Below are 70,675 nucleotides of genomic sequence, written 5' to 3'. Positions count from 1 at the left end.
TAATAATATATATATTTATTTATCCTAACCTCCCAAAGTGCTGGGATTACAGTCATGAGCCCCCAGTTTTATTTATTTATTTATTTATTTATTGAGACAGAGTGTTGCTCTACTGCCCAGGCTAGAGTGTAATGGCACCATCTCGGCTCATTGGAACCTCCACCTCCCAGGTTCAAGCAATTATCCTGCCTCAGCCTCCCAAGTAGCTGGGGTTACAGGCACACGCCACCATGCCCGGCTAATTTTTGTATTTTTACTAGAGATGGGGTTTTGCCATGTTGTCCAGGCTGGTCTCCAACTCCTGACCTCAAGTGATCCTCCCCTCTCTGCCTCCCAAAGTGCTGGGATTACAGGCATGAACCACTGCACCCGACCTATTGATTTATTTATTTAGGCTAGAGTGCAGTGGCTTGATCTCTGCTCACTACAACCTCTGCCTCCCAAGGTCAAGCGATTCTCATTCCTCAGCCTCCCCAGTAGCTGGGATTACAGGCTCCTGCCACCATGTCTGGCTAATTTTTGTATTTTTAGTAGGGGGGTTTCACCATGTTGGTCAGGGTGGTCTTCAACTGCTGACCTCAAGTGATCCGTCTGCCTTGGCTTCCCAAAGTCCTGGGATTACAGGCGTGAGCCACTGGGCCTGGCCTTTTTTTTTTTTTCTTTTTTCAGACAGAGTCTCACTTGGTTGTCCGGGCTGGAGTGCAATGGCCCGATCTCTGCTCACTGCAACCTCTGCCTCCTGGGTTCAAGGGATTCTCCTGCCTCAGCCTCCCAAGTAGCTGGGATTACAGGTGCCTGCCACCATGTCCAGCTAATTTTTTTTTTTGTATTTTCAGTAGAAACAGGGTTTCACCATATTGACCAGGCTGGTCTCAAACTCCTGTCCTCAAATGATCTGCCCGCTTCAGCCTCCAAATGTGCTGGGATTACAAGTGGGAGCCACCGTGCCCAGCCCTGTCCACATTTTCTAACAAGCACTCTATTAGCCAAATAACTCTCGAGCATGGAACCCAAATATAAACTGTATGGCTCAGAGTGCCTGGCAAGGCAGGTTCTAGAACAAGGCAGCTGGAAGATGGTGTCCTTGACCACTGCAGGGTTCAGCTGCTTTAGAGATAGTTCCAGCCGGGTGCAGTGGCTCACGCCTGCAATCCCAGCACTTTGGAAGGCCGAGGCGGGCGGATCACCTGAGGTCAGGAGTTCGAGACCAGCCTGACCCACATGAAGAAACCCCGTCTCTACAAACAATACAAAATTGGCCTGGCGTGGTGGCGCATGTCTGTAATCCCAGCTACTCGGGAGGCTGAGGCAGGAGAATCGCTTGAACCCAGGAGGCGGAGTTTGCGGTGAGCCGAGATCGCACCATTGCCCTCCAGCCTGAGCAAGAGAGAGAAACTCTGTCTTGACAAAAAAAAAAAAAAAAAGAAAGAAAGAAAAAAGAAACAGATTTTGAGCATATACCTTGACAGACTCCCCCCTTGACCAAACTTTAGGCAGGCTCTCCTGAGCCCTCCTGACTAGGCCTGGACCTTGGCTGCTATCTTATCTTTGACCCGCCGAACCCACTCTTAGCAGGGATTCCTGCTGAGTCATCTCCTGACTCTTCCCATCTAATTGCCCCTGATATCTGATGAAGTGCCTCATCACCACCTTTGATGTAGGAGGCCTCGGCCCACCTTTAGCAAGAATCCCATTAGGCCAGTTTAAGCAGAAATCCTCGGTCCTGGGTGCCTCCTTCGTAATTTTCCATCCATGAACCCGTCTCGCTGTTCTGTGGCTAAATCCCATTTTTGCTTCTTTTTTTTTTTTTTTTTTTTTTTTTTGACAGGCTGGGGTGCAATGGTACGATCTCAGCTGACTGCAACTTCCGCCTCCCAGGTTCAAGCGATTCTCCTGCCTCAGCCTCCCGAATAGCTGGGATTACAGGTGCCCGCCATCACGCCTGGCTAAATTTTGTATTTTTTGTAGAGATGGGGTTTCGCCATGTTGGCCACGCTGGTCTTGAACCCTCATCTCGGGTGAACTGCCCACCTCGGCCTCCTAAAGTGCTGGGATGACAGGCGTGAACCACCGCACCCGGCCTTCGTCCACTCCTTACCTCGATGTTGAGGTCAGCAAACATTTTCTCTAAAGAGCTAGATAGTAAATGGTTTAGGTTTTGTGGGTCACGTGGTCTCTGTCACACTCTCTCAATTCTGCAATTAATATAGCAAGAAAGTGGCCACAGGGCCAGGCTCTGGCTCACTCCTGCGATTCCCATGCTTTGGGAGGCCCAGGCACGAGGATCACTGGAGCCCAGGAGTTTGAGACCAGCCTGGGTAACATGGCAAAAACCCATGTCTACTACAATTGCAAACAGTTAGCCAAGTGTGGTGGCGCGTGCCTGTAGTCCCAGCTACTAGGGAGGCTGAGGCAGGGGGTTACTGGAGCCCAGAAGTTCGAGGTTACAGTGAACCGTGATCCTGTCACTGCACTCCAGCCTGGACTACAGAGTAGAACTCTGGCTCTTTATGAAATAAACATGAAGAAATAGGGTGGGGGGCTAGGGGAGGGAAGACATTAGGAGAAAAACCTAACGTAGGTGACAGGTTGATGGGTGCAGCAAACCACCAGAGCACGCGTATACCTGCGTAACGAAACTGCACATGTAACGCAGAACTTAAAGTATAATAAAAATAAAAAATGAATACATAAACAGGCCACAGAGGTTCTTTTTTTTGTGTTTTTGAGACGGAGTTTCTCTCGTGTTGTCCAGGGTGGAGTGCAATGGCACATTCTCGGCTCAGAGCCTCTTCCCTTTCATCCCGTATACTCAGGAGGCTGACACAGGAGGGATATTTGAGACCAGGAGTTTGAGAACAGCCTGGGCAACATAGCCAAGACCCTATCTCTAATTTTTTTAAAATGCCCCCATGCCTGGCTAGTATGTATATATAGTATTTCCTGTAGAGACAGGGTTTCAGTATGTTGCCCGGGCTGGCCTCAAACTCCTGAGCTCAGGCAATCTGCCACCCTTCACCTCCCAAAACGCTGGGCCGCCACACCTGGTCTAATCTTTCTTATACTATGTCCCCGACACCCCAGAATTGAGGATGGACGCTGGCACCTTTTAGGTGTTCCACATATTAAATGACGTGTATCACATCGTGGAGGTGTTAAGAACACAGGCAAACAAAATAGGCAGCCATTAACCGGGGAAGGGTTTCATCTAGCCTGGCAAGAATCCTTCTCCTTCCTGAACTCATCCCATAGCAGAAAAGGTGGATGAAATGGTAATTTCCCCTCAATGCCATAAGGAGGTTTATCACTCACCCACCCAAAGGCTGTGGATAAACAGTGACTGAGAGAAAAATGGGATTACAGGAATGAATAGTGCACATAAAAGGATTTCTCAAACTGTTAAGACTGTTTACAAAAAAAAAAAAAAGCTACTCTCATTGTTCTGGGGAGCTGGGGCAGATAATGGGAAGGGCTGGGTTTCAGGGTGGGGATCCAGGGCGATTATCATGACAAGGAGATCTGCTGGTTTGCAAACGACGACCTTTCAGCTCAGCAGGAAGAACTTCTGATTAGGCAAAGTTTCCTCTATCTATCCCCTCCTCCCAAGAAGCACCGGCTGTGAAATCTCATTTCCTGAATATTTGGGATTTCTGATTCCTTCTGTTATTTTATTTTTTTTTTGAGACGGAGTCTCGCTCTTGTTTCCCAGGCTGGAGTGCAGTGGCATCATCTGGGCTCGCTGCAACCTCCGTCTCCTGGGTTCAAGCGATTCTCCTGCCTCAGCCTCCCAAGTAGCTGGAATTACAGGGGTGCATCACCACATCCAGCTAATTTTGTATTTTAGTAGAGACGGGGTTTCGCCATGTTGGCCAGGATGGTTTGGGACCCCTGACCTCAGGTGATCCACCCGCCTCAGCCTCCCAAAGTGCTGGGATTACACGCGTGAGCTACCACGCCCGGCTGTCATTTTTTTTTTCCCCAAAGAGCTCACTTAAGAGTAAAGATAAATTGACATGTAAAGTTAACGAACAGTTAATACAATTATTACAATTTGAGGCCTTAAGTTAAATATGCGTGTCGAATTACCACAGTAATAAAAGACCAGATCAACTATACTTGTCAAGTCAGAATGAAACTCTAAGAAGCACATCTTTAATTTTAAATTTTTTTAATTTGATTTTTCTCATCACGCCTGGTTGTCGGGGGGGGAAGGGTCAAGTCTTATACTGGTCTCGCCAGCAATGTTATGAATTGTCAAAAAAATGTCAAATTGGGCCAGGCGTGGTGGCTTATGCCTGTAATCCCAGCACTTTGGGAGGCCAAGGTGCGAGGATCGCTTGAGCCCAGGAGTTTGAGACCACCCTGGGCAACAAAGCAAGACCACCATCTCTCTCTCTCTCTGTCATTTATTTTTCTGAGACGGAGTCTTGCTCGGTCACCCAGGATAAAGTGTAACAGTGTGATCTCGGCTCACTGCAACCTCTGCCTCCCGGGTTCAAGCATTTCTCCCTGCCTCAGCCTCCTGAGTAGCTGGGATTACAGGTGCCCACCCCCACACCCAGCTAATTTTTATATTTTTTAGTAGAGACGTGGTTTTGTTATGTTAGCCAGGCTGGTCTTGAACTCCTGAACTCAAGTGATCCACCCGCTTCAGCCTCCCAAAGTGCTGGGATTACAGGCCTGAGCCACTATGCCCAGCCCATCTCTATATTTTTAAACAAATTATACAACAAAAAAAGTAAAATACCACATTGGATCTTTTTTCTTTTTTTTTTTGAGAAGGGATTTTGCTCTTGTTGCCCAGGCTGGAGTATAATGTGATCTCGGCTCACCGCAACCTCTGCCTCCCGGGTTCAAGCGATTCTCCTGCCTCAGCCTCCAGAGTAGCTGGGATTACAAGTATGTGCCACCACCCCAGTTAATTTTGTATTTTTAGTAGAGATGGGGTTTCTCCATGTTGGCCAGGCTGGGCTTGTACTCCTAACCTCAGGTGATCTGCCCACCTCAGCCTCCTAAAGTGTTGGGATTACAGGCATGAGCCACCGCGCCAGGCCAGATCTTTTTTCTTTACTTTACTTTTTTTTTTTTTTTCCAGGGATAGGGTCTTGCTCTGTCCACCAGGCTGGAGTACAGTAGCAGGATCAGGCCTCACTGCAGCCTTGAACTCCTGGGCTCAAGAGATCCTCCCACCTCAGCCTTCCAAATTACTGAGATTACAGGCTTCAGCCACTGCCTGCAGGCCTCTTTTAAATGCACTTAAAAATCATCTTTGACTATACTCTTCCTTGAATGTTGATTAAATTCAATTGCACTAGTAACATTTTTTATATTCAAAAATACAAATGTTGACCGGGTCTGGTGGCTCATGCCTGTAATCCCAGCGCTTTGGGAGGCTGAGGCAGGCTGATCACCTAAGGTCAGGAGTTCAAGACCAGCCTAGCCAACATGGTAAAACCCTGTCTCTACTAAAAATACAGGTCAGGTGTGGTGGCTCATGCCTGTAATCCCAGCACTTTGGGAGGCTGAGGTGGGTGGATCATGAGGTCAGGAGTTCATGAGCAGCCTGGCCAAGATGGTGAAACCGTGTCTCTACTAAAAATACAAAAATATGGGCTGGGATTATGGCTCACGCCTGTAATCCCAGCACTTTGGGAGGCCGAGGTGGGCAGATCACCTGATATCGGGAGTTCAAGACCAGCCTGACCAACATGGAGAAACCACGTCTCTACTAAAAAATACAAAACTAGCCGGGCGTGGTGGCACATGCCTGTAATCCCAACTATTCGGAAGGCTGAGGCAGGAGAATCTCTTGAACCTGGGAGGTGGAGGTTGTGGTGAGCCGAGATCGAGCCTCTGCACTCCAGCCTGGGTGGCTCAGAGAGACTCCGTCTTAAAAAAAAAAAAAAAAAAAAAAAAAGTCAGCAATGAGCTAGATGTGCTGGCCCAAGGGCAGGAGAAGAAAGCCGCCCTGAAAGGAGAAATTTTCTTTTTTTTTTTTTTTTTTTTTTTTTTTTTTTTTTTTTTTTTTTTTTGAGACGGAGTCTTGCTCTGTCGCCCGGGCTGGAGTGCAGTGGCCGGATCTCAGCTCACTGCAAGCTCTGCCTCCCGGGTTTACGCCATTCTCCTGCCTCAGCCTCCCGAGTAGCGGGGACTACAGGCGCCCGCCACTTCGCCCGGCTAGTTTTTTGTGTTTTTAGTAGAGACGGGGTTTCACCGTGTTAGCCAGGATGGTCTCGATCTCCTGACCTCGTGATCCGCCCATCTCGGCCTCCCAAAGTGCTGGGATTACAGGCTTGAGCCACCGCGCCCGGCCCCAAGGAGAAATTTTCAAAGACAAAATGAGGTGATGAGAAAAAGCTGAGTTCTAGGAAATACCAGAGACCGTCCAGGTGGTTCCCAAATAGCAGCCAATCCAGGTGCAGTGTGAGAGGAGTGAGTAGGTTAGATAGGAATCTGGGTGGCTGAGCAGTGGCCAGGACGAATGCGCTGACCTCCCGCAACCTTGACAAAGACCAAAGCAAAAAAAAAAATTTTTTTTTTTTAATTTTGAGATGGAGTCTGGCTCCATCATCCAGGCTGGAGTGCAGTGGCATGATCTCCGCTCACTGCAACCTCTGCCTCCCGGGATCTAGCAATTCTCCCCAAACAGGCTATTTGCTGTCTCATTTCTATCTCTCGCCATCCTTTGCAGCAAATGCTGTACCTTTTTCATCGATGAAGGAACTAGGTTTAACCAGAAAAGTTGAGCACATACTCCTACAGCTGGCTAGGATTACAAATGGGAAGGAAAGCCCGGCCTCCTGGGGCCCCAAGTCTTCCGTCTTCCTTGAGTCATTCATGATTTTGAACACTTGCCATTTTCAAGCCCCTCCTTACCTCTCCACCCCCTACCGCTTTGAGTTTCTCTCTATGCCTCAAGGTCAAAGGAGCTCTAGGGGTTTCAAGAAATAAAATCAGAAATGTTTCCACTCTTTTATCAAAGTTGCTCTGAAAAATGTTCACTGCCACACTGTTTTTTAAATTTTTTTTCTCTCTTTTTTTTTTTTTTTTTTTTTTGAGATGAAGTCTCACTCTGTCGCCCAGACTGGAGTGCAGTGGTGCGATCTCGGCTCCCTTGCAACCCTACCTCCAGGGTTCAAAGGATTCTCCCACCTCAGCCCCCTAAGTAGCTGGGATTATAGGTATGAGCCACTGCACCCAGGTTTTTCTTTTTCTTTTTTTTTTTTTTTGAGACAGTCTCACTCTGTCACCCAGGCTGGAGTGCAATGGTGTGATCTCGGCTCACTGCAACCTCTGCTTCCCAGGTTCACACCATTCTCCTGCCTCAGCCTCCGAGTGGCTGGGACTACAGGCACCCACCACCATGCCCAGCTAAGTTTTGTATTTTTAGTAGAGATGGGGTTTCACCATGTTGGCCAGATGGTTTCAATCTCTTGACCTTGTGATCCCCCTGCCTTGGCCTCCTAAAGTTTTGGGATTACAGGCATGAGCCACCGCGCCCAGCCTATTTATTTATTTTTTGAGACAGGGTCTCACTCTGTCCCCAGGATGGAGTGCAGTGGCACAATCTTGGCTCACCACAACCTCCGCCTCGCGGGTTCAAACGATTCTCTTGCCTTAGCCTCCCAAGTAGCTGGGATTACAGGTGCGAACCACCACGCCCGGCTAATTTTTGTATTTTTTGGTAGAAATGGGGGTTCACCATGTTGCCCACGCTAGTCTCGAACTCCCGGCCTCAAGTGATCATCCGCCTCGGCCTCCCCAAGTGCTGGGATTACAGGCATGAGCCACCGCGCTCGGCCAAAATATTATATTTAAATATTTGTTGAGTGGATGACTGAACCCCCAGATGGTGAAATGAATTTTGGCGTTACTAGTAATAGGGATTACCTAATTTCTATTTGAATCAGTGTTTGAAAAACTTTACGAAGGTGTGTCTGACTAAGGCAAGCTAGGATCAAAGGGAGCAGGGTGGCTTGGGGCGGAGACCAGGAGGAATGTGAGGGTGGGAAGGGGTGGGCTTTAATCCTATGAAAGTTGAATAGGCCCTCAGCCTATATAAGAACCCAGCAGTAGTGTCCTGGTCTTTCTGGAAGAGCTGAGGTGTTGTCCTGTCATTGGTCTCTGTGAGTATTGCCATGTTCTTCTATTTTATTTTTCTTTTTAGTGTCTGGATCTCAGCGACGACCAGGAAGAAGTGCGGAGGTAGGATGATGGCGGCTTGCAGCCTCGACCTCCTGGGATTCGCCCTTTTAGCCTCCCCAGTAGCTGAGACCACAGGCGCGCACCACCATTTCTATGTGGGTTTTTTTTGCCTTTTTGGTAGAAATGGAGTTTTGCTATCATAGTCCAAGCTGGTCTCGAACTCCTGAGCTCAATTGAAATCCTACCATCGTAGCCTCCCGAGTAGCTGGGACTACAGGTGTGAGCCACTCCGCCCAGCCGGGCTGTGCTTTTGTTCTATTTGAGATTTTTTTTTTTCGGTATTCAGGACGAAGGCCCCTCTGCCCCTCACACGTGTTCCTTCTATCTACTTGCAATGTACTCAGTCCTCATGGCTTGGATCTGGAAGCTATGGGCGGGGGAGTGCTTTGAATATCTACGCGTGGAAAGCCTTGTTTTTACCTTTTTAAGGGTAGTTTAACTTCTGTTTTGCAGACCTTCAGCAGTTCATCAAGGGCTACTCTCTACCTCCTTGCTTAAAAGCCTCTTCTGATGGGTAAGTGCTTCCACTTGCGATCGCCGCCTTGCCGCATCCCCTCAGCCTGTGGCACTCAAACTGTGGGGGCACTTTCTGCTCTCTGGTGAAAAAAGTGCCGCCATCTTTTGAGTGTTACCGATTGAGAAAACCCGCCATTTTGGTAGTGGCGGGAGGGCGGGGTTTAGCATCATGGCCCTAGTCGGTGCCTACGGCCGTTTCCTCGTCATTTAAATTTCTTGGCCAGGGCTCTTTGCAGGTGGAGCTGCTCACCCTGTGATACTCAAATGTGGAGCACTATTCTGATGTCCAAGTGGAAAGTGCTGCGACATTTGAGCGTCACCGGTGACGCCCATACCAACGGATGCCGTGGAGCTGGGTCTTCTGCAGGAACTAAATAACCTGTGGTTTTGGTTCCCAGCCGGAAAGTGTCTTGGGTAAAAGGTCCCGTACAGCGTCTGGGTGTAATCCAGGGAAGCGGGGGGCTCCTGGGCTTTCACCTGGTCACCTGGCAGTTAAGGGAATCTGGGTTAGATGGTGAAAGGAAGAGAACGTTCAAAGAGTAGCTGTGCGCCGGACGCAGTGGCTCGTGCCTGTAATCCCAGCACTTTGGAAGGCTGAGGCGGGGAGATCACCGGGTTCGAGACCAGCCTGACCAACATGATGAAACCTCGTCTTTACAAAAGTTAGCCGGGTGTGGTGGTGGCGGGCACCTGTAATCCCAGCTACTCGGGAGGCTGAGGCAGGAGAGTCGCTTGAACCCGGGAGGCTGCAGTGAGCTAAGATGGTGCCATTGCACTCCAGCCTGGGCAACAGAGCAAGAAGGGCTGGATGCACAAAGAAAGACATACTTTTTGCTGTTGGTGTTATAATTTGATATGTAACTTTCCTCTTCCCCGCCCATAGCAAGCAAATTTGTTGCTGACATTTAACATGTGCTTGGATGATTGGAGGCCAACATCTCTTGTAGGCAAGAAAGTCGCAGTGATGGCAGATCCTTGCCAGCAGCTCATACTGGGATACTCAAAATGGGAGCACTTTCCCTTTTGTCTGTACTGGGAAGTGCTTCGATTTTGGGGTGTCCCTGTTTGAGTAGTGCATCACGAACCATCCTGCTTCAAGGGAGCCTGCGGGTCTGGCTGCAGCTTCGGCTCCGGCCTGGAGTTCCGGGCCTTCTGCTCTACGGGGTACCAGTCTGTATGTTCCTTTTTACTTGATAAAAATTGGTGTATTCTGGGGTGGCAGGATCCGGGGTTCACCTGCAGATGAGCAGGGCAGGAAAAGCTTGATGGGTTGTCGGGAATCTGTTTGTTGGCCTTAAAGGGGGAATTAATTGGGGCCCTGTTCGTGGATTTGTTAGGCAGCCTGGATGTAAGGCTGAAATGCGTTTAGCCAGAGCATGGGCTGGAGTGCTTTCACCCTGCTATAAGGACAATGCCAGTCTCACTTTTCCTAACTTTTTAAAGAATAAAATGAATAAACTTTACTCATAAACTTAATAAACTTTTAAGAACAACACCGTTATGTTTCTGGTCTGTTGGGCTCAAGTGTTCCTCCCCCACACAAGTTGCTGGGATTACAGGCATGAGCCTCAGGCTGGCTTGAAGCCTGAAGCTTCCTCTACCTCCCCCAAGTACATTGCATAAAGATGTTTGTCAGGATTTTGTGCTTCCCTTCCACCCCTGCTAGAACTTGGAGTTACGCTCTTTGAACTTAAAAAAAAAAAACACTACACAGGCTGGAGTGCAGTGGCACCGTCACAGCTCCCTGCACCCCCGAGCTCCCTGGATCAAAAAATATCCCGTATAAGCCACCCCCTCACCCCACCCTTAGCTGCTGGCACCAGGAGTGTGCCCTCATGCTCCACTGTTTGGTAGAGACTTGGGTTTCATACATTTGCCAGCTTGGTCTGAAACTTGTGGGGAATCAAGACATCCCTCCTTTAGTAGAGATGGGGCTTTACCGTCTTTCCCTGGGTGGCCTGGTAGGATGACAGGTGTGAGCCACAGTGCCAGACCTAAGTTCATTTTTGGAAGGTTTTTTTTTTGAGACAGCCTACTTCTCTCACTCAGGCTGGAGTGCAATGGTGCAATCTTGGCTCACTGCAACCTGCCTCAGCCTCCTGATTAGCTGGGATTACAGGCATGAGCCACCATTCCCGGCTAATTTTTTCTATTTTTTTTAGTAGAGACAGGGTTTCTCCATGTTGGCCAGGCTGGTCTTGAACTCCTGACACCAGATGATCCACTCGCCTCGGCCTCCCAAAGTACTGGGATTACAGGTTTGAGCCACTGCACCCAGCATTTATTTGAGTTTCTTTTTTTTTTTTTTTTTTTTTGAGACAGAGTCTGGCTCTGTCGCCCAGGCTGGAGTGCAGTGGCCGGATCTCAGCTCACTGCAAGCTCCGCCTCCCGGGTTTACGCCATTCTCCTGCCTCAGCCTCCGGAGTAGCTGGGACTACAGGCGCCCGCCACCTCGCCCGGCTAGTTTTTTGTATTTTTAGTAGAGACGGGGGTTTCACCATGTTCGCCAGGATGGTCTCGATCTCCTGACCTCGTGATCGGCCCGTCTCAGCCTCCCAAAGTGCTGGGATTACAGGCTTGAGCCACCGCGCCCGGCCTTATTTGAGTTTCTTAAGCTTGTTGACAGTTTGGACTGTACAGCCAGTGTGGGGGTAGGTGGGGGTGGTTTGTAAGCAGGGCTGTTTGCTTCAGAAGCAGCTGTGGAAACAGGACTGAATTCAGGCATACAAAGAATATTGGGTAAATAACTTTTTTTGAAATTTAGAGATAGGATCCCACTATGTTGCCCAATCTGGTCTTGAAAGCTAAACAGTCTCTTACCCCAAAGTGCTGGGATTGCAGAAAGAGCTTAAGGCACAGTTTTACGTGGTAATGATGGGCCATTTGCAGTTTTTTTCATCCAGGTTGGAATGTAGTGGTTCCGTCGAGCTAGGTGTAGCCTCCACTCCCCGGACTTCGGCATTCCTCTTTCCTCAGCTCCAGTAGCTGGGTGTCTGCGTGAATACCCCTTCTGGGCTAATTTTTTTGTGTTCAGGCGGCACCTTACTAGGTTCCCCAGGTTGGTGTAGAAATTCTTGGCCTTGTAAAGAGCTGGAATTACAGACGTGAGCTGTTGCACCTGGCCAACGGGACAATCGTCCACAGGACTGAGTATCTGATCTCCAGAGTTGTAAGGTCACTTTTTCTGAAATCGCCTACATTTCTGGTCTGTAGCTCTCGCGCGTGGGCTGAGCACGGCATGGCGACGTGATTTCCCACCAGGCACTGACATAGTTTCAAGTTTCTTAGTTCAAATTCCCAGTAATGGGAATATAGATTTCTGTGTGGTGAAATGGGAATATGGATTTCTTTTTTGTGTTTTTTAGACAGAGTCTTGCTCTGTCACCAGGCTGGAGTGCAGTGGCACAATCTCAGCTCACTGCAGCCTCCGCCTCCCAGTCCAAGTGATTCCCCTGCCTCAGCCTCCTGAGTGGCTGGGACTACAGGCGCCCTCCACCATGCCCTGCTAATTTTTTGTATTTTAGTAGAGATGGGGTTTCGCTATGAGATTCATCAGGAGATTCTTGTGATTCACCCGCCTTGGCTCCCCAAAGTGCTGGGATTACAAGCATGAGCCACTGCACCTGGCCAAGGGAATATGGATTTATTTTTCTTTTCTTTCTTTTTTTTTTTTTTTTTTTTTTGAGACAGTGTCTCACTCTGTTGCCCAGGCTGGAGTGCAATGGCGTGATCTCGGCTCACTGCAATCTCCGCCTCCCGGGTTCAAGCGATTCTTTTGCCTCAGCCTCAGCCAACAGGCCTAGCTAATTTTTTAATTTTTAATAGAGATGGGGTTTCACTATATTGGCTAGGATGGTCTTGATCTCTTGACCTCATGATCCACCTGCCTCGGCCTCCCAAAGTGCTGGAATTATGGGCATGAGCCACCGCGCCCAGCCAGGAATATGGATTTCTATAGAATAAAATAGGGAGCCTATGTCTCCCCCCCGCCTTTTTTTTTTTTCCCGAGACGGGGTCTCACTATGTTGTCCAAGCTGGTCTCAACTCCTGGGCTTGAGATGCTCCTGCCTCAGCCTCCCAAAATGCTGGGATTACAGGCAGAAAATCTGTTTCACTAGTAGGTTGGTTGTGTGTGTGTGTGTATATATATGTATATATATTAATGCCTTTTATTAACTCATACACAATTTTATTCTGGTTTGTTGAAACGATAAGTCAGATAACATTGCCACAATGTCGAAACGGCTTGCCATGAACACTCCCAACGCCTTCATCTGAAGGCAAGTCATTTTGCCATTGTCATTCACCTGGTAGTATTTCAGGACGGCCAGCCTGACTCTCTTGTTCTTTTTGGCAGTGCTGAAAGAATTCTGCCTTTTCTTAGCACCACCACAAAGTCTCAAGTGGAGACTCTTTTTGAATGTTGTGGTCAGTCTTTGCTGATCAGTAAGAATTCCTTCCTTATCCTGGATCTTGTCCTTTATAACCTCAAGGGCGATGTCTTCCCTGTAAGGGTTTTCACAAAAATCTGCATTTTGGTGGTGGCGCCACCACTGCAGACAGAGGATAGAAACGGAAGAGCGCCCTGCCAGCCCATGGGCTTTCTCCAGTTCTGTGTTTTTTTTGTTGGTGGTTTTTTTTTTTTTTTTTTTTTTTTTGAGATGGAGTCTGGCTGTGTTGCCCAGGCTGGAGTGCAGTGGCACTATCTCAGCTCACTGCAACCTCTGCATCCTGGGTTCAAATGATTCTCCTGCTTCAGCCTCCTGAGTAACTGGGACTACAGGCACCCACCACCACGCCCAGCTATTTTTTTTTTTTTTTTGAGACAAGGTCTTGCTCTGTCACCTAGTCTGGAGTGCAGTGGCACGATCTCGGCTCATGGCAACCTCCACTTCCTGGGTTCAAGCAATTCTCCTACCTCAGTCTCCCAAGTAACTGGGATTACAGGCATGCACCATCACGCCCAGCTAATTCTATATTTTTAGTAGAGATGAGGTTTCTTCATGTTGGTCAGGCTGGTCTTGAACTCCCAACCTCAGGTGATCTGCCCTCCTTGGCCTCCCAAAGTGCTGGGATTACAGGCATGAGCCACCGCACCTGGCTTTTTTTTTTTTTTTTTCTGAGACGGAGTCTCGCTCTGCCACCCAGGCTGGAGTTCAGTGGCGTGATCTCGGTTCACTGCAACCTCTGCCTCCCAGGTGCAAGCAATTCTCCTGCCTCAGCCTCCCCAACAGCTGGGACTACAGGTGCATACCACCACACGCAGCTCATTTTTTGTATTTTTATTAGAGATGGGGTTTCACCGTGTTAGCCAGGATGGTATTGATCTCTTGACCTTGTGATCCGCCCACCTTGGCCTCCCAAAGTGCTGGAATTACAGACATGAGCCACTGTGCCTGGCCTAATTTCAGTATCTTTAGTAGGTTTCACCATGTTGGCCAGGCTGGTCTCGAACTCCTGACCTCAGCTGATCTGCCTGCCTCAGCCTCCGAAAGTGTTTGGATTACAGGCGTGAGCCACCGCACCTGGTGGGCTGTGTATTTTTGTTGAAAGCACAGTGTGTAATAGGTTACCGCTAGCCTACACGTGGCCTTGTAGGTGTCCGTTTTTGGCAGGGCCCAGTGAATTCCAGGCAGGGGGCCATCCTGACATTCCTGCCACGATAAGATTTCAGGAATTATCCCCTCCAGCAAGAGAGGGTCAGGGCTGTTGGCATAACAAGCATTCTGAGGGTTAACTTGCATACCAGTCTCTTCCCAAATGCTGAGTGCCCCATGTATCCTGTGACATTTGAGAATAGGCTTTCCTCAACTTGGCACAGTATGCCTTTGGACTAAGTGCTTTGTCCTGTGCGTTCCTTACTGGATGTTGGCATGCATTCCTAGTGTCGTCCACTAGATGGCAGTGGCACCCACCCCAGAGCTCAATATTACTCTGTCCTGATGCAGCCAGGGCTTGGCGGGGCTGGTGGCCCTCTGAGGGCCTGTACTGGCCATTTTGCTCGGGCACCTTCTGTTGCCCAGGCTGGGGTGCAGTGGTGCAGTTAGAGCTCACTGCAGCCTCGACCTCCTGGGCTCAAGCGATCCTCCCACCTCAGTCCCCGGAGTAGCTGGGACTACAGGCATGTGCTGCTACTCCTGGGTAATTAATTGTACTAATTAATAGTAGTTGGCTAATTAGTAATAGTGGAGTCTTGCTATGTTGCTTAGGCTGGTCTCGAACTCCTGGACTTAAGCAGCCATCTTGCCTCCGCCTTTGAAAGTACAGGGGTTACAGGCATGAACCACCGCACCTGGCCCCCTGTTGGGCTTTTACCCCTCCTGTTGGGGCCATCAAACCTCACAGTTGGTCATCCCTTAAAGCTCCGTCAAACTTTTCTCTTTTTTTGAGATGGAGTCCCACTGTCACCCAGGCTGGAGTGCAGTGGCACGATCTCGGTTCACTGTAGCCTCCACCTCCCGGGTTCAAGCGATTCTCCTGCCTCAGCCTCCCGAGTAGCTGGGACTACAGGCGCCTGCCACCACACCTGGCTAATTTTTTTTTATTTTTAGTAGAGACGGGGTTTCACCATCTTGGCCAGGGTGATCTTGAACTCCTGACTTCATGATCCACCTGCCTCGGCCTCCCAAAGTGCTGGATGCTGGGATTACAGACATGAGCCACCGCGTCCGGCCAGCTCCATCAAACATTAATTTGATCCCAAGCAGAGGGACTTTTGACTTTTTTTTTGTTTGTTTGAGACGGAGTCTCGCTCTGTCACCCAGGCTGGAGTGTAGTGGCACGATCTCAGCTCACTGCAAGCTCTGCCTCCCGGGTCCATGCCATTCTCCTGCCTCAGCCTGCCTAGTAGCTGGGACTACAGGCGTGTGCCACCACGCCTGGCTAATTTTTTGTATTTTTTAGGAGAGACGGGGTTTCACTGTGTTAGCCAGGATGGTCTCAATCTCCTGACCTCGTGAGCCACCCACCTCGGCCTCCCAAAGTGCTGGGATTACAGACATGAGCCACCACACCCAGCCAGCTCCGTCAAACATTAATTTGATCTCAAGCAGAGGGACTTTTGATCTTAATCTGCATGAGTCTGTCTCTAGGAAGAAGCCTGATCATTATGCTGTGAGGGGTGACGAACACCCTCCCATCTTCGTCTGTCCAGATCTCAGCGGGAGAGCCAGCAGACAGGACCATTCAGCAGCCAATGTCCAAATAAGGTTTTGTGACTCGAAGCGCTGCCATCCTACTGTGGGTCATTTTATTCAGGTCCATCCCAAATAACCTGTGGACACAAGAGTCAATATTATTCCAGTCCACTACTGTGGCATTCAGTTAATAAGCCTTAAGTATCTATTGTGCACTGCCGTGGTAAGATCATTCCATGATCCTCCAGAAATTCCACCCAACGCTGCTGGAAAGTAGGCTTACCGCGTGCTACACACAAGTCCCCAAGCTGTGTTAACTTGCATAATTTTAATTTTTTTTTCTTTTTTTTGAGACAGAGTCTCGCTCTGTTGCCCAGGCTGGAGTGCAGTGGCACCATTTCGGCTCACTGCAAGTTTCGCCTCCTTAGTTTACGCCATTCTCCTGCCTCATCCTCCCCAGTAGCTGGGACTACAGGCTCCCACCACCACTCCCGGCTAATTTTTTGTATTTTTAGTAGAGACGGGGTTTCACCGTGTAAGCCAGGATGGTCTTGATCTCCTGACCTTGTGATCTGCCCACCTCGGCCTCCCAAAGTGCTGGGATTACAGGTGTGAGCCACTGCACCCGGCCATAATTTTTTTTGTTTTGTTTTTTTTTTTGAGACTGAGTCTTGCTGTGTCACCCAGGCTGGAGTGGGGTGGTGCGATCTCGGCTCACTGCAACCTTCACCTCCCATGTTCAAGTGATCCTCCCACCTCAGCCTCCCTAGTAGCTGGGACTACAGGTGCGTGCTACCATGCCCAGCTAATTTTTGTATTTTTAGCAGAGACAGGGATTCACCACGTTGGCCAGGCTGGTCTGGAACTCTTGACCTCAAGTGATCTGCTTATCTTGGCCTCCCAAAGTGCTGGATTACAGGTGTGAGCCACCACACCTGGCCAACTCATAATTTATCATAGCCTTATGAAGATGCAACTATGGTCTCCATTTTTTTTTCTTTCTCCGAGATGGAGTCTTGCTCTGTTGCCCAGGCTGGAGTGCAGTGGCATGATCTCGGCTCACTGCAACCTCCGCCTCCCAGCTTCAAGCGATTCTTCTGCCTCAGCCACCCAAGTAGCTGGGATTACAGGCTCGTGCCACCACGCCCAGGTAATTTTTGTATACAGCCACCCTCTCCCAGCCGTAAGTTTTTGTATTTATAGTAGAGATGTGGTTTCACTATGTTGGCCAGGCTGGTCTTGAACTCCTGGCCTCAAGTGATTTGCCTGCCTTGGCGTTTTTTTTCTTGTTTTCTTTCTTTTTTTTTTTTTTTTTTTTTTGAGACAGAGTCTCACTCTGTCGTCAGGCCAGAGTGCAGTAGCATGATCTCAGCTCACTGCAACCTCTGCCTCCCGGGTTCAAGCGATTCTCCTGCCTCAGCCTCCTGAGTAGCTGGGATTACGTGCACACACCACAACGCCCAGCTAATTTTTGTATTTTTAGTAGACGGAGTTTCACCATGTTGGCCAGGATGGTCTCGATCGATTGCCCTGATGATCCTCCCACCTCAGCCTCTCAAAGTGCTGGGATTACAGGCATGAGCCACCGCGCCCGGCCGACCTATTTTTTTCTTGAGACAAGTTCTTGCCTGGTCACCCAGGCTGGAGTGCAGTGGCGTAAACATGGCTCACTGCAGCCTTGAACTCCTGGGCTCAGACAGTCCTCCCACCTCAGCCCCCTGAGTAACTGGGACTAGAGGTGTGTGCCACCACACCTGGTTTTGTGTGTGTGTGTGTGTGTGTGTGTGTGTGTATAGAGATGGGATTTTGCCGTGTTGCCCGGGGTGGTCTCAAATTCCTGAGCTCAAGCAATTTTCCCACATCAGCCTGTCAAAGTACTGGGATTACAGGCGCCATCCCCTATACCCAGCCTAAACTTTGATTGCATCACTGCACTCCAGCCTGGGCAACAGCAAGATCCTATCCAGGAAAAAAAAAAAAAAAAAAGCAATTGGAATTTGAACCCAGGCAGAGTAATTCTAGATTCTCACTGGAATTACAGTGACCCCCAATGCAATCGGCAAGCCACGATGGTCCCCTTCGACAGACAAGGAAATCATCCAAGGTCACACAGCCGGTAGACGACATAGGTCATGTTTGGCCTCATCTGTGTGCCCCCTAATTGCACACACCAGTGCAGAAAGTATTTGTCCATCCAGCTTATCTACCCTCACGCTCCCAGCCCAATGTCCAGCCTCCTCCAGAAGGAACTGGTCATCATCCCTCACCAGAGAACTCGGAGTTTGCAGCCAGGATGGTTCAGCCGCTTGCAAAGCAGTCGGACACCTGTGTCCCCTAGGGCGTTGTTGGTCAGATAAAGCTCGGTCAAGGTCTGGTTGATCCCCAGAGTGAAGTAAAGATTCTTACAAGCCTTGGCTGTGAGGCCACAGCTATCCAGCCTGGTGAAGATAAGGAGTCGGTTAAGGTAAACATCAGGTGCTACTTATGTTATTTGGAGTCAGAGTCTAGCCCTGTCGCCCAGGCTGGAGTACAGTGGTGAGATTTCAGCTCACTACAACCTCCGCCTCCCAGGTTCAAGTGATTCTCCTGCCTCAGCCTCCCGAGTAGCTGGGATTACAGGCGTGCACCACCACGCCTGGCTAATTTTTGTATCCTTTTATTTTTGTTTTGTTTGAGACAGGCTCACTCCGTTGCCCAGACTGGAATGCAGTGGCGCGATCTCGGCTCACTGCAACCTCCGCCTCCCGGGTTCAAGCTATTCCACCCACCTTGGCTTCCCAAAGTGCTGGGATTATAGGCATGAGCCACCATGCCCAGCCTCGGTAACATTTTAAAAAATTATCTGGGCTAGATGGTGTACTCCTGTAATCCCAGCTACTCAGGAGGCTGAGGCAGGAGAATTGCTTGAACCTGGGAGGTAGAGATTGCAGTGAGCCGAGATCGTGCCACTACACTCCAGGGTGACAGAGTGAGACCCTGTTTTGTTTTTTTTAAAAAAAAAAAAAAAAATGAACCCCAAATAAACTAGATGATGCCTCATCCCATTCTTAATCCTTCAGATTAGGGCTACAGCTGGCCTGGCAGAAAGGTGAGGGCAAAAGTCACAACATTTGATTGGAATTTACAGAGCACCAGATTGAATTATTTTTTTTTATTTATTTTTTGGAGACAGAGTCTTGCTCTGTCGCCCAGGCTGGAGTGCAGTGGCGCAATCTCCGCTCACTGCAAGCTCTGCCTCCCGGGTTCACGCCATTCTCCTGCCTCAGCCTCCCAAGTAGCTGGGACTACAGGTGCCCGCCACCACGCCTGGCTAATTTTTTTGTATTTTTTAGTAGAGACGGGGTTTCACCATGTTAGCCAGGATGGTCTCAATCTCCTGACATTGTGATCGGCCCGCCTCAGCCTCCCAAAGTGCTGGGATTACAGGCGTGAGCCACTGCGCCCGGCTGATTATTTTTTTTTCCTCAAGACAGAGTCTTGCTCTGTTGCCCAGGCTGGAGTGCGATGGTGTGATCTCGGCTCACCGCAACCTCCACTTCCTGGGTTCAAGCGATTCTCCTGCCTCAGCCTCCTGAGTAGCTGGCATTACAGGTGCCTGCCACCACACCAGGCTAATTTCTGTATTTTTAATAAAGATGGCCATGTTGGCCAGGTGGTCTCGAACTCCTGACCTCATGATCCGCCCACCTCAGACTCCTAGAGTGCTGGGATTACGGGCGTGAGCCACCGCGCCTGGCCTGAATTATTATTTTTGAGACAGAGTCTTGCTCTGTCTCCCAGGCTGGAGTGCAGTGGTGCGATCTTGGCTTACTGTAATCTCGCCTCCTGGGTTCGTCATTGTCCTGCCTCAGCCTCCCGAGCAGCTGGGATTACAAGCGTGTGGCACCATGCCCAGTGAATTTTTGTATTTTTGTAGAGATGGGGTTTCACCGTGTTGGCCAGGCTGCTCTTGAACTCCTGACCTCAGTTGATCCACCCGCCTGGGCCTCCCAAAGTGCTGGGATTACAGGCATTAAGCTACCGTGCCCAGTCTCTTTGTTTTTAATTTTTGAATTTAAACTTTTTTTTTTTTTTTTTTTTTTTTGAGACAGAGTTTCACTCTTGTTGCCCAGGCTGGAGTGCAATGGCACGATCTCTGCTCACTGCAACCTCTACCTCCCAGGTACAAGCGATTCTCCTGTCTCAGCCTCCCAAGTAGCTTGGATTACAGGCGTGCGCCACCAGGCCCGGCTAATTTTTTTTTGTATTTAGTAGAGACAGGGTTTCACCATGTTAGGCTGGTCTCGAACTCCTGACCTCAGGTGATCCACCCACCTCCTCGGCTTCCCAAAGTGCTGGGATTACAGGCGTGCGCCACCGCTCCCAGCCTTAAATTTTTACCATTTTAAGTCTGGCAGCACTCCCACATCAGAATAAGTTCAGAGAAACTTCCTGTCTTTTCATTCCACCTCTCTTCTTGCTACCTGAATCTTTTGTAGTGAAGCAGGATAGTTCATAAATAGAAAAATGAAGGATGAGAAAGCGCTTCCACCGTCCAAATGTGACCACCGCCACCCCGTCCCTCCCCAGTGCTCACCACAGTTTCTGGAGTCTGCAGGTGGGATGTTGCAGCCCCTCAGCCAGCAACCACAGGCCCCAGTCTCCCAGGTCGTTGAAACTCAAGTCCAGCTCCCGGAGGTGGTGGTTGGCCTGGAGCACGGCAGAAAGACCCTCACAGGCGGCAGAGCCCAGCCGGCAGATGCCCAACCTGCAAACACAGGATGCTAGGGCAGAGGGGAGGCGTTCCTCCTGCAAACAGCTGCTGGGAGGACCCTGTGTCAAGCCCTGTGCTGGTTGCAGACAGAGGGACAGACTCAGTCTCTACCCTTGAGAGACGAAAAAGAAGACAGAAGTAGGAAGACGAGAGAAAGGGAGGAATAAAAGGACAGAAGGAAGCAACTAAGAATTAGGCCAGGTGCCCTGGCTCATGCCTGTCATCCCAGCATCTTGGGAAGCTGAGGCTGGAGGATTCTTTGAGGTCAGGAGTTTGTGACCAGTCTGGACAACCGACAACTTGTTTGTACAAAAAAAGTTTTTTTCTTTTTGCGATGGAGTTTCCCTCTTGTTGCCCAGGCTGGAGTGTAATGGTGCAATCTCGGCTCACTGCAACCTCTACCTCCCAAGCTCAAGCCATTCTCCTGTCTCAGTCTCCCAAGTAGATGGGATTACAGGCATGTGGGAACATGCCCGGCTAATTTTTGTATGTTTGGTAGAAGTGGGGTTTCACCATGTTGGTCAGGCTGGTTTCAAACTCCTGACCTCAGGTGATCCACCCGCCTCAGCCTCCCATCTACAATTTTTTTTTTTTGAGACAGAGTCTCAAAATATCGCCCAGGCTGGAGTGCAGTGGCACGATCTCGGCTCACTGTAACCTCCACCTCCTGTGTTCTAGTAATTCTCCTGCCTCAGCCTTCTGAGTAGCTGCGACTACAGGCGCATACCACCATGCCCAGCTAATTTTTGTATTTTTAGTAGAGATGGGGTTTCACCATGTTGGCCAGGATGGTCTCGATCGCTTGACCTCGTGATCCGCCCTCCTCAGCCTCCCAAAGTGCTGGGATTACAGGCATGAGCCACCGTGCCCAGCCGCATGTGTGATTTTTTTTTTGTTTTTTGCTGGTGCCTTGATAAAAAAAAAATACACAAAATGTGTATTTTTGAGCATCTCTACCCACGTCTTGTACTAGTCACTAGGAGATACAGTGGGCATAGCTCCTACGCTTGTGGATGCCACCACACACACATATACACGAATGACATTTTTTTTTTTTTTTTTTGAGATGGAGTCTCACTCTTGTCATCCAGGCTGGAGTGCAGTGGCACAATCTCAGCTCACTGCAACCTCCGGCTTCCAGGTTCAAGCAGTTCTTCTGCCTCAGCCTCCTGGGTACCTGGACATCAGGCATCTGCCACCATGCCCGGCTAATTTTTATATGTTTAGTAGAGACGGGGTTTCACCATGTTGGCCAGGCTAGTCTTGAACTCCTGACCTCAGGTCATCCTCCCACCTTGGCCTCCCAAAGTGATGGGATTACAGGCATCAGCCGCGTGTGTGATTTTTTGTTGTTGTTTTTTGCTGGTGCCTTGATAAAAAAAATACACAAAATGTGTATTTTTTAGCACCTCTACCCACATCTTGTACTAGTCACTGGGAGATACAGTGGGCATAGCTCCTACACTTGTGGAATGCCACCACACACAGATATACACGAATTACAATTTTTTTTTTTTTTTTTTTGAGATGGAGTCTCTCTCTGTCGCCCAGGCTGGAGTGCAGTGGCACAATCTCAGCTCACTGCAACCTCTGGCTCCCGGATTCAAGCAATTCTTCTGCCTAAGCCTGCTGGGTACCTGGACATCAGGCGTCCGCCACCACGTCTGGCTAATTTTTATATTTTTAGTAGAGACGGGGTTTCACCATGTTGGCCAGGCTAGTCTTGAACTCCTGACCTCAGGCCATCCTCCCACCTTGGCCTCCCAATGTGCTGAGATTACAGGCATGAGCCACCTCACCCAGCCTTCAAATTTCAATAAATGATGCTGAGGGGAAGTATGAGGTCATGTAGGATCATAACTCTAGGAAGCCAGATCTTAGCTGGGGATTAGAAAAGGTGTCCAGTGGGTGTAATGGGTCACACCTGTAATCCCAGCACTTTGGGAGGCCAAGGCCAGAGGATCTCCTAAGGCCAGGAGTTTGACACCAGCCTAGGCAACAAATCGAGACCTTGTCCCTACAAAAAATAAGTAAAAATTGGCCGGGCACGGTAGCTCACACCTGTAATCCCAGCACTTTGGGAGGCCGAGATGGGCAGATCACGAGGTCAGGAGATCGAGACCATCCTGGCTAACACGGTGAAACCCCATCTACTAAAAATATAAAAATTAGCCGGGCGTGGTGGCGGGTACCTGTAGTCCCAGCTGAGGCAGGAGAATGGCGTGAACCCGGGAGTTGGAGCTTGCAGTGAGCCGAGATGGCGCCACTGCACTCCAGCCTGGGCGACAGAGCAAGACTCCATCTCAAAAGAAAAAAAAAAAAGTAAAAATTGGCCAGGTGTGGTGGCGTGTACCTGCAGTCCCAGCTACTCAGGAGCCTGAGATGGGAGGATAGCTTCAGCCCAGGAGGTCGAGGGTACAGTGAGATATGATCACACCTCTGCACTCCAGCACTGGCAACAGAGCAAGACCCTGTCTCAAAGAAATACAAAGTAAAGAGTGTTCAGAAGAAAAATTGAACTTCTCTGGCCAAAGAGGGGACAGAGAGCAGAAGGCATGCCAGGGAACAAGAATTGCTTGTGCAAAGGGCCGTGTGTCAGAAAAATCCCTTTTTTTTTTTTTTTTTTTTTTTTTTTTGAGACGGAATTTTGCTCTTGTTGCCCAGGCTGGAGTGCAATGACGCGATCTCAGCGCACCACAACCTCCACCTCCTGGGTTCAAGTGATTCTCCTGCCTCAGCCTCCAGAGTAGCTGGGATTATAGGCATGCACCACCATGCCTGGTTAATTTTCTCTTTTTAGTAGAGATGGGCTGTTTCACCATGTTGGTCAGGCTGGTCTCGAACTCCTGACCTCAGGTGATCCTCCCACCTTGGCCTTCCAAAGTGCTGGAATTAACAGGTGTCAGCCACCGTGCCTGGCCAGAAAAATCCTTTTAAAAAGGCTAATGTAGGCTGGGTGCAGTGGCTCATGCCTGTAATCCCAGCACTTTGGGAGGCCAAGGCGGGCAGATCATGAGGTCAGGATATCGAGACCATCCTGGCTAACACGATGAAACCACATCTCTATTAAAAATACAAAAAACTAGCTGGGCATGGTGGCGGGCACCTGTAATCTCAGCTATTTGGGAGGCCGAGGCAGGAGAATTGCTTGAACCTGGGAGGTGGAAGTTGCAATGAGCCAAGATCGTGCCACTGCTCTCCAGCCTGGGTGACAAAGTGAAACTCTGTCTCAAAAAAAAAAAAAAAAAGAGGCTGATGTAGTAGCTAGAGTTTAGGAGCAGAGGCAACCTGGCCTCCATGATCCCAGGTGAGAGGGCTGCGTTCATGGTTTGGGACTCCTAGCGTGGTGAGCAAAACGGGACTCACCGGAGGGTCTGGAGCTTGCACGTGGGATGCCTGAGACTGTCACACAGCAGCAGCACCCCGGGGTCCCCCAGCTCATTCAGGCTCAGGTCCAGCTCTCTCAGGCTGTGGTTCACACTGAGAGTTGAGGCCAGCTCTTCACAGGCGGCAGCAGTGAGGTGGCAGATCTTCAGCCTGCACAAAGTCCAATTCAACAAGCATTATGGAGGCTGGCTTGCTTTTATTTTTGAGACAGAGTCTCACTCTGTCGCCCAGGCTGGAGTGCAGGGGTGCAATGTCAGCTCACTGCAACCTCCACCTCCCATGTTCAAGCGATTCTCCTGCCTCAGCCTCCCAAATAGCTGGGACTACAGGAGTGTGGCATCACGCCTGGCTAGGTTTTGGACTTTTAGTAGAGACAGGGTTTCTCGCCATGTTGGCCAGGGTGGTCTGGAACTCCCGACCTTGGGTGACATGCCTGCCTCAGCCTCTCAAAGGACTGGGATTACAGGCGTGAACCACTGTGCCCAAGCCCCCGGTCTTAACACTAACGCATTTTCAGACAACCCAATTTAAAAATGGGCAAAAGGGCCGGGCATGGTGGCTCAAGCCTATAATCCCAGCACTTTGGGAGGCCGAGGCGGGCGGATCACCTGAGGTCAGGAGTTCAAGACCAGCCTGAGCAACATGGAAAAACCCCATCTCTACTAAAAATACAAAATTAGACCGGGCACAGTGGCTCATGCCTGTAATCCCAGCACTTTGGGAGGCGAGGCAGGTGGATCACCTGAGGTTGGGAGATCGAGACCATTCTGGCTAACACGGTGAAACCCAGTCTCTACTAAAAATACAAAAAATTAGCTGGGCGTGGTGGCACATGCCCGTCATCCCAGTTACTCGGGAGGCTGAGGCAGGAGAATCACTCGAACCTGGGAGGCAGAGGTTGCTGTGAGCTAAAATCGTGCCATTGCACTCCAGCCTGGGCAACAAAAGTGAAACTCCATCTCAAAAATAAATAAATAAATAAAAATAAATGAGCAAAAGGCTTGAATACACATTTCTTCAAGGAAGGTGTTCAAATGGCCAACAAGCACCTGAAAAGATGCTCAATCTCAGTAATCACTGGGGAAATACAAATCAAAACCGCGAGATAGCATCTCATACCCATTAGGATGCCTACTATTAAAAATAAATAGACTCCGGCCAGGCGTGGTGGCTCATGCCTGTAATCCCAGCACTTTGGGAGGCGGGCAGATCACGAGGTCAGGAGATTGAGACCATCCTGGCTAACACGGTGAAACCCCGTCTCTACTAAAAATACAAAAAAAAAAAAATTAGCCGGGCATGGTGGTGGGCGCCTGTAGTCCCAGCTACTCTGGCGGCTGAGGCAGGAGAATGACGTGAACCCAGGAGGCAGAGGTTGCAGCGAGCCGAGATCACGCCACAGCACTCCAGCCTGGGCGACAGAGCAAGACTTTGTCTCAAAAAAAAAAAAAAAAAAACCAACTAAAAATAAATAGAAAACCTGTAATCCTAGCACTTTGGGCGGCCGAGGCAGGCAGATCACCTGAGGTCAGGAGTTTGAGACAGCCTGGCCAACATGGTGAAACCCTATCTCTACTAAAAATGCAAAAAAACTAGCTGGGCGTGGTGGTGGGTGCCTGTAATCCCAGCTACTTGGGAGGCTGAGGCAGGAGAATTGCTTGAACCTGGGAGGTGAAGGTTGCAGTGAGCTGAGATTGCACCACTGTACTCCAGCCTAGCCTGGGTGACAGAGCGAGACGTTTTCTTATTTTTATTTATTTATTTATTTATTTATTTATTTATTTATTTATTTATATTTTGAGACGGAGTCTTGCTCTGTCACCCAGGCTGGAGTGCAGTGGCCGGATGTCTGCTCACCGCAAGCTCCTCCTCCCGGGTTTACGCCATTCTCCTGCCTCAGCCTCCGGAGTAGCTGGGACTACAGGCGCCCGCCACCTCGCCCGGCTAGTTTTTTTGTACTTTTTAGTAGAGACGGGGTTTCACCGGGTTAGCCAGGATGGTCTCGATCTCCTGACCTCGTGATCCGCCCGTCTCGGCCTCCCAAAGTGCTGGGATTACAGGCTTGAGCCACCGTGCCCGGCCCGCGAGACGTTTTCTTAAGGAGAAAAAAAAAAAAAAAAAAAAGAAAAGGGAGAAAATAGGTCGGCCACAGTGGGTCATGACTATAATCCCAGCACTTTGGGAGGTCGAGGTGGGTGAATCACCTGAGGTCAGAAGTTCAAGACCAGTCTGACCAACATAGTGAAGTCCTGTCTCTACTGAAAATACAACCATTGGCTGGCGTGGTGACAGGCACCTGTAATCCTAGCTACTTGGGAGGCTGAGGCACAAGAATCGTTGAACCTGGGAGGTGGAGAGTGCAGTGAGCTGAGATAGAGTGCCACTGTACTCCAGCCTGGACCACGGGGCAAGACTCTGTCTAAAAAAAAAAAAAAAAAAAAAAAAAAAAAAGAGGGTAATAAATAATAAGTGGCCGGGCGCGGTGGCTCACGCCTGTAATCCCAGCACTTTGGGAGGCCGAGGCGGGCGGATCACAAGGTCAGGAGATCGAGACCATGGTGAAACCCCGTCTCTACTAAAAATAGAAAAAAAAATTAGCCGGGCGCAGTGGCGGGCGCCTGTAGTCCCAGCTACTCGGGAGGCTGAGGCAGGAGAATGGCGTGAACCCGGGAGGCGGAGCTTGCAGTGAGCCGAGATTGCGCCACTGCACTCCAGCCTGGGCGACAAAGCGAGACTCCGTCTCAAAAAAAAAAAAAAATAAAAAATAAATAAATAAATAATAAGTGCTGGCTGGGTGCCATGGCAGTGGCTCACACCTGTAATCCCAGCACTTTGGGAGGCTGAGGTGGGAGGACTGGTTGATCCCAGGAGTTCCAGACCAGCCTGGTCAACATGGCCAACATGGTGAAACCCTGTCTCTATTTAAAAAATAAAAGGAAAAAAAAGAAAAATTAGCTTGGCGTGGTAGCACACACCTGTAGTCCCAGCTACTTGGGAGGCTGAGGCAGGAGGATCACTTGAGCCCCAGAGGTCGAGGCTTCAGAACGTTGATATCACACCATTGCACTCAAGCTTTTGTGAGTCAATGAGACCCTGTCTCAAAAAAAAAAAAAAAAAAAAAAAGTTCACGATGGTTCCTGCAAATCAGACTGGGGCAGAACAAGAAACAAAACTGGGGAAGATGGTACATTTTATGTTGCATGTATTTGACCACAATTACGTTTGCTTTTTATTTTATTATATATTTTTTGAGACAGGGTCTCACCCTGTCACCCAGGCTGGGGTACAGTGACTTGATCACAGCTCACTGCAGTCTTGGCCTCCAAGGCTCCTGAATACCAGGGACTTCAGGCACATACCACCCACCCCAGCTAATTATGTTTATTTTTTGCAGAGATGAAGTCTCACTGGTTCCCAGGCCGCTCCTGAGCTCCTGTGCTCAAGTCATTCCAGAGGTTGTGATTACAGGCGTGAGCCACCGCGCCCGGCCCTTCTGAATAGTTTTGATCCACGGTTGATGAAATTCACGAATGCAGAACCCGTGGACACAGAGGGCTGACTGTGCCTCATTGGCATGAAGTACTTTCATGGTATTGGGCAACCATCACTGCCATCCATCTCTGGAACTTTTTCTTTCTTTTTTTTTTTTTGAGACGGAGTTTCACTTTTGTTGCCCAGGCTGGAGTGCAATGGCACGATGTTGGCCCAACGCAACCTCCACCTCCCAGGTTCAAGCGATTCTCCTGCCTCAGCCTCCCAAGTAGCTGGGATTACAGGCATGCACCACCACGCCCAGCTAATTTTGTATTTTTAGTAGAGACGGGGCTTCTCCGTGTTGGTCAAGCTGGTCTCAAACTCCAGACCTCAGGTGATCTGCCCACCTCGGCCTCCCAAAGTGCTGGGATTACAGGTGTGAGCCACCACACCCGGCCCATCTCTGGAACTTCTTCATCTTCCCAAATGGAACCTCTGTTCCTGTTAAATGGTAACTCCCCATTTCCTCCTCTTCTAGGCCCTGGCAGCTACCATTCTACTTTGTTTTTTGAGATGGAGTCTCACTCTGTCACCATGGCTGGAGTGCAGTGGCATGATCTTGGCTCACTGCAACTTCTGCCTCCCAGCTTCAAGTGATTCTCTTGCCTCAGCCCCCTGAGTAGCTGTGATTACAGGCATGTGCCACCACACCTGGCTAATTTTTATATCTTTAGTAGACACGGGGTTTTGCCATGTTGGCCAGGCTGGTCTCAAACTCCTGACCTCAGATGATCTGCCCTCTTCGGCCTCCCAAAGTGTTGGGATGACAGGTGTGAGCTGCTGCACCCGACCTGTGGATGCATTTTTAATACCGTCATTCAATATGAAGAGATTTTCCATTTTATTACAGTTGACCCCAGGAAGAACTCACCACAAAGTCCGTAGTCTGCAGACTGGGTGCCTCAGTCCCTGGCACAGTAACTTCAGGCCCAAATCCTCCAGTGCATTTCCTGTCAGGTCCAACTCAACCAGATGTGGGTTAGTGCTGAGCACAGAAGCCAACTCTTGACAAGCCCCAGACTCCAGCTGACACTTCCTCAACCTTGGGAGGAAAGAGAGGTTGAAGGGGGGCGCCATCTTGCTTTTCTGTGTCCTGATCACTCATGCCCCAGCCTGTTTATCTTACTATTTAGGAAAACGTTCTTGCTCTGTCACCCAGGGTGAAGTTCAGCAGCGTGATATCAACTCAGTGAAGCCTCGGCCTCCGGGCTCATGTGATTCTCCTGCCTCAGCCTCCTGAGTAACTGGAATACATGTGTGCACCACCATACCTGCCTAATTTTTTTTTTTTTTTTTTTTTTTTTGAGGTGGAGTCTCGCTCTGTCACCCAGGCTGGAGTACAGTGGCATGATCTTTTCTCACTGCAACCTCCACCTCCTGGGTTCAAGTGATTCTCATACCTCAGTCTCTCGAGTAGCTGGGATTACAGGCTGGACTACAGGTGCCCGCCACCATGCCCAGCTAATTTTTGCATTTTTAGTAGAGATGGGGTTTCACCACGTTGGCCAGGCTGGTCTCGAACTCCTGACCTCAGGTGATCTGCCCACCTTGGCCTCCCAAAGTGCTGGGATTACAGGCGTGAACCACTGCTCCTGGCCTATACCTGGCTGATTTAAAAAAAAAAATTGTAGGTCGGGTGCAGTGGCTCACGCCTGTAATTCCAGCACTTTGGGAAGCTAAGATCGGTGGATCATTTGAGGTCAGGAGTTCAAGACCAGCCTGGTCAACATGGGGAAACCCCATCTCTACTAAAAGTACAAAAATGTTAGCTGGGTATGGTGGTGGGTGCCTGTAATCTCAGCTACTTGGGAGGCTGAGGCAGGAGAATCACTTGAACCCAGGAGGTGGAGGTTGCAGTGAGCTGAGATCACGCAACTGCACTCCAGCCTGGGCGACATAGCAAGACCCCATCTCTGGGGAGAAAAAGAAAAGGTGGGGGATGGCCCCAGGGACTCTTCCTCATGTGGAATTGAGTATGGAGTCAGAGGAGGGCAGAAGGAGGTCCTCTAAAGAGCCTAGAGTCCAGGGCCAGGGTCTTAGGTCATGGGATTAAGGGCCAGCCCTGATTTAAAGGTGGAGATTTGAGGATTACCAGCATTGTGTGGTATTTCATGCCCCAGGAGACAATGAGCTTAAGAAGTTGCTCCCAGGGATAGAGACTCACTGAATCATCTGCAGCCTGCACTGGGGATGCCGCAGGCCCTCGCAAAGCAGCGTCATGCCTGGGAATCCAACACCATTGCCACTGAGATCCATCCTTGTTAAATTCTTATTGGCTATGAGAGCTGCAGAGAGGTCCTCACAGGCTGAGCTGGAAATGCGGCACCTCTTCAGCCTGGGGTGGAAAAGAGGAGAAAGGAGCTGGTCATTTCCTTTGCACCAGTTTTGTGGATTATTTTCTTTTGCTTTTTTTTTTTTTTTTTTCTCCTTCCTGAGACAGAGTCGCTCTGCCACCCAGGCTGGAGTGCAGTGGCATGATCTTGGCTCACCATAACCTCTGCCTCCTGGGTTGAAGCGATTTTCCTGCCTTGGCCTCCTGAGTAGCTGGGATTACAGTCATGTGCCACCACGACTAATTTTTGTATTTTTAGTAGAGATGGGGTTTCACCATATTGGCCAGGCTGGTCTCGAACTCCCGACCTCAGGTGATCCACCCGCCTTGGCCTCCGGAAGTGCTGGGATTACAGGGTGAGCCACCGTCTGTGATGGCATTTCACTCTGTTTTCCTGGCTGGAGTGCAGTGGCGCCATCATGACTCACTGGGGCCTAAACCTTCTGGGCTCAAGCAACCTCCCACGTCAGTGTCCTGAGTAGCTGGGACTACAGGTGCACACCACTACGTCCAGCTTTTTTTTTTTTTTTTAAGAGTTTATCGCCAGGCGCAGTGCCTCACACCTGTAATCCCAGCATTTTGGGAGGCTGAACAGGGTGGATCACCTGAGGTCAGGAGTTCAAGACCAGCCTGGCCAACATGGCAAAACTCTGTCTCTACTAAAGAAATACAAAAAATTAGTCAAGTGTGGTGGCGGGCACCTGTAATTCCAGCTACTCAGGAGGCTGAGGCAGGAGAATCGCTTGAACCTGGGAGGTGGATGTTGCAGTGAGCTGAGATCGTGCCATTGCACTCCAGCCTGAGAAACAAGAGCAAGACACCGTCTCCAAAAAAAAAAGAAAAAAAAGAAAAAAATATTTATCTTTTAGCTGAGAGAGTTTATTTTTATTTTTTATTTATTTATTTATTTATTTATTATTTTTTTTTTTTGAGACGGATTCTGGCTCTGTCGCCCAGGCTGGGGTGCAGTGGCCAGATCGCAGCTCACTGCAGGCTCCGCCTCCTGGGTTTACGCCATTCTCCTGCCTCAGCCTCCCCAGTAGGCGGGACTATAGGCGCCCGCCACCTCACCCAGCTAATTTTTTGTATTTTTTAGTAGAGACGGGGTTTCACCATGTTAGCCAGGATGGTCTCGATCTCCTGACCTCGTGATCCGCCCGTCTTGGCCTCCCAAAGTGCTGGGATTACAGGCTTGAGCCACTGCGCCCGGCCGAGAGTTTATTTTTAATATATTTTATATATATGTTTTTGAGGCAGAGTCTCGCTCTTGTTGCCCAGACTGGAGTGCAGTGGTGTGATCTTAGCTCACTGCAATCTCTACCTCCTGGGTTCAAGCAGTTCTCCTGCCTCTGCCTCCCAAGCAACTGGGATTACAGGTGCCCAGCACCACGCCTGACTAATTTTTGTATTTTTTAGTAGAGACGGGATGGGGTTTCTCCATGTTGGCCAGGCTGGTCTTGATCTCTTGGGCTCAAGTGATCCTCCCACCTCGGCCTCCCAAAGTGCTGGGAGAGTGCTGGGAAAGTGTGTGAGCCATCACACCTGGCCAATATGTTTATTTCAAAATATCATATTGTATATGATAAATTTTACCTGTCATGGAAAACAACAAGAATAATATAAAATGTGTTGTTGCTTTGTAGTCAAATACACTCACAAAGTTTGCCCTTAAAGAAATTCAAGGTCATGTGCAGTGGCTCAAACCTGTAATCCCAGCACTTTGGGAGGCCGAGGTGGGTAGACAACCTGAGGTCAGGAGTTTATGACCAGCCTGGCCAATGCAGTGAAATCCTATCTCTACTAAAAGCACTAAAATTAGCTGGGTGTGGTGGTGCACCCCTGTAGTCCCAGCTACGCGGGAGGCTGAGGCAGGAGAATTGCTTGAACCCGGGAAGCAGAGGTTGCAGTGAGTCGAGATCGTGTCACTGCACTCCAGCCCAGGCTACAGAGCAAGACTATCTCAAAAACCAAAAAATAAAAAAAAATTTGGCTAGGCACAGTGACTCACACCTGTAATCTCAACAGTTAAGGAGGCTGAGGAGGGAGGAACACTTGAGGCCAGGAGTTTGAGACCAGTGTGGGCAACATGGTGAAACCCCATCTCTCCAAAAAAATACAAAAATTAGCTGGGTGTGGTTGCACACACTTGTTTTCCCAGCTACTCGTGATGCTGGGGCAAGAGGATCACTTGAGTCCAAAAGTTTGGGGTTGCAGTGAGCCATGATTGTGCCACTGCACTCCAGCCCGGGTGACAGAGCATATCAGTGTCTTAAAAATTTAAAGAAAAAAAAAAAAAAAAAATGTGGAGACCCACACAGCAGGATGACCACATGAAGACAGAAGGCAGTGATCTGCAGACCCAGGACAGAGGCCTCAGAAGAACTCAATCTGCCCACAGCTTGGTCTTGGACTTCCAGCACCCCCACAACCTGCCTTGAGAAAATATATTTATGGGGTGAAGCCACCCAGTCTTTGGCATTTTTTTTTTTTTCTTCCCCTGAGACAGAGTCTCACCATATCACCTAGGCTAGAGTGCGGTGGCACGATCCCGGCTCACTGCAACCTCCGCCTCCCAGGTTCAAGCGATTCTCCCGCCTCAGCCCCCCAAGCAGCTGGGATGACAGCCCTCCTAATTTTTGTATTTTTCATAGAGATGGCATTTTGCCACGTTGGCCAGGCTGGTCTCAAACTCTTGACTTCAAGTGATCTGCCCGCCTTGACTTATCAATATGCTGAGATTACAGGTGTGAACCACTGCACCCAGCTTTATGGCACTTTTTTATGACAGCCGTAACCAATGAATACACCATCCCGTGATAGAACCTTTGTGACCGAGCCCCATGAGAGGCCACGGTGGGGACCACCTGAAGCCCCCAGACCAGCCTGCACTCACCTCAGGTTCTGAAGTTTGCAGCTGGGGTGTCTGAGTCCTTGACAGAGAAGCTTCACCCCCCGGCTGCCCAGGGCATTCCGGTACAGAGACAGCTCTACCAGGTTTGGATTGGTGCATAGGGCCGCTGCCAGATATTCACTGTAGGCGTCCAGCAGAACGGTCCTCTCTGGTCTGCTTGAAGGAGAGACAGGCCACTCTCTGGTGTTACTGGGTGCTTGACAACGATGGCCTTTGCATGTCATTTTACCATTTATGAAGCACGCTATCTTTTTTTTTTTTTTTTTGAGACGGAGTTTTGCTCTTGTTGGCCAGGCTGGAGTGCAATGGTGCCATCTCAGCTCACTGCAACCTCCGCCTCCTGGGTTCAAGCGATTCTCCTGCCTCAGCCTCCAGAGTAGCTGGGATTACAGGCATGAGCCACCACGCCCAGGAAATTTTGTATTTTTAGTAGAGATGGGGTTTCACCGTCTTGGCCAGGCTGATCTCATACTCCTGACCTCAGGTGATCTGCCTGCCTCCCAAAGTGCTGGGATTACAGGCATGAGCCACCATGTCCGGCCAAAGCATGCTATCTTTTAACTTTTTTTTTTTTTGAGGGCCTTGCCCTGTTGTCTAGGCTGGAGTGCATGGTGAGATCATGGTTCACTGCAAGCTTGACCTCCCGGGCTTAAGCAATCCTCCCGCCTCAGCCTCCTGAGAAGCTGGGGCTACAGGTGTACACCATCATGCCCAGCTAATTTATTTTATATTTTTGGAGATGGCGATTTCATTATGTTGTCCAGGCTGCACCCGACTCTATCTGAAACTCCTAATCATTAATTAGTTGGTTTACTTGTTTCTTTATTATCTATCTCCGTTCTCATTAGGATGCGTGCTCTCTTGGGAGCATTGGCTTATTCACACAGTCTTCTGTCTACAGAACAGTGTTGGGTCCACAGATAAAAGGGACATAGAGGCTGGGTGTGGTGGCTCACACCTATAATCCCAGCATTTTGGGAGGCTGAGGCCAAGAATTCAAGACCAGCCTGGCCAACATGGTGATACCCCGTCTCTACTAAAAAATACAAAAATTAGCTGGGTGTGGTGGCACACTCCTGTGGTCCCGGCTACTCGGAAGGCTGAGACACGCAAGGGGGAGGTTGCAGGGAGCTGAGATCGTGCCACTGCACTTCAGCCTTGGTGACAGAGCCAGACTCTCTCAAGAAAAAGGGACTTAGTAATATTTGTTGATTGAATAAATTCTCCCGGACATCAACCTCAATTTAGTCCCAGTGGGTGTTGTTTAGTCTCTGCTGTGGCACTATTAACACTTCGGGGCCAGAGGGACTGTCCTGTGTACTGCAGGATGTTTGCAGCATTCCTGGCCTTTACCCACTAGATGTCAGTAGTGTTACTTGCTTCCCAGTTGTGGGAAGTGTTACTTGCTTCTCAGTTGTGACCACCAGAAAACATGTCTCCAGACATGGCCAAATGGCAGAGCAAAATCACCCCTAGCTGAGAGGCACTGGTTAAGAGCATGAACCTCAAGACCAAGGCGGGTGGATCACTTGAGGTCAGGAGTTCAAGACCAGCCTGGCTAACATGGTGAAACCCCATCTCCACTAAAAGTACAAAAATTATCCCGGCATGGTGATGGGCACCTGTAACCCCAGCTACTCAGGAGGCTGAGGCAGGAGAATCGCTTGAACCCGGGAGGCAGAGGCTGCAGTGAGCTGAGATCGTGCCACTGCACTCTAGCCTAGGACACCGAGAGACACTTTGTTAAAACAACAACAACAAAAAGCATGGGCTGGGTGCAGTGGCTCATGCCTGTAATCCCAGCACTTTGGGAGGCCAAGGCGGGCAGATCATGCGGTCAAGAGATCAAGACCACCCTGGCCAACATGGTGAAACCCTGTCTCTACTAAAAATACAAAAATTAGCCAGGCATGGTGGCACCTGTAGTCCCAGCTACTTGGGAGGCTGAAATGGAGAATCTCTTGAACCCGGGTGGCGGAGGTTGCAGTGAGCTGAGGTCACACCAGTGCACTCCAGCCTGGGCAACAGAGAAAAAAAAAAAAAGGCATGAATCTGAGCAGCCCCAGGGATACTTACAGCTGCACCAGCAGTGTGTGTGCTCCTGCAGAGCACCTCGCGCGGTCTTCCCCGTCCGCGCTGTAGGTGGCGCCATACAAGTGCAGCACCTGGGCGCTCCTGCAGTTCTTCACACAGAAGGAGCAGACCATGTGCTCCATCTTGGAGGCGATGTTGCTGACCACGATTACCTGGAAGTGGCTCAGGGCCTGCTGGATAAACTCCTCCTCCTGGATCTCGTACAAGCAGCTGAAGAACTCCAAGGAGCCCTGCTGCAGAGTGGAGCCGTCGCTCTGAGCTTTGCTTCGGATCCACTGCAACAGTTCCCTCTTGATGTGCGGTGATACCTTCCAGCATAGACTGTTCTCCAGATAGCTCCTGGTCTCCTCGTTCAGGAGTCCAAACAGGAAGCGGATGGTGAGTGCCAGGAAGCTCCTTTCAGAAAACCCGTACTCAGTCAACAGCCTGATCACGTCCTGGTCTGGGCCTGCCCCACGCTCCCCGTCATCCAGGATATAGTACATAGCTGCAAAGAATTCCTGGAAACTCAAGTGGAGGAAGCTGTAGTACCTCTCACAGTTAATGTCCTTCTGGAAGATGTTCATGTTGAGGAAGGCAGAGACATCCGCCCCATCTAGGCCATGCTTCCGAAGGTCCTGCTCCTCAAATAGGATTTTCTGGTTCCAGAGCCCATCTGCTGCCAGGGAGCACAACCCTCTCTGGTTGGGTGGGGGCTGGAGGTGTGGGGTCCTGAGCTTGGGTTGCATCAGACTGAGCAGGTAGAGCGTGTACACCGCAGTGGTGGTCCTGGATGTCTGTCTCAGCAGCCCCCCGCCCTCCAGCTGCTGCTGGAGGCAGGTACACACCACCCAGCACACCAGGGGGACGAAGCACATGGTGAAGAGAGGCTCGTTGTCCCTCACATAATTGAAGACTTGGCCCGCCTGCTCTGTGTTGTGGAAATACTTGTAGAAGTACTCCTTCCTTTCTGCCTCAGAGAAGCCCAGGATCTCCACGTGCCTGGGGTGCTCCAGCAGAGGGTGGAGCTTCTCCAAAGCCGTGGGCCGCGTGGTGACGAGCAAAGAGAGCTCAGGGAGCAGCTTCTTCCGAATTAAGCTGTTAAGAAGCAGCTCCGTGGGCCGTTTCTCCGCCCAGCAGAGGCACCAGGGTCCCTGAGGATCGTAGAAAGAAGGCTTGAGCTCATCGAAGCCGTCGACGATGAAAAGGAGGCGCTCGGGAACTCGGACGAGCTCCTGGAGAGGCGCGCTGGGCTCCGGCCAGCAGCTGGAGATGAGGTCTTGCATGCTGCATTCCGTGTCACTCTGGTTCATCTCCCTGCAGTTGATGTAGAAGAGATAATCAAATCTGCCTTGGAAGAGCTTCCCGTCGGCCCAGTCCAGCATCACCTTGTGTGCCAGCATGGACTTGCCTATCCCCGCCACGCCTTGCATGACCACAGTGCGCGGTGGCTCCGGGCGCTCCTCGTCTGGTTCAAAGAGGGTCTCTATTTCGATGGGGCTGGCCTGGTGTCCCACGGTCCTCGCGTGTCCCCGGCCTATGTCCAGAAGCTGCTGCTGGGCCTGCATGGGGTTTGAGTGCTCCTTCACCAGCAGGAGCCGGGTGTACCGGTGGCTGAGGTTGACACATTCCCCTAGGCGCGCATTGCGGTCTTCCATAAGCCGAAATTTCCTGCGGACATAGTCTCTGTAGGCTTCCTGGGGATCTAGGGGAGAGGAATGAAAGTTTTGTGGAGGACTCATCAGCAACCTCTGATGAGTTCATGAGGTAAAGCGCTCCTCATCTGGCTCAAAGAAGGTGTCTGCCTGTAGTCCCAGCTACTTGGGAGGCTGAGACGGGAGAATTGCTTGAACCCAGGAGGTGGAGGTTGCAGTGAGCCGAGATCAAACCACTGCATTCCAGCCTGGGCAACGGAGCGAGACTTCTACCTTCAACTTGACCTGCAACCTCCACCTTCCAGGTTCAAGTGAGTCTCCTGCCTCACCCTCTGATAGCTGGGACTACAGATGTGCTCCACCACACCTGGCTAATTTTGTATTTTTAGTAGAGACAGGGTTTTGTCATGTTTTCCAGGCTGGTCTTGAACTCCTGACCTCAGGTGATCCGCCTGCCTTGGCCTCCCAAAGTGCTTGGGTTACAGGCGTGAGCCACCATACCTGGCTTTTTAGGCCTCCCTTGTTGCCCTTGCTTGTGTGAGATGGTTTGGTAGCCATTTTTCAGCCATGAGGTGACAAGTGTCAGGACAAAATGTAGACACGGAAAGGTTGATGAGTTGAAACATAGGAGGAAACTGTCCCTTTGATGGTGTCATTAATCCACCCCACGAATTCCTCAATCATGCATTTGTGCCTGGCCTACACTCCATGGGGTCTTCTGCTCTGTGTAGACGAATACATGTAGGTACATGGCTTGAGGCTCACCTTTTCTTGGAGTGACAGGAGAGACTTCCAGAAGGCATGTTGACTGGTTCCCAAGTGAGGACGGGCCACCAGGTGGGGTATCTGGAAAAGAAATTGTGCAAGATGAACTAGTACGCATCTGGCTAGCAGCACTGTGTCATATTAGCTGCGATTACGTCAAAATGCCTGCGTAACTCCCTGCTCATCCACACCCCAGAATGTTCTGTAGTCACTGCATAGGCCGTGTGTGGGAAACAGCTCATCCCTTGTTCCTTGTAGCCCACCCTCCTTCCTAGGTCCCCCTCATGGTCATTGGCACCTCCATCCATCCAAGCAGTCTTTTTTTTTTTTTTTTTTTTTTTTGAGACAGAGTCTTGCTCTGTTGCCCAGGCTGGAGTGCAGTGATACGATCTCAGCTCACCACAACCTCCACCTCCCGGATTCAAGCAATTCTCCTGCCTCAGCCTCCCGAGTAACTAGCATTACAGTTGTGCGCCACAATGCCTGGCTAATTTTTGTATTTTTTATTTTATTTTATTTTTTGAGACGGAGTCTCGCTCTGTCGCCCAGGCTGGAGTGCAGTGGCGCTATCTCGGCTCACTGCAAGCTCCGCCTCCCAGGTTCACACCATTCTCCTGCCTCAGCCTCCTGAGTAGCTGGGACTACAGGCGCCCGCCACTACGCCCGGCTAATTTTTTGTATTTTTAGTAGACACGGGGTTTCACCGTGTTAGCCAGGATGGTCTTGATCTGCTGACCTCATGATCCGCCCACCTCGGCCTCCCAAAGTGCTGGGATTACAGGTGTGAGCCACCACGCCCAGCCTAATTTTTGTATTTTTAGTAGAGATGGGGTTTCACTATGTTGGCCAGGCTGGTCTTGAACTCCTGACCTCATGATCCACCTGCGTTGGCTTCCCAAAGTGCTGGGATTACAGGCGTGAGCCACTGCACCCGGGCCCAATCAATCTTTTTGACTGGGAAGTTTTGAGTCAGTCTGGACTCCTCCCTTGTCAGCTCTAGGCCACATCTCATCCATTATCTTTTTTTTTTCGAGACAGAGTCTAGCTTTGTTACCCAGGCTGGAGTGTAGTGGTGCGATCTTGGCTCACTGCAACTTCTGCCTCCTGGGTTCAAGTGATTCTCCTGCCTCAGCCTCCTGAGCAGCTGGGACTACAGGCATGCGTCACCATGCCCGGATAATTTATTTTGTATTTTTTTGTATTTTTAGTAGAGACGGGGTTTCACCCATGTGGGTCAGGCTGGTCTCGAACTCCTGACCCTGTGATCCGCCCACCTCGGCCTCCCAAAGTGCTGGGATTATGTGTGAGCCACTGTGCCCGGTGACTCTGTCTCTTAAAAAATTTTAATTTTTTTTTTTTTTTTTGGTAGAGATTAGGTCTCAGTATGTTACCCAGGCTGGTCTGGAACTCCTGGCCTCAAGCAGTCCTTCAACCCTGGCCTCTCAAAGCGTTGGAAATACTGGTGTGGGCCATCGTGCCCAGCCCCAAAAAGGTCTTTGTCTGGATACATCATAAGATTCTACACATCGAGTCCTTCCTTGGCATCTTTGGTCCTCAGAAGGCCCTCAAAGTCCTAAGGGTGAGTTCCTACGCTCTCACCTGGTATATTCCCTACTCCATGAGAAAGACTTCCCCCAGCGAGTTCTCCCATCAGCTGAGCCAGCGGCACCCCATCTGGTCCTCACTCTGACAAGCTTTCACCTCCCTGCTGGTTGCTAGTCCATGAAATGATTCATGAAAGCAAAGAACATCCTCTTGAAGGAGCCAGGAGGCACCCCACCTTCTTGTTACTACACAGCCCGCCCCCCACAGTCCCTGTAGCTTCATAATGTTCCCAAGTACAATACCCTGTGTGACCCTCCTGGCATACGGGGACACCTTCCCTGTGAGTCTGTGTGACTAATAAACTGTTGTCTGTCTTTTTTTTTTTTTTTTTGAGGCAGAGTCTTGCTCTGTCACTCAGGCTGGAATGCAGCAGCGTGATCTCAGGTCACTGCAAACTCCGCCTCCTGGGTTCAAGCAATTCTCCTGCCTCAGCCTCCTGAGTAGCTGGGATTACAGGCGCCGCCACCACACCCAGCTAATTTTTGTATTTTTTAGTAGAGACGGAGTTTCACCATGTTGGCCAGGCTGGTCTTGAACTCCTGACCTCATGATCCACCTGCCTTGATCTCCCAAAGTGCTGGGATTACAGGCGTGAGCCACCGTGCCTGGCCTAAACTGTTGTCTTTCATCTGTTCAGTGCAGGCTCTGGTATATTCAGTCATCTCGCACTATTTATTTTATTTTATTTTATTTTATTTTATTTTATTTTATTATTTTATTTTATTTTATTTATTTTATTATTTTATTTATTTTATTTTATTTATTTTTGAGACAGAGTCTCGCTCTGTTGCCCAGGCTGGAGTGCAGTAGTGCGATCTCAGCTCACTACAATCTTCACCTCCCAGGTTCAAGCGATTCTCCTGCCTCAGTCTCCCAAGTAACTGGGATTACAGGCGTAGGCCACCATGCCCGGCTAATTTTTGTATTTTTGGTAGAGATGGGGTTTTACCATGTTGGCCAGGCTGGTCTCAAACTCCTGACCTCAGGTGATCCGCCCACCTTGGCCTCCCAAAGTGCTGGGATTACAGGCATGAGCCAATGCACCTGGCCACTCAAAAATGTTTAATTAAAGAAGGTTATCATTGAGAGGAAAGGGGAAAATAGGGAATTGTTTAATGGGTATCCAGTTTGTTTTGCAAGATGCAGAGTTCTGAAGATTGAAGGCACATTAGTGTAAATGTACTATCCTCAGCAGCACACTTAAAAATGGTTAAGAGGAGGCCGGGTGCAGTGGCTCACGCCTGTATTCCCAGCACTTTAGGAGGCCGAGGCAGGTGGATCACCTGATGTCAGGAGTTCAAGACCAGCCTTACCAACGTGGTGAAACCTTGTCTCTATTAAAAATACAAAAATGGGCCGGGCGCGGTGGCTCAAGCCTGTAATCCCAGCACTTTGGGAGGCCGAGACGGGCGGATCACGAGGTCAGGAGATCGAGACCATCCTGGCGAACACGGTGAAACCCCGTCTCTACTAAAAAATACAAAACACTAGCCAGGTGAGGTGGCGGGCACCTGTGGTCCCAGCTACTCGGGAGGCTGAGGCAGGAGAATGGCGTAAGCCCGGGAGGCGGAGCTTGCAGTGAGCCGAGATCGCGCCACTGCACTCCAGCCTGGGCGACAGAGTGAGACTCCGTCTCAAAAAAAAAAAAAAACAAAAAAACAAAAATGAAGGCTGGGTGCAGTGGCTCACACCTGTAATCCCAGCACTGTGGGAGGCCGACGTGGGTGGATCACGAGGTCAGGAGATCTAGACCATCCTGGCTAACACGGTGAAATCCTGTGTCTACTAAAAGTACAAACAATTAGCTGGGCGTGGTGGTGGCGGGCGCCTGTAATCGCAGCTACTCAGGAGGCTCAGGCAGGAGAATGGCGTGAACCTGGGAGGCTGAGCTTGCAGTGAGCCCAGAACGTGTCACTGCACTCCAGCCTGGGCGACAGAGCGAGACTCCGTCTCAAAAAAACAAAACAAAACAAAACAAAAAATACAAAAATGAGCCAGGCGTGGTGGCGCGTGCCTGTAATCCCAGCTACTCGGGAGGCTGAGGCAGGAGAATCGCTTGAACCAGGGAGTCAGAGATTGTAGTGAGCTGAGATTGCACCATTGCACTCCAGCCTAGTGACAGAGCGGGACTCCATCTCAAGAAAAAAAAAAAAAAAAAATGGTTAAGAGGAGGCCGGGCGTGGTGGCTCACGCCTGTAATCCCTGCAATTTGGGAGGCCAAGGCGGATGGATTACCTGAAGTCAGGAGTTCAAGACCAGTCTGACCAACATGGAGAAACCCCATCTCTACTAAAAATACAAAAATTAGCTGGGCATGGTGGCAGATGCCTATAATCCCAGCTACTTGGGAGGCTGAGACAGGATAATTGCTTGAACCCAGGAGGCAGAGGTTGCAGTGAGCTGAGATCATGCCACTGCACTCCAGCCTAGGCAACAAGAATTAAATTCCGTCTCAAAAAAAAAAAAAAAAAAAGGTTCAGAGGGCAAATTTCATGTTTTGTGTATTTTAGCACTATTTATTTATTCATTTATGAGACAGAGTCTCACTGTGTCGCCCAGGCTGGTGTGATCTTGGCTCACTGCAACCTTTGCCTCCTGGGTTCAAGTGATTCTCCTGCCTCAGCCTCTGGAGTAGCTGGGATTACAGGCACCTGCCACCACGACCAGCTAATTTTTGTATTTTTAGTAGAGACAAGACAAGGTTTCACCATGTTGGCCAGGCTGTTGTCGAATTCCTGGCCTCAAGTGATTCGCCTGCCTCAGCCTCCAACGTGCTGGGATTACAGGCGTGAGCCACTGTAGCTGGTTGACAATACTTTTTTTTTTGAGAGAGAGGGTCTTGCTCTGTTGCTCAGGCTAGAGTAGAGTGGCATGATCTTGGCTCACTGCAGCCTTCACCTCCTGGGCTTAAGTGATCCTCCCATCTCAGCCTCCCAGGTAGCTGGGTCTGCAGGCATGTGCCACTGTGCCTGCCCAGTTTTGTAGAGATGGGGTTTTGCCATGTTGCCCAGACCGGTCTCAAACTTCTAGGCTCAAGTCATCTGCCTGCCTCAGCCTCCCAAAGTGCTGGGATTATAGGTGTGGCCATAGTTTTTTTTTTTTTTTAAAGGTAATCCAGGCCAGTGCGGTGGCTCATGCCTGTAATCCTAGCATTTTGGGAGGCTGAGGTGGGTGGATCGTGAGGTCAGGAGATCGAGACCATCCTGGCTAATACAGTGAAACCCCATCTCTACTATAAATACAAAACTAGCCGGGCGTGATGGCGGGCGCCTGTAGTCCCAGGTACTCGGGAGGCTGAGGCAGGTGAATCACTTGAACCTGGGAGGTGGAGGTTGCAGTAAGCCAAGATCATGCCACTGCACTCCAGCCTGGGTGACAGAGTGAGACTCCATTTCAAAAAAATAAATAAATAAAAATAAAAAAGGTAATTCTTGAAAATTGCAGCTGAGAAAGGCCTCAGAGATGTTCTCCTTCAGTGTTTCCTAGGCATGCCGCTAGAACCACCCACATCAAAATGCAGATTCCTGGTGCCTGAGACCTGCTGAATCAGAATCTCTAGGGTTGGGGCATCTTGGATTCCCCATTGGCCACAAGGGTCTCGAGAGACTCTTATGCACATTCACATGCGAACTGCCAATCTTGTCGGATGCCCTTGTTTTACAGATGGAGACGGAAGCCCAGAGGGGCACATCGATTCTCCAGCATCACACAGACAGAAAGAGCAAAGCTAGACATCTGTCTCTTGGGAACGCTGAGCTGCCTCTTAGTAGACTAAACGGATGCAGTCCGGAGAAGAACACTCGGCAAATGGTTACGCATTGTCAATGCTGGGAGAGATTCAGGCGGAAGAGGGAGAAAAGTGGGACTTTACTTTTGATTCTATATTTGTACGTTATTTCCATTTCTTAAAATAACTATGTAACACTTACATTTAGATATAATTATACAAAATGACAAGTAAGTACATTGATACTTTTTTCTTTTCTTTTTTTTTTTTTTTTGAGATAGAGTCTCGCTCTTGTCGTCCAGGCTGGAGTGCAGTGGTGCGATCTTGGCCCACTGCAACCTCCACCTCCCGGGTTCAAGTGATTCTCCTGCCTCAGCCTCCTGAGTAGCTGGGATTACAGGCGTGCGCCACCACACCTGGCTAATATATATATAATATACATATATATATTATATATGTGTGTATGTGTATGTATATTAAGACGGAGTTTTGCTCTTGTTGTCCAGGCTGGAGTGCAGTGGCGGGATCTTGGCTCACCGCAACCTCCGTCTCTTGGGTGATGGAGAAAAGAGAAAGAGAAAAAGAAAGAGAAAAGAGAAGAGAGAGGAGAGAGAAAGAAAAGAAGAATAAAGAAAAGAAAGGAAGAGGGAAGGGAACGGAAGGGAGGAAAAAGGAAGGAAGGAAGGAAGGAAGTAAAGAAGGAAAGGAATGAAGGAAGGCAGGCTACAAACAAATGCATTTGGTTTTTTCAGAGTCATTAAAGACTTTGTTTTTTACAGAGATGTTTCCCAGCACACTACTACCGTCACACCTCATTAATGATGAGTCACTGAGCTTTGCAGAAGTGACTGTGTATAACCCGTTATTGGCAGGACTTGCTTACTCATTCAGCAAATGTTCACCAAAGTTTACTCGGCTCCTAGCCCTAGCCAGACACTTTAGTCTCAGAGAATCACACAGGGGAGTCCAGACTCTTTCCGCCGTTCAGGGCATCCATTTCCCAGTAGAGAAAACAGGTGAGAAATGACATTAAAAACTACAGCTCAAGCAGGGTGCAGTGGCTCACGCCTGTAATTCCAGCACTTTGGGAGGCCGAGGTGGGCAGAACACCTGAGGTCAGGAGTTCAAGACCAACTGGACCAACATGGTGAAACCCCGTCTTTACTAAAAATACAAAAATTAGTTGGGCGTGGTGGCACGTGCCTGTAATCCTAGCTACTCAGGAGGCTGAGGCAGGAGAATCGCTGGAACTTGGGATACAGAGCTTGCAGTGAGTCAAGATTGCGCCACTGCACTCCAGCCTGGGCGACAGAGTGAGACTCTGTCTCAAAAACAAAACAAAGCAAAAAAACCACAGCTCCAACAGGGCTCTGTGGTGCGCACCTGTAGTTTCAGCTATTCAAGAGGCTGAGGCAGGGGGATCACTTTAGCCCAGGAGTTTGAGTCTAGCCTGGGCAACATGGTGAGACCCCATCTCTAAAAAATAAAATTTTTTTAAAAACCCAATTCCACAGCTCAAGTCCCATCTCTGCCACTTCGGCAATGGGCCACATGTGCCGAGCACTTACTACCTGCTCTGAATTGTGTTAAGCACTTTGCACGTATTATCTCTTGAGCGTGTGTCTGAGTATAAATCATATATATATATATATTTTTGAGACAGTGTCTCACTCTCTCACCCAGGCTGGAGTGCAGTGGCATGATCTTTGCTCACTGCAACCTTCACCTCCTGGATTCAAGTGATTCTCCTGTCTCAGCCTCTAGATTAGCTGGGATTACTGGTGCCCGCCACCACCCCTGGATAATTTTTTTTGTATTTTTAGTAGTGATGGGGTTTCACCATGTTGGCCAGGCTGGTCTCGAACTCCTGAGCTCAGGTGATCCGCCCACCTCAGTCTCCCAAAGTGCTGGGATTACAGGCTTGAGCCACTGCGCTTGACCCATTGTGATTATTTTATGAGATAGAAGATATAATAAAAGAAATCCAAGAGTGCTAAGGAAGCACAGAAGTGGGGTTTCTGAGCCAGTCAGAGTGGTGGGAGTGAGGAATCAGAAGGTGGGGGAAGAGGAGTAAATTCTTTAGAGAAGGTAATGGCTTCAAGGTTTCAGTAAGTAATACTTTTCCAGGCAAAGAAGATGGAGAATATTCCAGACAGAACACAGCATGAACAAAGACCAAAGGGATGAAATTAGAATTCTGTACACAGTCATAAAAAAGAACAAAATCATGTCCTTTGCAGTAACATGGACGCAGCTGGAGTCCATTATCCTAAGCAAACTAATGCAGGAATAGAAAACCAAAGACTGCATGTTCTCACTTATAAGTGGAAGATAAACACTGGGTTCTCGTGGACAAAGATGGGAAGACACTGGGGACTCGTGGCGGGGGGAAAACTCACGATTGGGTATTATGTTAAAGTACCTGGGTGATAGGATCAATCTTACCCTGAATCTCAGCATCGCTCAATACACCCATGTAACAAACCTGCACATGTACCCCTTGAATCTAAAATAAAAGTTGAAATTTTTTTTTTTTTTTTGAGATGGAGTCTCACTCTGTTGCCCAGGTTGGAGTGCAGTGGCGTGATCTCAGCTCACTGCAAGCTCTGTCCCCTGGGTTCGCACCATTCTCCTGCCTCAGCCTCCCGAGTAGCTGCAACTACAGGCACCCGCCACCATGCCCAGCTAACTTTTTTTTGTAGTTTTTAGTAGAGATGGGGTTTCACCGTGTTAGCCAGGATGGTCTCGATCTCCTGACCTTGTGATCCACCCGCCTCGGCCTCCCAAAGTGCTGGGATTACAGGCGTGAGCCACTGTGCCTGGCAAAAGTTGAAATTTTTGTGTAGATATAGATGTGTGCGTGTGTAAGTTAGAATTCCAGATCTCCCAGGCTCAGGGATTAGTATGAAAGAAAAGGGAATTGGTGGCCAGGCAGTGATCATTCATGCCTGTAATCCCAGCGCTTTGGGAGGCTAAGGTGGGAGCTCACTTGAGCCCAGGAGTTCAAGACCAGCCTGGGCAACATAAGGATACCTCATCTTGGCTGGGCACAGTGGCTCACGCCTGTAATCCCAGCACTTTGGGAGGCTGAGGCGGGTGGATCACGAGGTCAGGAGTTCAAGACCAGCCTGGCCAAGATAGTGAAACCCCGTCTCTACAAAAAACATAAATACAAAAACTTAGCCAGGCATGGTGGCAGGTGCCTGTAATCCCAGCTACTCAGAAGGCTGAGGCAGAAAATTGCTTGAACCCAGGAGGCGGAGGTTGCAGTGAGCGGAAATCGTGCCACTGCACTCCAGCCTGGGCAAGAGAGCGAGACTCTGTCTCAAAAAAAAAAGAATACCTCATCTCTTTTTTTTTTTTTTTTTTTTTTTTTGAGACGGAGTCTTGCTCTGTTGCCCGGGCTGGAGTGCAGTGGCCGGATCTCAGCTCACTGCAAGCTCCGCCTCCCGGGTTTACGCCATTCTCCTGCCTCAGCCTCCCGAGTAGCGGGGACTACAGGCGCCCGCCACCTCGCCCGGCTAGTTTTTTGTGTTTTTAGTAGAGACGGGGTTTCACTGTGTTAGCCAGGATGGTCTCGTCTCGATCTCCTGACCTCGTGATCCGCCCGTCTCGGCCTCCCAAAGTGCTGGGATTACAGGCTTGAGCCACCGCGCCTGGCCTACCTCATCTCTTTTTAAATTTTTTTTTTGAGATGGGGTTTCACTCTTGCCCAGCCTGGAGTACAGTGGTGCGATTTCAGCTCACTGCAATCTCCACCTCTCAGGTTCAAGCGATTCTCCTGCCTCAGCCTCCCAAGTAGCTGGGACTATAGGTGTGCACCACCACACCTGGCTAATTTTTGTATTTTTAGTAGAGATAGGGTTTCACTATGCTGGCCAGACTGATCTCGAATTCCTGACCTCAGATGACCCACCCGCCTTGGCCTCCCAAAGTGCTGGGATTATAGGTGTGAGCCATTGCACCTGGCCACCTCATCTCTTAAAAAAAAAAAATATATATATATATATATACACACACACACACACACACACACATATATTCCAGATCTCCCAGGCTCAGGGATTTTTTATATATATATATAAAATATATATATATATAATATATATATATGTATATATAAAATATTTGAGGCAAGGTTTCACTCTGTCAGCCAGGCTGGGGTACAGTGGCAGGATCATAGCTCACTACAGCCTCGACCTTCTGGTCTCAAGTGATCCTCCCACCTCAGCATCCTGAGAAGCTGGGATCACAGACATGCACCACCACACCTGGCTAATTTTTTTGATTTTTGATAGAAACAGCACCTCACTATGTTGTCTAGGCTGGTCTTGAACTCCTCACCTCAAGTGATCTGCCCTCTTCAGCCTCCCAAAGTGCTGAGATTACAGGCAAGAGTCACCACACGCCGCTGGGGTTCTAGCCTTGCCTGTCCCGCCACCTCCTTACCCCTCACCAGGTCCTCTCTCTGTCCTCTCTCCCACAGGTCCTTCCTGTTCATCCGTTCAAAGGTGCTGAGAGCCAACCTCCAAGCCTCCTCTGTCCCGAAGTGGGTGATGAGCAGCTGGGCCATTTCCAGGGGACTGGCCATCTCCATGCGTCCCCAGGGGATCTTGTCTTCTCCCAACTCTGTCGCGGTCCCCAGGTATAACTTGAACTTCTTCAGCTCCACAGCCTCGAGTTCTTCCAAGTAGGCGGACAGGCGACAGAGGCCGTCCCTGCCTGCGGTTCGTAGCATGGGGGTGCCGTGAGCCCGCAAGGAGAGAACCTGGAGGCTGAGATGTTCCTACGCACGGGACATGGGGCGACCGCAGCACACCTTCCATTGCATCGTTCACAGGTGGTGGGCGGAGAGGCTGAGCCAGCGGTTCGAGGACTGAGAGAGGGAGGAAAAACCTTTTGCTGAAATAATGGCTTTCTCACTCTTCAGCTCCCTCCTACCCCGCCCCACTCACCAATGGGTGTTCTGGGTAGAGAACAGGAAGTCGGGGGAGATTAAGAAATCCTAGGAGCCACTTGGCTGATGAAAATGAGCTTGACTTCTGCTGTCTCTTCCCGGCTCTCTTGACACAACAGTCGCTGTCTTTCCGCCTTCCTCTTGTTTTCCTTGTTTCACTAGTGTGTGTGGTAGAGGGTATTATCAAAACTGTGACTGTGGCCGGGCGCGATGGCTCAAGCCTGTAATCCCAGCACTTTGGAAGGCCGAGACGGGCGGATCATGAGGTCAGGAGATCGAGACCATCCTGGCTAACCTGTTGAAACCCCATCTCTACTTAAAAAAATACAAAAAAAAAAAAAAAAAAAAAAAAAAAACCTGACTGCGCCTCTTCCAGGGAGAATTTGTTTGTTTTTTTTGAGACAGAGTCTCGCTCTGTGGCCCAGAGTGATGCAATCTTGGCTCACTGTAACCTCCACCTCCCAGGTTCAAGCGATTCTCCCACCTCAGCCTCCCGAGTAGAGGATTTCGGGCACCCGACACCACACCCGGCTAATTTTTGTGGTTTTAGTAGAGACAGGGTTTCACTATGTTGGCCAGGCTGGTCTGGAACTCCTGACCTCAGGTGATCCACCCACCTAGGCCTCCCAAAGTGCTGGGATTACAGGTGTGAGCCACCATGCCTGGCTTTTTTTTTTTTTTTTTTTTTTTCCTTTGAGACAGAGTCTCACTCTGTCACCCAGGCGGGAGTTCACTGGCGTGATCTCAGCTCACTGCAACCTCCCAGGTTCCAGCGATTCTCCCACCTCAGCCTCACAAGTAGCTGGGACCACAGATGTGCACCACCATGCCCAGCTAAGTTTTTATAGTTTTGATACAGATGAGGTCTCTTTATGTTGTCCAGGCTGGTCTCGAACTCCTGAGCTCAATCTGCCCACCTCAGCCTTCCAAAGTGCTGGGATTACAGGCGTGAGCCACCGAGCCCAGCCTCAGGGAGAAGTATTAAGGACCTCACATAGGTCCGCTATTTTTTCTTTTCTCTCAGTCACAACAGTGGCATGAGAGGGACCCTGTGGTAGGCAGGATAATAGTCCCCAGAGATATTCATGTCCTAATGCCCAGAACCTGTGACATTTCACCCTACATAGCAAAAAAGGACTTAGCAGGTGTGACCAAATGAGGGCACTTCAGATGGGGACGTTATCCTTGGTTATCTGGGCAGGACCCAAGGAATCACAAGAGTCTTTTTTTTTATTTTGAGACGGAGTATCGCTCTGTCGCCCAGGCTGGAATGCAGTGGCGAGATCTCGGCTCACTGCAAGCTCCGCCTCCTGGATTCACGCCATTCTCCTGCCTCAGCCTCCTGTGTAGCTGGGACTACAGGTGCCCGCCACCATGCCTGGCTAATTTTTTTTTTTTTTTTTAATTTTTAGTAGAGACGGGGTTTCACCGTGTTAGCCAGGATGGTTTTGATCTCCTGACCTCGTGATCCACCTGCCTCAGCCTCCCAAAGTGCTGGGATTACAGGTGTGAGCCACCGAGCCTGGCCACAAGAGTCTTTATAAGAGGAAGACAGGAGGGTTAGTGTAAGAGGGAGATGTGACTGGGTGCAATGGCTCACACCTGTAATCCTAGCACTTGGGGAGGCCAAGGCAGTTAGATCGCCTGAGGCCAGGAGTTTCAGACCAGCCTGACCAACATAGCGAGGCCCCATCTCTACAAAATATATGTTAGCAGAATTTATGAATTCTGATGGAAGAGCAAGTTTATGATTCCCTCCGTCTCCTGCATCATGCCAACTCTGTTTCATGCTTCTGATCAATTCAGACCTCTCTCTCACCCACACACACACACATACACACACACACACAAAAGCCTTCATAGCCAGGCGCAGTGGCTCACGCCTGTCATCCCAGCACTTTGGGAGACTGAGGTGGGCAGATCACCTGAGGTCAGGAGTTCGAGACCAGCCTAGCCAACATGATGAAACACCATGTCTAAATTTTGTAAAAATACAAAAATTAGCCAGGCTTGGTGGCAGTCATCTGTAATCCCAGCTACTTGGGAGGCTGAGGCAGGAGAATTGCTTGAACCGGGAAGTAGAGGTTGCAGTGAGCTGAGATTACACCACTGCACTCTAGCCTGGGCAACAGGGCGAGACTCCATCTCAAAAAAAAAGAAAAAAAAAATTAGCTGGGTTTGGTGGCAGGTGCGGGTAGTCCCAGCTACTCAGGAGGCTGGGGCAGGAGAATCACTTGAACTCAGGAAGCAGAGATTGCAGTGAGCCAAGATTGCACCACTGCACTCCAGCCTGGGCAACAGAGTAAGACTCCGTCTCAAAACAAAACAAAACAAAACAACAAAAACAACAACAACAGAAACCTTCACAGCTTTTTATGAGACATTCTCCCACACCAAGTTTTTTCCAGGACTAATGTTCTGTTGCATGGCATGGAGCGGTTTTGAGCAGGGGAGGGATGGAGTCAGATCTGGGTTAAGGAAGATTCCTCACGGCCCCTGTGGAAGGCAGACTAAACGGAGGACGCCTGGACTGGGAGAGCGAGAAACTGAAGCCATCATGTTTCCAGAGACGGAGACAACGCCTGACTGAGGGCGGGTGGTGGGTGCATCCTGGGAGTGAGGGGATGGCAGTGATCATTAGAGGGGAGGAGAAAGGTGTGGCTCACCTGAATTCCCTACAGATCTGATCTGAGCTTCCTCAAGTGGCTCACGACCCAGGCGCCTTCCACACCACTGCTGCAGGGGGTGGAAAAACTAATTTCTAGGAATTCGGAAGCGAGGGTTGGGAGAAGCTGAATCCACATCTGTCTACTTCATGCTTCCACTTTCAAGATAGTCCTTTCTCATGGAGAAAGAGGAGAATTGGCAACTTCTATAGCTGCTTCTGGGCTCAGTGCCATTTCTGGAAACACAAGAATGAATCTAAAGACAAGGAATGCAATTTTCCTTTTTTTTTTTTTTAGTAGATGGGATTTCACCATGTTGCCCAGCATGGCTTTGAACTCCTGAGCTCAAACAATCCTCCCACCTTGGCCTCCCAAAGCGCTGGGATTACAGGTATGAGACACCGCACCCAGCCCAATTTTCCTTTTTTTTTTTTTTCAATTTTTTGCTAGGCACGGTGGCTCATGCCTGAAATCCCAGCACTTTGGGAGGCTGAGGCAGGCAGATCACTTGAGGTCAGGAGTTTGAGACCAGCCTGGCCAACATGGCGAAACCCCATCTCTACTAAAAACACAAAAATTAGCCGGGTGTCGCGCACCTGTAATTCCAGCTACTCAGGAGGCTGAGGCGTGAGAATGGCTTGAACCTGGGAGGTGGAGGTTGCAGTGAGTCGAGATCATGCCACTGCACTCCAGCCTGGGTGACTGAGTGAGACTTTGTCTCAACAACAACAAAAACTTAAAAATAAAATAAATAAAAATACAAAAGTCAGCCAGGCATGGTGGCGAGTGCCTGTAATCCCAGCTACTCAGGAGGCTATGGCAGGAGAATCTCCTGAACTTGGGAGGCAGTTGCAGTGAGCCGAGATCGCACCACTGCACTCCAGCCTGGGCCACAGAGTGAGACTCCGTCTCAAAAAAAAAAAAAAAAAAAATTACATATAGATGAAATATTTTATATAAGTTATAATAAGATGTATAAATATATAAATATGTATATGAGATTGGCCCTCCCTAGACTTCCTGAATCAGAATCTTGTTAGGGCAGGGGCCATCAAACATATGTTTCTTTTTTCTTTTATTAGTGTTTTGAATAGAGATGACATCTCCTTATGTTGCCCAAGCTGGTCTGGACCACCCGAGCTCAAGCGATCCTCCCACCTCAGCCTCCCAAAGTGCTGGGATTACAAGTGTGAACCACCGCGCCTGGCTAAATGCATGTTTTTATAATATAAAGCTCCCCAAGCGATTCTGCTGAGAAACATCTCTCTGTGTCAGTACTATAAAGGCACAGAGAAATGCTTGTTTTTCTGTCAGCAGAATTTCCCTTTTGCTGTTCTGGAAGAGACCTGTTTCCTTTGAGGGAATACTTTGAAAAGTCACTTGAGTATGAAACCTGTTAACTGGAGAAATTTTGCAGTATGGTGTTTGCTTGTTTGCAGGTATAACTAAATCATTCAGGATAAAAAGGTATTTTAGAAGCCATGTGGGGAAAGGCAGAAGGAAAGGAAATAGGAGGTGTCAGGTGCTTGGGAAGAACATTTGGTGGGTTTATGGAGATGACTAATAGGAATTTAAATTGCTTTACTAGATGGTGTATGATGAAAACTGTCTTCTATCCCAACCAAACCCATCAGCAGTAAAATCTATGCTACTCGCTAACGTGTTGCAAACATGGATTTGCTGGTTTGTTTTTGTTTCTGTTTTTGTTTTGAGATGGAGTTTCACTCTTGTTGCCCAGGCTGGAGTGCAAGGGTGCCATCTTGGCTCACTGCAACCTCCGCCTCTCGGGTTCAAGCAATTCTCGTGCCTCAGCCTCCGAGTAGCTGGGATGACAGGCACCTGCCACCACGCCCAGCTAATTTTTATATTTTTAGTAGAGATGGGGTTTCACCATGTTGGTCAGGCTGGTCTCGAACTCCTGACCTCAGGTGATCCACCCACCTCAGCCTGCCAAAGTGCTGGGATTACAGGCGTGAGCTACCGCGCCTGGCTTGGATTTGCTTTTACAGGCAATGTGACAAAATGCTGTCTCTAAAACTGGCATTGACTGTTCCGTGGGAGGCCACATCTGAAGTTTCCGTTCCTCTTTGTTGTCACGTAGAGGGGACACCAAGTTCTACCCACCGTTCCCATCACCACCACCGGCATCACTAGCTCACCACCAACCGGCTAGAAAATGGAAACCATCATGCTCCACGTACGAATGGGGAAACTGAGACTGAGAGGGAAGTTCTGGCTGTGTGGCTTACACAGCAGGGCTGGAAAATGATGGAGATGACTCTGAAATCCAGGTCTGGCTCCAAACTTCAAGCAGCCAAAACCCTCATCAGCTTGTACGATGAGGCCAACCCTCCAATTTGAAAGAGGGATAGATTGAGGTCCAAAGTAGCAAAGTAGCAAAGTCACCTGCAGACCGTCACATAGCACTCAAAAGCTGCCCAGGGGCTACTAGGATGCAGTCTATTTTTTATTTTATTTTATTATTATTATTTTTTAATGAGACGGAGTCTTACTCTGTTGCCAGGCTGGAGTATAGTGATGTGATCTCAGCTCACTGCAACCTCCACCTCCCGGGTTCAAGCGATTCTTCTGCCTCAGCCTCCCGAGTAGCTGGGATTACAGGCACCCTCCACCTACACCCAGCTAATTTTTGTATTTTTAGTAGAGATGGGGTTTCACCGTGTTAGCCAGGATGGTCTCCATCTCCTGGCCTCGTGATCCGCCCACCTCAGCCTCCCAAAGTGCTGGGATTACAGGTGTGAGGCACTGCGCCTGGCCACAGTCACTTTCATCAACGCCTGAGTGTAGGGGTTGTGAAACTTCCTGTGAGCCACGTCCTCACTTTTACCGCAGACCTTGGCAGGAAATTCATCCTGGCTGTGACCTTCCCTATGGGTTTTAGGAACAGTTGCACAGGTTCCAGCCCCACCACAGGCTCCACTATCCTTGTCTGGATCTATTGGAACGATTCAGCCACGGCTGATGATACTAAAACCTTTTTTTTTTTTTTTTTTGAGGTGGAATCCCACTCTGTTGCCCAGGCTGGAGTGCAGTGGTGCCGTCTTGGCTCACTGCAACCTCCACCTCCCAGGTCCAAGTGATTCTTATGTCTCAGCCTCCCCAGTAGCTGGAATTGCAGGCACCTACCACCATGCCTGGCTAATTTTTGTGTTTTTAGTAGAGATGAGGTTTCACCATGTTGGCCAGGCTGGTCTCGAACTCCTGACCTCAAGTGATCCACACCCCTTGGCCTCCCAAACTGCTGAAATTACAGTTGTGAGCCATCTCGCCCAGCCAGATGATACTAAAACTTAGCATCAGGGAGAAGTAGGTGGCACTTAAAGAAAATGTATTATGTTCCTTCCTTTTCAGACCAATAATCTCCCTCTGTATTTGCTAAGTTTCCTCAGAGAAACAGAATCAATGGCAGGGAGACATCCACACACACAGCGTTAGAGAGAAAGGGATTTATTATAGGGACCGGTTCACAGGCTTGCTGAGCCCTAGGAGTTGCACCATCTGCCATCGGCCAGCTGTAGAACCGGGAAAGCTGGTGTGGAATTCACTCCAGGACCAAAGGCCTGGGAACCAGGCGCTCTGATGTCCTAGGACAAGAGATGGACGTTCCAGTTCAAAAAGAGAGGGCAGGTTGGACGCGGCAGCTCACGCCTGTAATCCCAGCACTTTGGGAGGCTGAGGTGGGCGGATCACCTGAGGTCGGGAGTTCGAGCTCAGCCTGACCAACATGGAGAAACCCTATCTCTACTAAAAATACAAAATTAGCTGGGCGTGGTGGCCCATGCCTGTAATCCCAGCTACTCGGGAGGCTGAGGCAGGAAAATCGCTTGAACTCAGGAAGCGGAGGTTGCGGTGAGCCGAGATCGCACCATTGTACTCCTGGGCAAAAAAAGGGCGGGCCGGGCACAGTGTCTCAAACCTGTAATCCATTTTGGGAGGATGAGCCGGGAGGATAGCTTGAGCCCAGGAGTTTGAGACTAGCCTGGACCACATGGCAAAACCCCGTCTCTACAAAAAATACAAAATTAGTTGAGCGTGCTGGCGCCTGCCTGTAGTCCCAGCTACTTGTGAGGCTGAGGTGGGAGGATCACCTGAGCCCAGTAAGTCAAGGATGCAGTGAGCTGTGATCGCACCACTGCACTTCAGCCTTGGCAACAGAGTGAGACCGTGTCTAAACAAAACAAAAAAAACCCACCCCAAAACAAAAAAGGCAAATTTGCCCTTGTTCACTTGGCCAAGGTCACTCAGCCACAAGGTACGGGGGCAGGCACTGGACTTGGGTCACACTGTAATCACAGCCGTCACCCCATTCTGTTACATACAGGCGTCTGTCTAAAAATAAAATAAAATAAAATAAAATTACAATTACAATTACAAAAATAAAATAGGGCCGGGTGCGGTGGCTCACGCCTGTAACCGTGAGGTTACTTTGGGAGGCCAAGGCGGGTGGATCACAAGGTCAGGAGTTCAAGACCACCCTGGCCAATATGGTAAAGCCCCATCTCTACTAAAAGTACAAAAAAATTAGCTGGGCGTGGTGGCGCATGCCTGTAGTCCCAGCTACTCAGGAGGCTGAGGCAGGAGAATCACTTGAACCCGGGAGGCGAAGGTTGCAGTGAGCCGAGATCGCACCATTGCACTCCAGCCTGGGCAACAAGAGCAAAACTCTGTCTCAAAAAAAAAAAAAAAAAAAGTAATTAAGGCTGGGCACAGTGGCTCACGCCTGTAATCCCAGCACTTTGAGAGGCCAAGGTGGGCCGATCACCTGAGGTCAGGAGTTCGAGACCAGCCTGGCCAACATGGTGAAACCCCATCCCTACTAAAAATATAAAAATTAGCTGGGCTTGGTGGTGCATGCCTGTAAGCCCAGCTACTTGGAGGGCTGAGGCAGGAGAATCCCTTTAACCTGGGAGGCAGAGGTTGTAGTGAGCCGAGATGGCGCCACTGCACTCCAGCCTGGACGACAGAGCGACACTCCATCTCAAAAAAAAAAAAAAAAAAAAAAAAAAAACAAGAAAGAAAAACCAAAATAGTACTATGTTTTGCGTTTTTATTTATTTTATTTTATTTTATTTTATTTTTTTGAGACATGATTTCACTCTGTCACCCAGGCTGGAGTACAGTGGTGCAATCATGAGTCACTGAAACCTCAGAACACCTGGGCTCAAGCCATCTTCCTGCCTCAGTCTCCTGAGTATTTGGGGTTTCAGGCATGTACCACCATATCTGGCTAATTTCTTTTTTTAATTTTTAGTAGAGATGAGATCTCACTATGTTGCCCAGGCTGGTCTCAAACTTCTGGGCTCAAGCGATCCTCCCTCCTCGGCCTCCCAAAGTGCTGGGATTACAGGCGTGAGCCACCGTGCCTGGTCCAAGACGGTATTACGTTTTTGATCCAGGCTTCCTATAGTTTTATTGCCAAGAAGAGATATAATTTCTATAAAACAACTCTCCTATCTAGCTAGTTTTAGGAACACTCCTATTGGTCAAAATTAGTCTATAAAACTGCGGGGACCAGAGTTAGCTGTAACTACCTTAGGCTCCACACATGCAGGTACTTAAGAAAATTAACGAACACTTCTTGGAAGGTAGAATGCATCTTTTACACCTGAGCAAATTGAGGCTTGGATTACACAGCTCTGCCTGGGGCACGTGATTTATTTTCTCTCCCTTTTTGTTTTTAAGACCTAGTCTTGCTCTGTTGCCCAGGCTGGAATGCAGTGGCACGATCTGGCTCACGGCAACCTCCGCCTCCCGGATTCAAGCGATTCTCCTGCCTCAGCCTCCCGAGTAGCTGGGACTACAGGCGCCCACCACCACGCCTGGCTAATTTTTTTGTATTTTTAGTAGAGACAGGTTTCCACCGTGTTGGCCAGGCTGATCTTGAACTCCTGACCTCAGTTGATTCCCCACCCTCCACGACCCTCGGCCTCCCAAAGTGCTGGGGTTACAGGCATGAGCCACCGCACCCGACCTGGGTAAGTGATTTCTTTCTGTCTAATTGTCTAATCTTTAACCGGTAACTGAAACTCAGAAACAATTTTAATCTGATGACCAATTACCCAGCAGTCAATTCATGCAAGATACATTTTTTTTTTAAATTGAGGCTTCCGTGGATGGTGAATGATTTTCATATGGAACAATGAAGAGCACCCCTTTTTGAGGTTTCTAGACTGACCTCTGACCTCTGTTTCGGAGGGCCTGGGAAGGCCTGGCCTGGGACTGCAGAGGATTTTATTTCCTGTGGACTAAATTATGATAGGATTTTAGGACCAGTAGAGGGCGCTGAGACACAGGTGGGCGAGCAGAAGGCAGGCTGTTCAAGGGGAAGTAAAGCTAATCGCGTTCCCTTTAAACTTTGAAATGACTCACCACTGAGTAAACTTGAGGAAGTGAAAGTTGATAGGAATAGTCTCAGTGAACAATGCCATAAATTGCCATGCAGCCAAGTGCCAAGTTCTGATAACAAATCAGTAAAAAATGCAAGTTAATGGATGCCATTGTTCCCTTAGGGGGGAATAAAAATAACTTCTTTGTTAAAGCCATTGATTATTAGCAGAGGGTAACGCCTGTTCAGAAGGTCAACCGGCAGTTTTGGAAATTCATATGGTCTCACGCATGAAAATTCTTACGGTGATTCAACTCTGACAAAAATAGCAGAGATGTTTTCTATTATTTATTTTTATTTATTTACCTTTTTGAGACGAAGTCTTGCTCCGTCGCCCAGGCTGGAGTGCAGTGGCGAAATCTGGGCTCACTGCAACATCTGCCTCCCTGGTTCCAGCGATTCTCCTGCCTCAGCCTCCCTAGTAGCTGGGATTACAGGCGCCTGCCACAGCGCCCAGCTAATTTTTGTATTTTTAGTAGAGACGCAGTTTCACCATGTTGGCCAGGTTGGTCTCGAACCGCTGACCTCAGATGATCTGCCTGCTTCGGCCTCCTAAAGTGCTGGAATTACAGGCAATAGCCACCGTGTCCAGTCACAAACTGTCTTATCAATGGCAACTGTCTCCTGATCTGTTGGCCTCACAATAACTGAATAATAAAACCTGTATCTTGCCAGGCGCAGTGGCTCATGCCTGTAATCCCAGCACTCTGGGAGGCCGAGGCAGGAGTATCACCTGAAGTCAGGAGTTTGAGATCAGCCTGACCAACGTGATGAAACCCTGACTCTGCTAAAAATATAAAAATTAGCCGGGTGTGGTGGCAGGTGCCTGTAAATCCCAGCTATACGGGAGGCCGAGGCAGGAGAATTGCTTGAACCCGGGAGGTAGAGGTTGCAGTGAGCTGAGATTGTGCCACTGTACTCCAGCCTGGGCGACAGAGCTAGACCCTGTCTCAAACAAACAAACAAACAAACAAACATACAACCCCACCCCCCAAAAAACCCTACATCTTAAAACAAGAGGCAAAATTGCCCTCCATTGAGAACCACCTTTCCAGACTTAATCTGTTAGAGTCATTTATTTATTTTATGCAAAGAATAACTTTGCAAAGAGGAATGACTTTATATTTGTTCCAGATTATAAAATAATCTATGCAGTCTTCTGTGCAGGTTGAGATACTTAAAACTCTGTCATCAAAGGCCAGGTGCGGTGGCTCACACTTGTAATCCCAGCACTTTGGGAGGCTGAGGCAGGCGGATCATGAGGTCAGGAGATCGACACCATCCTGACTAACATGGTGAAACCCTGTCTCCACTAAAAATACAAAAATTAGCCGGGCGTGGTGGTGGGTGCCTGTAGTGCCAGCTACTCGGGAGGCTGAGGCAGGAGAATGGCGTGAACTTGGGAGGCGGAGCTTGCAGTGAGCCAAGGTCGTGCCACTACACTCCAGCCTGGGGGACAGAGTGAGACTCTGTCTCAAAAAACAAAACAAAACAAAACAAAAAAACGGCAGTCACAGCCATGGCTAATTATCATAAGTTTGTTAGGCAAACTCACCTTTTTGCAAACATAATTTACACTGTTTAATCAGGAGAATTTTTCACAAAAAAGATTCTAGCAAACATAGCTGTCCATAACCGTCATGGTTTCCAGGTTGCAAGTTCATAATCATTTGAATTATTCAAATGAGTCTCTAAATGCTACAAAAATATTGTCTTCTACAGTGGGAAGTTATGGTATAAATATATAGTTGATCTTAATTTCAGGACACTTGCTATGTAAATATTTGCTAACGTTTTTCTTTGTTACCTGCACAAAGACGAATGAGTAACCTGGTGCTCACTTACGTCATAGCTGCTTTTTTTTTTTTTTCTTTGAGACAGAATCTTGCTCTTGTTGCCCAGGCTGGAGTGCAGTGGCGTGATCTCGGCTCACTGAAAGCTCTGACTTCCAGGTTCAAGCAATTCTCCTGCCTCAGCCTCCTGAGTAGCTGGGGTTACAGATGCCCGCCACCACACCCAGCTAATTTTTTGTATTTTTAGTAGTGACATTGAGTGACAGCTGTCAACTCATGTGCCCCATGTCTCGGGTATTCACAGAGAGCCCAGCTGGGCTCCATAACCCAGTCCTTGGGGATCTGTTTCCCAAATATCTCTCTCCAAACGCTGCCGGCTGCCAGAGCTCATGTTTTACTCCTCTTCCCCTCGTTCACTCTCCTCCAGCACAGCGTTCATTTTACTCTTTTTAGAACAGGCAAAACACACTCCCACCTCCAGGCATCCGGATCTGCTCTTCCCTCCACCAGAGACGCGCTCCTTGGAGGCATTCGGGCCCCAGATCAAGCACCGTCTCTGGAGAGGTTTTCTGTCGTCGCCTCTCCTAGAATTGCATTGGTTACTCCTGCTGTCATGCCTAGCTTTTTTTCTTTATCACGCACGTCACTGTCTGACATAGTGTGACATGTCTGTGTGTTCCTGTGGGCAATTATCGGTCTTCCCTTATAGTGCAGGAACGCTATGAGGACAGGCACTTTTTTGTTTTTAAGACAGGGTCTGGCTCTGTCACCCAGGCCGGAGGGCAGTGATGTGATCACGGCGCACTGCGGCTTCAACTTCCCTGGGTTCAAGCAATCCTTTTACCTCGACTTCCCGAGTAGCTGGGACCACAGGCACATGCCACCATTCCCAGCTAATGTTTGTAATTTTTTTGTAGAGACAGGGTCTTGTCACGTTGGCCAGGCTGGTTTCGAACTCCTGGCTTCAGGTGAACTGCCACCTCGGCCTCCCAAAGTGCTGGGATTACAGGCATGAGCCACTGTGCCTGGCTAAGGGGACTTTGTTCTTTTTCTTCTTCTTCTTCTTGGACTTTGTTCTTCTTCTATTTTTTTTTTTTTTTGGAGACAGTCTCGCTCTGTCACCCAGGTTGGAGTGTGCAGTGGTGTGATCTTGGCTGACTGCAACCCTCTGCCTCCTGGGTTCAAGCAATTCTCCTGCTTCAGCCTCCCGAGTAGCTGGGACTACAGGCGCGTGCCACCACGCTCAGCTAATTTTTTGTATTTTTAGTAGAGACGGGGGTTTTGCCATGTTGCCCAGGCTGGTCTTGAACTCCTGGGCTCAAGTGATCCTCCCACCTCAGCCTCCCAAAATGCTGGGATTACAGGCATGAGCCACTGCGCCCGGCCAAGAGGACTTCATTTTCTTCATGGCCCTATCTGCAGTGCCCGTCTGTACCAGGGCACAATACACTCTAGGATACTTGCCGAGTGAGGGAATTTCCCCAGTTAGCTAGTGTAGTTTCATCTCTCCTGCTACCACCAGCGTCTTTCCCAAGGACCCCTGTCTTCTGTCCCCTTTTCACTTGACATCCTCACGAAGTTGGTATCTTTCCTCCACCCAGCAAGATTCTTTTAAAAACAGAAACCGGATTGTGTCATTTCCAATCCTAACAGCCCCTAATTGCTTCCTTTTCCACTTTGAACAAAAGCCAGATTCTTTACGTTTAACAGGAGCCATGATCTGGCTCCTGTTAGCCTTGGCTGCTTTCCTTCCTACCTCCAGGTTCCTCAGCCCTCCCTCTCTGATCCACCCCATTAGCCGCTGCGCTGTTTTTCATACACCAGAAAGGACGCCTTTACGCAGGGCTCTTAGGCTAACCCTTCCCTGTGTTGTAACATCCAGGCTTCCTTAGGATCTTCAGGTCGCCCCTCCTCCTCATTCTGCAGTTCTCAGCTTAGAGGTTACCACCGCAGCTTCCTCAAAAAGTTAAAAATAGAAACACCGTATGATCCAGCGATCCCACTGCTGGGTAGTTTCCAAAGGAAATGAAATCAGTATGTGGAAGAGACACCTGCACTCCCGTGTTTATGGGAGCACCGCTCACAGTCATCACGATGTGGAATCCACCTAGGCGTCCACCAATGGATGAACTCGCCAAGAAAACGGGGTGTGTACGCACAATGGAATACTAGCAGCCTTAAAAAAGAAGGAAATCCTGGCTGGGCTCGCTGGCTCACGCTTGTAATCCCAGCACTTTGGGAGGCCGAGGTGGGCGGGTCATGAAGTCAAGAGTGCGAGACCAGCCTGGTCAACATAGTGAAACCCCGTCTCTTCTAAAAATACAAAAATTAGCCGGGCGTGGTGGCGCACGCCTGTAGTCCCAGCTACTCAGGAGGCTGAGGCAGGAGAATCGCTTGAACCCAGGAGGCGGAGGTTGTGGTGAGCTGAGATGGCGCCACTACCCCCTGGCCTGGGTGACAGAGCTAGGCTCCGTCTAAAAAAAAAAAAAAAGAAAATCTTGTCATTTGGAACAGCATGGATGCACCTGGAGGACACATGGTAAGTAAAGTCAGTCAAACACAGAAAGACAAGTACTGCATGATGGCACTCATATGTGGTATCTGAAAACGTGGCACTCATAGAAGTAGAGTAGAACGGGGGTTCCCAGGGGCGAGAGGGAGTCTGGGGGTGGAGGGGAAGAGAGAGAATGGGAAGTTCTTTTTTGAGACGGAGTTGGCCATGCTGGTCTTGAACTCTTGACTTCATGACCTGCCCACCTTGGCCTCCCAAAGTGCTGGGATTACAAGCGTGAGCCACCGAGCCCAGCCAGGATTTCCTTCTTGTTGCCCAGGCTGAAGTGCAATGGCACGATCTCGGATCACTGCAACCTCCATCTCCCGGGTTCAAGCGATTCTCCTGCCTCAGCCTCCCGAGTAGCTGGGATTACAGGCATGCACCACCATGCCCAGCTAATTTTTGTATTTTTAGTAGAGTTTCACCATGTTGGCCAGGCTGGTTTCGAACTCCCAACCTCAGGAGATCCGCTTACTTCAGCCTCCCAAAGTGCTGGGATTACAGGTGTTAGCCACTGCGCCAGGCCAGGGAATAGGAAGTTCTTAGAGGATACAATGTTTCAGGCGAGGCACAGTGGCTCACACCTGTAATCCCAGCACTTTGGGAGGTCAAGGTGGGAGGATTGCTTGAGCTCAGGAGTTTGAGATCAGCCTGGGCAACATAGCAAAACCCCATCTCTACAAAAAATATAAAATTAGCTGGACGTAGTGGTGTGCACCTGCAATCCCAGGTACTCGGGAGGCTGAGGTGGGAGGATCCCTTGAACGCAGGGAGTTCAAGGCTGTAGTGAGCCATGATCACACCACTGCCCTCCAGCATGGGTGACAAAGTGAGACTTTGTCTCAAAAAACAAAACAATACAAAAAGATACAAAGCTTCGGATACACAGGAGGCATAAGTTTTGAGATCCATGGAACAAGAAGGCAACTAGAGTTAATAATAATGAACCATATTCGGCTGGGCATGGTGGCCCACGCCTGTAATCTCAGCACTTTGGGAGGCCGAGGCAGATGGATCATGAGGTCAGGAGTTCGAGACTAGCCTGACCAACATGGTGAAACCCCATTTCTACCAAAAAAAAAAAAAAAAAAATTAACTGGGCGTGGTGGTGCATGCCTATAATCCCAGCTACTCGGGAGGCTGAGGCAGGAGAATCGCTTGCACCCAGGAAGCAGAGGCTGGCAGTGAGCTGAGATCATGCCACTGCACTCCAGCCTGGGCAACAGAGTGAGACTCTGTCTCAGAAAAAAAAAAAAAAAGAAAAGAAAAAAAGAAATCCTTACCAATCCTGATATCCTAGAGATGTTTCCCAATGCCTTGCTCTTGAATATTTATAGTTTTATCTTTCACAGTTAGACACGTGAACCATCTAGAAATGTATTTGGGGTATGGCATAAGGTCGGGGTCATGGACCGAACACAGCTCCACAAAAATGTCTGTTCTCGACTGCAAAAAAGCAATGTGACTGTGTGCACAGATCGAGCGCATCTGTTTCTGAAATCTGTAGTATTCTGTGTCATCAGCCTGCATTTCCATGGTTGTGACAATACCACATTATCTGCCTCATTTCCTACCGCAGTTTCTCAATCACTCTGAATTCAGCGGCACTAGCCTCATTGCTCTCGGATGAGCACACGTATTGTGTACCACTCAGGGCGCCTGTGTCTGGACCGGCAGCCTTTCTTAGATGCTTTGGGTGGTGGTTCTGTCTTATCCTTCAGCCGGCAGCTCAGAGTCCTCCCCTCAAAAGGCCTTTCCCTGACCGCTCCATCTAAAGTAGCTCACCCCAGTCCCCTATATCTTATTCTTTTTAAATAATGCACCAGAGAAGGTGATACAGGTACATTGACAGGCCTTCTTTTATTAGCTTGAGCCATTATTATTATTATTTGAGATTATTATAATAATAATTATAATTATAACTTAATTAAATTATTATTATTATACGCCCAGGCTGGAGTGCAGTGGCACGATCTCAGCTCACTGCAACCTCCGCCTCCCAGGTTCATGCCATTCTCCTGCCTCAGCCTCCTGAGTAGCTGGGATTACAGGCCCGACTAATTTTTGTAGTTTTAGTAGAGATGGGGCTTCACCATGTTGGTCAGAGTGGTCTCTAACTCCTGACCTCGTTATCTGCCCGCCTCGGCCTCCCTAAGTGCTAGGATTACAGGCGTGAGCCACCGTGCCCAGCCTTATTATTATTATTATTATTATTATTATTTTGAAATGAAGCTTCTACCTGTCGCCCAGGCTGTATTACAGTAGGGCGATCTTGGCTCACTGCAACCTCCACCTCCCAGGTTCAAGCAATTCCCCTGCCTTAGCCTCCTGAGTAGCTGGTACTTTTGTATTTTTTAGTAGAGACGGGGTTTCGCCATGTTGCCCAGGCTGGTCTCAACTCCTGACCTCAGGTGATCCACCTGCCTCAGCCTCCCACAGTGCTGGGATGACAGGCATTAGCCACCACGCCTGGCCACCAGTCCCCTATATCTTTTTATGTTCTGGTACATTTTGCTATGCAAAAACAACTTATGTGTGTGTTGGCTGACTCATTGTCTCTCTTGCATGTGTGAACAGAGCAGCAGCAATAATGTTTCCATGTTTTGTTCACTGGCCATGTCCCCTGGGCATAACCTACAGTAGGGAATTTGCTTTGGATGAAGAAAAATGACCCTCTTACACCCATTTAGGATGAATGCATTCTACCCTCAGAGTCCTCTAGGGGGCACCCTCACACGAATGCGCCCCTTCAGGGCACAGCTCTTGAGTTGTTTTTGTTTAACTGGCCTGCACCTGTTATTTTGTTTGTGTGTGTGTTTTGGTTTCTTCTTCTTTTTCTTTTTTTTTTTTTTTTTTGGTGATGGAGTTTCGCTCTTGTTGCCTAGGCTGGGGTGCAATGGCGCGATCTCAGCACACTGCAACCTCTGCCTCCCGGGTTCAAGTGATTCTCCTGCCTCAGCCTCCTGAGTAGCTGGGATTTCAGGCAAGCGCCTCCACGCCCAGCTAATTCTGTATTTTTAGTAGAGATGAGGTTTCTCCATGTTGGTCAGGCTGGTCTCGAACTCCCGACCTCAGGTGATCCACCCACCTCAGCCTCCCAAAGTAATGGGATTACAGGCATCAGCCACTGCGCCCAGTCTTTTTTTTTTTTTTTTTTTTTTTAAAGATGGGGATCTTGCTCAATTTGCCCAGGCTGGAGTGCAGTAGTGCAGTCACAGCTCACTGCAGCCTCGCACCCCTGGGCTCAAGTGATCCTCCTGCCTCAGCCTCCTGAGTAGCTGGGACTATAGGCACAACCACCTTGCCTGGCTAATTGAAAATTTTTTTTTTTTTTTTTTTAGAGGCAGGGTCTTGCTATATTGGCAAAGCTGGTCTCAAACTCCTGACCTCAAGTGATTCTCCCACCTCAGCCTCCCAAAGTGTTGGGATTCCAGGCATGAGCCACCATGCACCAGGTCTGGCCTGCAGCTTTTAACTACACATTTAGAAAGAGAAATCACAAGTGGTAAAAGCCTGGGTTCTGCCCTAGATTACCTGAAATGAGCTATTTTTATAGAAGCCTCCTGTGTGCAGGGGCCCATGCTAGGCCCCAAGGGTAGGCAGAGGTTGTTTTTTGTGTTTTTTTTTGTTTTTTGTTTTTTTTCTTTTTGAGACAGGGTCTCACTCCGTCGCCCAGGCTGGATACAGTGGTACAATATCAGGCCTGCAACCTCTGTCTCCCAGGTTCAAGAGATTCTCCTGCCTTGGTCTCTGGAGTAGCTGGGACTACGGGCACGCACCACCACGTCCAGCTAATTTTTGTATTTTTAGTAGAGACGGGGTTTCACTATGTCGGCCAGGATGGTTTTGAACTCCTGACCTCAGATGATCTGCCCGCCATAGCCTCCCAAAGCGTTGGGATTACAGGCGTGAGCCACCGCGCCTGGCCTAAGGCAGACGTTGTTGACTGGTCTAAGTTGCTGCCTGGAAGGGCCCCAGTCTCCTGTAGGGAGGGAGGGAGGATCCCACCATGGCTCCCAGAATTTTGCTTCCCAGCAAGAGGCTCTAAATCAATCCCACGCTTCAGGATGGTGGGCCCTGGGAGAAATCAATCTTGGCCTCCAAGTGTTCAGACTGTGTGGGGGACGCCTGCTATTTACATCTGTGAAATGGGGCTGGGGACCTTGGCCCAGCGATGGGCTCCATCTCATCTCCTCCTCGAAGCTTGACGGAGAAAAGCATCTACAGCCATTTGTTATCACTGGGCTCCTTGCCCGAAAGAGTATAAATACCTCATTTAAATACATACATACATAGTGATGTGTTTTGACTTGGTAATATATTTCAGGGTAGACGCAAGCCTCCTCAGCCACCCCTGTTTTCCAGTTGCCCAGTGTTCCTCCCTTTCTGTTTTTACTGATTTCTTCTGTATCTTTCTGGAAATATCCATTGCATATATACACACACACAGATATATATATATATGCACATATAAATGTGTGTGTGTATATACATATATATATATCTGTGTGCTAATATAAGACATTGTTTTAAGTATTTCACATGCATTGAGTCATGTAATATATAATTTTATATTGCTAATATATTAATATGTCTAAAATAAGAAAATTACACAGGCCAGGTGCAGTAGCTCACACCTATAATACCAGAGCTTTGAGAGGTCGAGGCAGGAGGATCACTTGAGGCCAGGAGTTCGAGACCAGCTTGAACAACATAGGGAGACCCCTGTCTCTACAATGTATAAAATAAAATATAAAAAAATAAAACCCGGCTAGGCGCGGTGGCTTGCGCCTGTAATTCCAGCACTTTGGGAGGCCGAGGCGGGCGGATCATAAGGTCAGTAGTTCAAGACCAGCCTGGCCAACATAGTGAAACCCTGTCTCTACTAAAAATACAAAAAAAAGAAAAAAAAAATTAGCTGAGCGTGGTGGCAGGCATCTGTAATCCCAGCTACTTGGGAGGCTGAGGCAAAGAGAATGGCCTGAACCTGGGAGGCAGAGGTTGCAGTGAGCCGAGATCACGCCACTACACTCCAGCCTGGGTGACAGTGCGAGACTCTGTCTCAAAAAAATAAAATAAATAAATAAAGCCCGCCAGGCATGGTGGCTCATGCCTGTAATCCCAGCACTTTAGGAGGCCAAGGCGGGCAGATCACAAGGTCAGGAGTTCGAGACCAGCCTGGCCAACATAGTGAAACCCCATTTCTGCTAAAAATACAAAAAAATTAGCTGGGCGTGGCGGCGTGCACCTGTAGTCCAAGCTTCTCAGGAGGCTGAGGCAGGAGAATTGCTTGAACCTGGGAGGCGGAGGTTGCAGTGAGCCAAGATTGTGCCACTGCACTCCAGTCTGGGTGACAGAGTGAGACTCTGTCTCTAAAAAATAAGTAAGTAAGTAAGTAAATAAATAAATAAATAAATAAAACCCTAGCCAGGGGAGACAGCTGTGGTCCCAGCTACTCAGGAGGCTAAGGTAGGAGGATCTCTCGGACTTAAGAGGTCAAGGCTACAGTGAGCCGTGATCATACCACTGCACTTTAGCCTGGCAACAGGGTGAGACCCTGTAATAAAATACATCAACAGTGATGTGTTTTGACTTGGTAATATATTTCTGGGCAGACTGCAAGCTTCTCATCCATCCCAGTTTTCCCATTTCCCAGCGTTCCTCCCCTTCTGTTCTTATTGATGTCTTCTGTATCTTTTTGGAAATATCCATGGCATATATATATATATACACGCACACATATAAATGTGTGAATATATACGTACTGATATAAGGCATTATTCTAAGAATTTTACTTTTATTTTTTTGAGACAGAGTCTCACCGTGTTGCCCAGGCTGGACTGTAGTAGCTGAGGCTCACTGCAACCTCCGTCTCCCAGGTTCAAGAAATTCTTGTGCCTCAGACTCCCAAGTAGCTGGGATTACAGGTGCCCACCACCATGCCTGGCTAAATTTTGTATTTTTAGTAGAGAAGGGATTTCACTATGTGGGCCAGGCTGGTCTTGAACTCCTGACCTCAGGTGGTCCACCTGCCTCAGCTTCCCAAAGTGCTGGGATTACAGGCGTGAGCCACCACGCCCAGCCTATTCTAAGAATTTTACATGCATTGAATCATGTAATATAGATATTATTTATTTATTTTTTTGAGATTGAGTTTCGTTTTTTGTCCAGGCTGCAATGCAATGGCATGATCTCAGCTCACTGCAACCTCTGCCTCCCCAGTTCAAGCAATTCTCCTGCCTCAGCCTCCCAAGTAGCTGGGATTACAGGTGCCTCCACCGTGCCCAGCTAATTTATTGTATTTTCAGTAGAGATGGGGTTTCACCATGTTGGCCAGGCTGGTCTCAAACTGCTGACCTCAGGTGATCCCCTGCCTTGGCCTCCCAAAGTGCTGAGATTACAGGTGTGAGCCACCACGCCCAGCCTGATATAATTTTATACAGTTAATACATTAATATGTTTATTTTTTATTTTTATTTTTTTGAGATGGAGTTTTGCTCTTGTTGCCCAGGCTAGAGTGCAATGGTGCAATCTCGGCTCACCACAACCTCCGCCTCCTGGGTTCAAGAGATTCTCCTGCCTCAGCCTCCTGAGTAGCTGGAATTACAGGCATGCACCACCATGCCCTGCTAATCTTGTATTTTTAGCAGAGATAGCGTTTCTCTGTGTTGGTCAGGCCGGTCTCGAACTCCCGACCTCAGGTGATCCGCCCACCTCGGCCTCCCAAAGTGCTGGGATTACAGGCGTGAGCCACTGCACCCAACCAATATGTCTAAAATAGAAAAATTGCACAGGTCAGGTGCCAATTTTTTTTGTAGTGACAGGGTCTTGCTATGTTGCCCAGGCTGGTCTTGAACTATAGGCTTCAAGCAATCCTCCTGCTTTGGCTTCCCAAAGTGCTGGGATTACAGGCATGAGCTGTCCTGTCCGGCAGGCTCATTTTAACAATCAGCTCTCATGGGAACGGATAGAGCAAGAATTCACTCATTACCCTGAGAAAAGCACCAAGCTCTTCATGCAGGATGGGCCCCCATGATACAAACACCTCCCACAAGGCCACAGGCCTCCAACATTCTGAATAAATTTTCTTTTTTCTTGAGACAGATTCTCACTCTGTTGCCCAGGCTGCAGTGCAGTGGCGCAATCTCGGCTCACTGCAACCTCCGCCTCCCAGGCTCAAGCGATTCTCTTGCCTCAGCCTCCTGAGTACCTGGGATTACAGGTGGTCGCCACCACGCCCAGCTAATTTTTGTGTTTTTAGTAGAGAGGGGATTTCGCCATGTTGGCCAGGCTGGTCTCGAACTCCTGACCACAGGTGATCCACCCACCTCGGCCTCCCAAAGTGCTGAGATTACAGGTGTGAGCCACCGTGCCCAGCCCAGGATCAATTTTCTACATGAGATTTGGAGGGGACAAATAGGTAAACCATATAAATATCCTTATTTTTGTGTTTTCTCACCTGTAAGATTGCATCCCCATGCATCATTTTGCATCTTGCCTTTTTCACTTAGGACTACCTCCTAGAAAGCTTTTCATTTAGGTAAACAGATCTTCCTCATCCTTTTAAAAAGATACAGACACGGTCGCATTATTGAATCTGCCATCGTTCATCTCACCAGTCCCCTATAAGATGGAGTCTTGATCTATTTCCAGTCTGAGAAGTACATTCAGCAGGGGAGTTTTACAAATCAAATAGATTTCCTTCCTCGTTCCCCCCAAAAATGCAGCCTACGTCTTCAAAACAGAAGACTCCAGTCTATTTTGCTTAAGGATGACAAAAGTCACCATCTGTTAATCCAATCTGCATCACGAGGAAAATGCAAATCATTTCATGAGCATGAAACCTCCTTTTGGGCTACATGAAGGGGAATTCCTGAGGGTCTCTTGCCATGCAGCAGGGAGAGCCTCTGGCTGTGGCGGCTCTTGTTTGCAGACCACAGACGTCGTCTCTGGATCCAAGAAGCAGAGGAGGAATGTGTTGAAGGACTTTGAGTAAAAGCAAAAGAACCGAGTGCGGTGGTTTACGCCTATAATCCCAGCACTCTTGGGAGGCTGGGGAGGGTGGATCATCCGAGGTCAGGAGTTTGAGACCAGCCTGGCCAACATGGTAAAACTCCATCTCTACTAAAAATACAAAAAAAATTTAGCCGGGCATGGTGGTGCATGCCTGTAATCCCAGCTACTCGGGAGGCTGAGGCAGGAGAATTGCTTGAACCCAGGAGGCAGAGGTTGCAGTGAGCTGAGATCATGCCATTGCACTCCAGCCTGGGTGACAGAGCAAGACTCTGTCTAAAAAAAAAAAAAAAAAAAAAAAAAAAACACCGCAAAGGATGCATGGAAAGGCTACAGAATCAGGCTCAGGAATGTGGCAGGAAGCCAAGAATAGACAGCAGCAAGAATGTTCCTAACGTCAGATGCGGCCACACCCCAGTGGAGAAGCCACCATTGCCACCGCCACCACTGGGCACTGCCCTCCTGACATTGACCAGTGACACCTTTGCCCTTGCCACTGTACTTTAATTTTTCTTTCTTTTTTTAAGACAGAGTCTCACCCTGTTGCCCAGGCTTGAGTGCAGTGGTGCAATCATAGCTCACGGCAGAATTGAACCCATGGGCTAAAGAGATCCTCCTACCTCAGCCTCCCAAGTAGCTGGGACCACAGGTGTACATGACCATGTCCAACTATTCAGTGTTTTTCTAAAAAAAAATTCACAGGGCCAGCTGAGGTGGCTCATGCCTGTAATCCCAGCCCTTTGGGAGGCCGAGGCAGGCAGATCACAAGGTCAGGAGTTTGAGACCAGCCTGGCCAATATGGTGAAACCCTGTCTCTACTAAAAATACAAAAAATTTAGCTGGGGCCGGGCACGGTGGCTCATGCCTGTAATCCCAGGACTTTGGGAGGCCGAGGCAGGCGGATCATGAGGTCAGGAGATCGAGACCATCCTGACTAACACAGAGAAACCCCGACTCTACTAAAAATACAAAAAATTAGCCGGGTGTGGTGGCGGGCGCCTGTAGTCCCAGTTGCTCAGGAGGCTTAGGCAGGAGAATGGCTTTAACCTGGGAGGCAGAGCTTGCAGTGAGCCGAGATCACGCCACTGCACTCCAGCCTGGGTGACAGAGTGAGACTCCGTCTCAAAAAAAAAAAAAAAAAAAAAAAATTTAGCTGGGCATGGTGGCCAGTGCCTGTAATCCCAGCTACTCAGGCAGCTGAGACAGGAGAATTGCTTGAATTCGGGAGTCACAGGATGCAGTGAGCCAAGATTACGCCACTGTACTCCAGCCTGGGTGACAGAGCAAGACTCTGTCTCAAAAAAAAAAAAAAAACCAAAAACCAAAAAACATCAATACTAAATTTTGTCAAACACTCTTTTAGCACGTATAAGATGATCATGCTGATTTTTTTTTACTTTGTTAATATGATAAAGGTGCATTAATGTTTTTTGAATATTAACCATTCTGGGCTGGGTGCAGTGGCTTATGCCCTTATTCCAGCATTTTGGGAAACTGAGGCAGGAAAATTGCTTGAGCCCGGGAGTTCAAGACCAGCCTGGGCAACATGGCAAACCCTTGTCTCTACAAAAAAACACCATGCTGGGTATGGTGGTACACACCTGTAGTCCCAGCTACTCAGGAGGCTATGGAGGGAGGATCGCTTGAGGCTGGGAGGTTGAGGTTGTAGTAAGCTGTGATCACGCCA

At 49.1% G+C, this 70,675-nt stretch overlaps 1 protein-coding gene across 4 annotated transcripts; it reads right to left on the bottom strand.

Moving 5' to 3' along the window:
* Positions 1-13,988: 13,988 nt before the first annotated feature.
* NLRP12 (NLR family pyrin domain containing 12) lies at positions 13,989-47,519 on the bottom strand. 4 transcript variants are annotated; one of them, XM_073015997.1, is made up of 10 exons: positions 47,049-47,519; positions 37,268-37,348; positions 34,851-36,552; positions 32,757-32,930; positions 29,696-29,866; positions 28,403-28,573; positions 23,977-24,147; positions 20,437-20,604; positions 18,125-18,295; positions 13,989-15,994 (listed from the first exon to the last, which is right to left on the bottom strand). In XM_073015997.1, exons 1-10 carry the CDS (start codon positions 47,335-47,337, stop codon positions 15,907-15,909), a joined length of 3,186 nt encoding a protein of 1,061 aa, XP_072872098.1. In that variant the 5' UTR covers positions 47,338-47,519; the 3' UTR covers positions 13,989-15,906. The 4 variants fall into 4 exon arrangements, with proteins under 4 accessions (XP_072872098.1, XP_007996149.3, XP_007996150.3 ...); XM_007997958.3 differs by having other exon boundaries at positions 20,434-20,604; positions 47,049-47,518; XM_007997959.3 differs by having other exon boundaries at positions 20,434-20,604; positions 32,757-32,927; positions 47,049-47,518.
* Between the last annotated feature and the right edge of the window lie 23,156 nt (positions 47,520-70,675).

Source organism: Chlorocebus sabaeus, chromosome 6 (genome assembly GCF_047675955.1).
Source record: "Chlorocebus sabaeus isolate Y175 chromosome 6, mChlSab1.0.hap1, whole genome shotgun sequence".
In the NCBI taxonomy this organism is placed as follows: domain Eukaryota; kingdom Metazoa; phylum Chordata; class Mammalia; order Primates; family Cercopithecidae; genus Chlorocebus; species Chlorocebus sabaeus.
This window is presented reverse-complemented; position numbering and strand designations above follow the sequence as displayed.

Bases quoted from the DNA above. Each gene is read 5' to 3' on its own strand.
- NLRP12 (XM_007997958.3), bottom strand. From the start codon at position 47,337: ATGCTACGAACCGCAGGCAGGGACGGCCTCTGTCGCCTGTCCGCCTAC. The intron at 36,553-37,267 runs GTGAGCCTCAAG...CCTCTCCCCTAG, and splicing joins TCCTGTCACTCCAAGAAAAG to ATCCCCAGGAAGCCTACAGA. The intron at 18,296-20,433 runs GTGAGCACTGGG...TATCTTCACCAG, and splicing joins TGCAGACTCCAGAAACTGTG to GCTGGATAGCTGTGGCCTCA.